Source organism: Notechis scutatus, chromosome 13 (assembly GCF_049901735.1).
Source record: "Notechis scutatus isolate UNSWTSFEM ecotype Mainland chromosome 13, rNotScu1.2, whole genome shotgun sequence".
Taxonomy (NCBI): domain Eukaryota; kingdom Metazoa; phylum Chordata; class Lepidosauria; order Squamata; family Elapidae; genus Notechis; species Notechis scutatus.
The window spans coordinates 14759974-14832062 of record NC_142021.1 but is presented as its reverse complement, the minus strand read 5'-3'; the positions used below and the strand labels follow the sequence as shown (position 1 = coordinate 14832062).

The 72089-nt window shown below is 43.9% G+C and overlaps 1 long non-coding RNA gene across 1 annotated transcript; it reads left to right on the top strand.

Annotated features, from left to right (window-relative positions):
* The first annotated feature begins 42594 nt into the window (after positions 1–42594).
* Positions 42595–54942, top strand: LOC148129627 (uncharacterized). The gene is made up of 3 exons (XR_015745295.1): positions 42595–42722; positions 43656–43737; positions 54488–54942. It is a non-coding gene; the product is annotated as an uncharacterized LOC148129627 (long non-coding RNA).
* Positions 54943–72089: the final 17147 nt, after the last annotated feature.

Sequence of the window (72089 nt, the reverse complement as noted above, 5' to 3'; positions counted from 1 at the left end):
ACAAGCACACAAGCCTACCTGAACTGCCATCAGTCCCTCGCCCAGAGTCGCCCGAATCCGAGACACCTGTTTCTTCGGCTCCAGAAGTTGCCCAGCAAGTGGAGGACTTCCTTCCAGCAGCAGCTTCGCCAGAACTGAGACGATCCAGCCGCCTGCGCAAGCGCCCGGCCTTTCTTAAAGACTACGCATGCTCCATTCTGGGGGAAAGGAGTGTAGCGTTCGCAATGGACTAATCCGCAGTCTTCACTCCGGTCCGTGTTTCTAGCGGGAACACAAACCGTTCCTATTGGCTGATGCCGTCTGACAGCCGGCTATAAAAGGAGCTGTCAAACGGCATCAGCTGTTGCCCACCAGCTAGCTGCCTTGTTAGCGTGGCAGCCGCGGCAACCCTTTATTGTGTCAATAAAGTTACAGCTGAAGTTCGCTCCGAGTTTTGCCTCAGGTTATTTCCACCGCTCCACAACACACTCATCTCCCGTTCCACCCACGGAAATGTTCTAACATTCCTCTTTTGTCTCTGCATGAAATGTGAAAAGCCAATTCTCTTTAACCAAATCAAAGTGGGGAAAAACAGAGGAAGCTTTTTTCCCCTGGTTTTGGAACTTGGACTGAATCCATTTGGATGGTGGCAAGACAGGAGCCTGTCTAAGAGATCAACCTGTCACTCTCTCAAGCTCACAAAACATTCAATTTTAATCTCCAGTGCTGATAAGCTTCAAACTCCTTTTTGTTTCCAGTTTTAGGACCAGAATGGGCTCAGTTCTGGCAATTCTAGGTTACTCACTAACTTTATTTCCCTGATGTTTGGTTCCACATACCCTTTGGTGCCCTACACCAACTCCCCATCCCAAGCATGTCCCTGACAAATGTTTATTAATGAATAATTGCATGAAATATTCACAAGCCATTTATATTGAATATTTTAGTAATATTTTTCCATGAATAATGTATGGCACGCACTGTTTGCTATTTATTAAACATTGGCTCTCATTATCCCTTCTGCGAGGGGAAGGATTGCACTCACCCCAAACTGGCACATTCTTGTTTTTCTTAATGTCTCCCCCATCTACAAAACTATCCCTTCCCATCCCTTTGGATGGTAAATCTGAAGGGGGTCGTGCTGTAACTTACAACCAGCCAAGGAGCCTGTTGGTAAAACTTTTTGGACAGATTGGGATGGGAAGAGAAAGAGAAAAGGGGAAAGTTAGCAGCTTTTATGGAGGAGAGTTTTGTCCTGTTTTGCATCTAGGGACTGTGATTTCACTCCTTTCCTTTCCTTTCCTTTCCTTTCCTTTCCCTCTCTTCCCTTCCCTTCTCTTCCCCATCAATTTCCTTTTCCTTCCCCATCAATTTCCTTTCCTTCCCCTTCCCTTCCCTCCCATGGCCTATCCTCTCCTTATGGAGTTGAGTACAGAAATATTCCTATATTACAAAAGCCATGGAAACATAACATGTAAAAACTATTTCCAGCCTTCATTAAGCATCACATCTTCCTCCTCCATTAAACCTTGTTTCAGAGCTCTCTGCAAGATTGTCTGGGAAGGTATCATTTGCTTCTGGAAATAAGAGGTTCCACAAATAAATGGTGTCTTGCATAGAGAAGCATTGTGTCTCATTCTCTCCTGAATTCACGGGGAGGGGAGGGAATATGAACTGCATGGGTTGTTTCTCCCCAGACTAGGCAGTCCTTCAGATATCTAGGTGCCATAATTTACAATTAATTTTTCCACCCACTGCGTCCTTCATGGCCTCTGAAACCAGATCAGGAGTTTCATCACATACCCCCAATGGTCTAGGTTGGTGGACATTAACATGAAACTGTGGGAGCTGGTTTTGACAAACTCTAGTAGCTACTTCCAAAACAACAAGTGTAACCTGCCCCACATTCACAAAAGAAGGGGACAACTCTTCACAGCACTACAAGCTCTACAATCTACAAAAAATGAAATTCAATGTAGAGAAAAGTCAAGTCCTACACTTAGGCAAGAAAAACCAAAAGGATAAATATAGACTTGGTGACACCAGGCTTAACAGCAGTAACTGTGAGAGGGATCTTAGAGTCTTAGTGGACAACCAGCTAAATATGAGACAAAAATATGTGGTTTGGGTCAGAACAGACATTTGGGGGCAAAGTTGGAGCAATAAAGGGGCTTCTGTGCCGTGCCCTGATTCATCCCAGAAGGCCTCCATGTTCCCTTCCAACCCTGTTATTCTATAATTCTGTAAATCTCATAGAAAACAGTATTTATTTCAGGGATGAGAAATGGGACTAGTTTGGAGCCAGGGTGGGATTGCATGCATTTCAAAACAATATTTGGGGCCAACACGATTTATTCTGGTGTACTTCCATTTTGGCCCCTTGAGTCTAAACTCTTATCTTTTCTTCCTAGGCAGTGAAGAGGAACATTGCACAGAGCTTACCAAAATCAGAACAGAATTGACCATTTTTTCCCCTTCCACAATGCCAATTTATATATTCACAATTTATCTGCCAATCCCACCCTGCCAAATAGCCTTATGTTGTGTTCCTTCAAAAGGCCTCTATTTTTGTTTTTGTTTTTTAAAATTTTGACTTTCCCCTCTGGCTCAATCATAAATTATTTAATGGGCTCTGTGATTCAGATTTTTTCCTTTACATTTAATAAAAAGCAAAGAAACATAAATCTGTTTTAGAGAGAGGTCTACACCCCACCTCCAATTTAATGGAAATTCACAACAGCTAAAAGAGGAATTAAAGCAACAATTCAAATTCCTGAGCTTTGCTTTCAAAGAAATCATCAGCTGAAGGAACTTTCTTGGATCCTTCAGCAAGAAGCGGTCCCTTACTGCTACTAGAAGACGCTTCCCACTCTTTGAATTTAATAACTGAATTTGATGATTTGTTGCTTCATTTTATTTTGTCTCCAAACTGTGCGCACTTCCTATTAAATGCATAATTCAGAGATTTCCAGACATGCAAGGCAAGGATCATTACACTGCAGTAGGGAGCTGGGGAAAAAATATGAATTGTTAATTACTTTGTGGGAATGGAGTGAATTGCCAAATGTTGCATAGGTGGGATCACATTTTTTTTCCTGCTGTGCAAGATCTTAAGCAAGTACAGGTATCACCTTGAAGCCAATGAGAGCATATAGTCCACCCTAAAATCATGGATTAGCCAAGATAGTCAAACTAGCATTTTCAAGAGCAGGAAAATTACTAAATACACAAGGAGTCTGAATTATAATTGCATTTAAGTAAATTTATTTTGTGCTTTAATTCTTCATTCTCTTTTCAGCATTTGCTCCTTTTCCCCCTGAAAAACCATGTGAACCTCACAGCTTGAAAATAGCTGTAAACCTTTTGCAGAGAGAAAAACAACAAGAACATGAAATAAGGAAGAGAGAATATGGGGTGGATACATTCTCCCATGCTGAATGTTATTTAGGGACAGTGCAGATTTAGGAAGGGGCCTGTAATAAGTTTGTGCAATTATTGTGTTTGGAATCTCAGTCTGACAACTTGCTTTGCATTTCTGTACATCTTCAGAGGACAAGCAGAGCATCACAGTAAACCAAAAGGGATTCAGAAAGCTTTGGATGTAATTTAGCAATTCAGCAGGATTATGTATGTCCTAAATTCCATATTCACCAGGGGTGGGATTCTACCAGTTCGAACCGGTTCTATAGAACTGGTTGTTATGATTCTGCACAGTTTGGAGAACCGGCAAATCATGCCCCTGGCTGGCCTGTCCCCTCTCTGCCCACCCCTCCCCACCCTGCCCACTCGGTCCTTATCATGCATGTGCAACATCATGTGCATGCCGACATCGCTGACTGCATTCTCCCCTGCCCAGTCACTCCTTAAAGTATTTCTTCCCCCACTCCCAATGATCAGCTGTTCCTATGATCAGCTGTGCCAGGATTACCCTTGCTGTCTTACTGCTTCGCCCAGAAGGCTTCCCTGAGGCCAAGAAGGCCCCAAAATGGAGCATGCCTAGGTTCCATTTTTTCCTTCCTGAGCCCCAAGGAAGTCTTCTGGGAGCAAAAACGCCCCCCCGAAGGATTCCCTGAGGCCCAGAAGGCCCCCAAAATGGGGGGTTTGCTGCAAAAAAGAAGCCACACCCACCCAGTCACATGCCCACACCCACCTAGCCACACCCACCTAGCCACACCCACAGAATTGGTAGTTTAAAAATTTGAATCCCACCCGATATTCACAAGCTTTCCTGGTTCAAATCCAAGTCAGACTGGAAAATTTCCCACTGTTGCATGGATCACCTGAATCAACTACAGATTTGTTACAGTGGTGGGATTCAAATTTTTTTACTACCAGTTCTGTGGGCATGGCTTGGTGGGTGTGGCATGGCTTATTAGGCATGGTTTGTTGGGCGTGGCAGGGGAAGGATACTGCAAAATCCCCATTCCCTCCCCACTCACTAACCTGCTTTCCAGCTTTGTTCTCCTGTGCAGAGCAACCAAAGGAGACCCAGCCGATCAGCTGGGATTCAGGAGGCAGAAAATAGATGGGGTTGGCAGGGCCATTCAGAGGTGGGATTTGCCAGTTCTCCAACTATTAAAAATTTCCGCTACCGGATCCCCAAAACTGGTTCAGAACCAGCTGAATACCACCTCTGATTTGCTAACTCAAATGATAAATCTGAATCCATTCAAATCAAGATAAATGTGCCTCTGGAGAACTGCATGTGGAAAATACTGATTTTAGGGAAAACAGATTGTAGTCAATGCTCATTTCTCCACCCAAATCTGGTTTCCAACCAATTGCTCAGAATTTCTTCCCCATTCTTGGAAGCACTTGGGATTCCTTTAATTGCTCCAGCCTCACTAGGTGTCTGGAATTTTAAAAAAGCCAGAATAGAAAGCCCCCACCCCAAAGATGATTGTTGACAGACAGGTTCAGAGCTGTCACAGCATGAGGGGGAACAAATCTCCTTTAAATGCAGGGTTGGCTTTTTTTCTGTTTTCTTTATCTCTGTAGCACAGAAGGAATATGAATTTCAACTTCCATCTGCTGGTCTCTGCAGGTGCTAGGTACAAAATTGTATCTGTTCCAAAGCTATTTCAAGTCTCTGGGGTCTAATGTTGGAGATGAACAGAAAGGTGGGTGCTTTGAAGATGCCCTATTAGCAGTTTGCAAAGAAGCAGCTTCTAAAAAAACACCACCCTCTCCTGCTTTTATAGATGGAACTATGCTGAACATAGTTTTTCAATTAGCTATAGTTTGCTCAAGTTCCTTTTCCCCATTGTCAAATTTCCCGCCCTCTTTTTTTTAAGAAGGCACAACATGAAATCTTGTGATCCACTTCAATCAACTTAGCTCCTTAACTCTAATCTCTTCTCTGAATATAATTAATCCAATGTGGTTTAAGAAGGATTAGCAATGCTTTTCACCCACTTTCAAAAGTCTGTCATTGTCACTTTGCACATACTTGTTGCTTAGCAGTCGAGACAGAAAGCACATCAGAATGCTCTTCAGTAAAAAGGTCTCCCCTCAAATGGTCTCCCCTCCAGAATGTGAACTGATATTTCTATGGGTAAGTCAACAAAACTTTTCAAAATAAAAATTGGATGGAATTCTATGTTTACTGAGTTTTTCAAATTGCTATGCTATGCTATGGATTAGAAGACCTTTCAGTTCTATTCTATTCTATTCTATTCTATTCTATTCTATTCTATTCTATTCTATTCTATTCCATTCCATTCCTTTCCATTCTATTCTGCTCTTATTCTTTCCTATTCTATTCTACTCTTATACTATTCTATTCTATTCTGTCCTGTCCTGTCCTGTCCTGTCCTATCCTATCCTATCCTATCCTATCCTATCCTATCCTATCCTAATTCCATTCCATTCCATATATTCTGTTCTGTTCTGTTCTACTCTACTCTACTCTACTCCACCGCACTCTACTCATTTTTCCTGCCATACACAGAAGGATCTTTAAGACATGTTTGTTGCCTTCTGGAACTAATTTTAAAAAATCAACTTTTGCTCTATAAACTACTTTGTTTCCAGGAATTAAAGCAATGGCAAGTCACAAGCTTATCAGAACTCAGATTATTTAACTTTTCAGACCACAGAAAGGCAGTATTAGGATGTGTCTTGCAGACATTTTACTCTGTCAGACCCAGGACTATTTATTCTGCATTTTTAATCACAGAATCTCTAAAATTATGAATAGCCCGATAGAAAAAAAAAACACAATCCTAATCCTAATTCAAAAGTTAAACAAAACTTAAATTGTTCATCACATTCTTCCATCATCATCATCATTATCATTGTTGTTATCATGGTTGAAACAATAACAAGAGATTACAAACAACTAAGGAAGCAGGTTAAAGAATTAGGAGCACAAGTGGTGTTTTCATCCATTCTTTCAACAAATGGCCAACATCCAATGAGGGAGCGAATGATTTTAGAAATGGACCACTGGCTTAAAAACTGGTGTCATCAATAGAACTTCAATTTCCTAGACCACAGTCTGCATTACCTACATGAAGGGCTCCTGGCAAGGGACGGACTGCACTTCACAAGAACTGGATAGAATCTATCTGGAAAACAACTGGCTCATCTTATCAGAAGGGCTTTAAAGTTGAGGTGGGGGAATCTTCAAAACCTTTGGGAACCTAATTCCAAGGAAAAACTACTAGCTAACCAATAAGGAGGTACGAGAAATAAGGAGGTAAGAGAAAGAAGAAATGAAGGCAGCTTCTAACAGAGAGGTGTGCATTATCATTGTTTCCTCCATTTCATACTCCAACTTCTGGCCTGTAGCCAACACATAGATGGGGGAACGTTTGTGATTGTGATTTGTGACCTTCCTGGCATCCAAGAAGCAAAGGGGAGGAGGCAGCAGCCAAAAAAGCCAATGCAATCCTAAGTTGCATTAACAGAGGGATACAATCAAGATCAAGGGAGGTACTAATACCACTCTATAAAGCCTTAGTAAGACCACACCTAGAGTACTGCATCCAGTTTTGGTCACCAACTATAAAAAAAAGAGGTTGAGAGTGCAGAGAAGAGCAACCAGGATAATGAGGGGACTGGAGGCTAAAACATGAAGAATGGTTGCAGGAATTGGGCATGGCTAGTCTAATGAAGAAAAGGACCAGGGGAGACAGGACACCAGTCTTCCAATATCCGAGGGGCTGCCACAGAGAGGAAGGGGACAAGCTATTTTCCAAAGCACCGAAGGCCAGACAAGGAATAATGGATGGAAACTGAACAAGGAAATATTCAACCTGGAAATAAGGGAAAATTTCCTGCATGGTTATAAGCGAGAAAAATGGCATGTCACTTTTTTCAGTGACAGTGTAACTTCGAACAAGTCACTAAACAAACTGTTGTGAGGATTTACATATATAGTATTTTTGATAGTTTGTACTGGTTTTTTTTAAATTTTGTGTAAATACACATGCATATAATGAGTTAAGCAGTTCTGCTTCCTTCCTAATTGCTTACTTCCTTGTTTACACTCCCCAGAAGAAATCCTGCCAAGCACAGATCAGCCAATCTCTCACTGGATGTAAAATTGATGTTGCCCATGTATTTCCAATCTGCTGCCATGCATCTGGTGTGTTCCTTGTGGTTTGGGGGTTTGATAAGAGATTTCTCACCAGGGGAAAAGCTCTGGTGAGGCGGGCATCTGGCAGGCTGCCCAGGAATGCTTTTCTGACAGTGAGAATAATCAACCAAAGGAACAGAAGTTGCCATTGGAAGTTGTGAGAGCTTCATCATCACTGGAGGCTCTCAAGAAGAGACTGGACTGCCATCTGTCAGCAATGGTGTACGGCCTCCTACTTGGTGGGGGTTGGACTAGATGATCTACAATGTCCTTTCCAACTCTGTTAATCTAACTGTAATTTTCCTGGCACAAATCATAATTTTATAGTCTCTTCCTGAGCTTGACTTTCCCACAGTCAGACAACAGATCCTTCAAAATAACGGAATTCAAACAAACAAATCAAACAGATGGCAAAGAAAATAAAATACCATAAAAGAAGCTAAACAAGGCAGAGATTCTCTACAAACAGAAAAACAAGAAACCAGTGTGTTTCTTGCTGCAGGTGCATTTGCCAAATTATGTCAGAAACTCAGGAGACATACCCCTCCTGGCAGCCAAAGATTGTTACCCCCCCCCCCCACACACACACACATCTTTGGAAGAAAGGAAAACAGGTGGGTGAATATCTTGTCATTTTGCAGCCTTTTGCAATAACTCTAGAAATCTTGGCCAGGCACAGCCACAAAACGGAGAGGATCCATAAATAAGCCAGAGGTCTTGATTTTTATGTATGTGTTGTTTTTAAAAAATTGCAAATTGACATGGCTTTATGGCTCTGTGTAGATTCAGGAAGCTATTTGTTTGATAAACTATTACATTGCTACAAATGTTTGAAGTGTGTTCAGATATTTGTAGCAATGTACAGTACCTTCATTGGCTCCATGCTGGAATCACAATAGTGATGGGGTGAAATAGAAATAGAATAGAGTTGGAAGGGACCTTGGAGGTCATCTAGTCCAACTCCCTGCTTAGGCAGGAAACCTTACACCACTTCAGACAAACTGGTTATCCAATCTCTTCTTCAAAACTTCCAGTGTTTAAGCATTTATGAGCCTCGGTGACGCAGAGGTTAGAGTGCAGTCATGCAAGCTACTCCTACTGCAATTTGGCAGATCGAATCCCACTCAGCCTTCCATTCTGAGGTGGGTAAAATGAGGACCCAAATTGTTGGGGGCAAGAGGCTGACTCTGTAAACTGCTTTGAGAGGGCCGCAAAGCACTATAAAGCAGTATATAAGTCTAAGTGCTGTTGCTAATTGTTCTCACTGTCAGGGAATTTCTCAGTTCTAAGTTGCTTCTCTTTATAGTTAGTTTCCACCCATGGCTTCTTGCTCTGCCTTCAGGTACTTTGGAGAATAGCTTGACTCCCTCTTCTTTGTAGCAACCCCTGATATATTTGAAGACTGCTATCATGTTATCCCTAGTCCTTCTTTTCATCAGACTAGACATACCCAATTCCAACAACCATTCTTCATATGTTTTAGCCTCCAGTCCCCTAATGAAATTACGGTTTCCTCTGGTAATCTACAATATATTCTAGACTGATGTAACATATTTAATTAGGGACTTTCAGGAGTCTATTCTATTCTTTGATGCAATTTGATATTGTGAATTGTAAGTAAAGTGGAGATCTGTCAGCCTTAGCAGGGGACCAGACAGGGAATACTACCAAATAAGCTAACTCTAGTTTATTGTAAGGCTGCTGTCAGCATTTCAAGGAATTCACCCATCAAAAGCAGAACTCTGAGGCAGGTAGATCCTACAAAAGCACAATTTATTGGATACATCATATTGGCACAACTGGTGAAAACCAACTCTGAAGGTTCCCGTGTTTTTCACCTAATTAAAAAGTGAAAGTTCTTCCTTCCTCCTCCCCTCCATCAGTCACATGGTCCAATAGTGGTGCTGGCCGGTTGCTTGGTTACTCAATTCCTCCTCTTCCCAGCCACCTGTTAGAATGACCTTGGCCCCCACAAGAAAATATTATCTTTTGACGGCAAAGCTGAGCTATGTAAAATTCTTCCCCTCCAATTTTGGGATTCTGCCAGTTTGGACTGGTTTGGGTGAACCCTTTGCTCTGAAGATCAGCTGGCAACAAACTGGTTCATTGCGATGAGCATGTGGGCCCGCCCGCACCTACTCTTTCTTGTGCTTTATGTCCTTTTGTTAGAGCATAACTGATACCCGTGCCTCAGCTGTTTTATTCACAGGGAGATAAAACAATTCCCTGTGAATAAAACAGCTGAGGCATGGGTATCAGTAGAAGGCAAGTATTAGAGCTTTTTTAAACACAGAGTGCATGTGCGTGCATGTGCAAAGAGCACGATCACAGAACCGGTTGTTATACTGGTGGAATCTCACCCCTGCTTCCCTCCCTTTCTCACTCCCCATCCCTGCTTTGTGGCAACCATGAAGCCTCAAAGATGGCCTCAGCCAGGCTCACTTCAGGGTTGGCAGCTGCATGAACAGAAACTTGAAAAAACTGAAAGGACATCTCTCCCCACTCGGCTTTACGGTCTGGGAATTTAGAGGGGGTCCTTTCTGAGTTTGTCTGTTATGCAGCTGTGGGCTATTCCTTCTCTTATCCGATCAATCCCTAGGCAGCATCTTCTCTTCAACTTTCCCATCCCAAGATCATTCACACATACTATTACAAAACAACAACAACCCATACTATCTCCTAAAAATAGAATATAATTCTTTATTGGCCAAGTGTGATTGGACACACAAGGAATTTGTCTTTGGTGCAAATGCTCTCATAAAGGAAAAAATATATTCATCAAGAATCATAAGATACAACACAGCTATAGTCATAGGTTACTAATAAGCAGTCAAAACATACTAGGAAACAAATAAAACAATATAAATCCTAAAGATACAAGCAACAAGGTTACAGTCATAAGTGGGAAGAGATAGGTAATAGGAAGGATGAGAATAATAACTGTAATACAGTCTTACTAAGTAGTTGGACAGGGTTGAGGGAATTATTTGTTTAGCAGAGTGATGGCATTCGGGAAAAAACTGTCATTGTGTCCAGTTATTCTGGTGTGCAGTGCTCTATAGCATTGTTTTGAGGGTAGGTGTTGAAACAGTTTATGTCTGGGATGTGAGAGGTCTTTAAATATTTTCACAGCCCTCTTTTTGACTCATGTAGCATACAGGTCCTCAATGGAAGGTGGGTTGGTAGCAAAAAAAGTTTGATTAAGTCAAATTTCTTTGCAGAAGGCTCTTCATGGATTACCAGACAGAAAAAGTCCTACTTTTTGTCATAAAGACAAACTGCTGTATCCTGTCATGCCCCTGGTGGAGACTGACTCTGAGGAAGAGGAGGAACAGCCAACAGGGAGTGGGAGTGTGGCTCCAAAGGTGGTGGAGGAGGCTGGGGAAGGGCAGAGGCCAGCTGAGCAATCAGAAGAGGATCCAGGCCCATCCCCTATCCATCCTAGGGCACGCAGAGAGGAGAGGATCAGGGAAAAGCGAGGTCTACTCAGGAGGAGATTACCATGATCCTCCTCGTGGCTTGCAGCTGGGAGCTATGTATATATGTTTGTAACTGCGTAGTCAGAATTGCTGGAGTCAAAGTTTAGTGTGAAAGAGGTTTACCTTTGTTCGTGTTCTTCCCATGGACTCTCCCCATTATCTTCCTGGAATGTATGATTAATTATCTTGGCTTGCTTTGGAACTCTCGTCAATGCGGTTTGTTTTGATTTCATTTTGCCTCATTATTTACTTTTGTGACTTTAAACTGTGCCTAATAAAACAGTGAAGTTAAGTTGAAGGCATTACCGGACTTTTATGTATGTTTTGGGTTTTGGGTTATTTTGAGAGACTGTGGGTCATCACATTTTGACTCCAGCCACCCCTTCAACTTATTTTTGCTTTTTGTGGGGTGACCATGGATCAGCTCAGAGCAGAGATTGCCCAGTTAAGCCAGCAAGTGGCTCTTTTGACGGCACAGGTGGCACAAATGCAAGCTGCCCAGCCACACCGAAAATGCCCAGTGGAAGTGAAGGATAAATTTGATGGTTCGCTGGCCCAATTTTCAGCATTTTTTGGGCAGTGCCAGCTTTACATGAGCCTTCAGCCTGAGGACTTTCCCACTGACCGGGATAATGTGGGGTTTTTGATTAGTTTGTTGTCAGGCTCTGCAGCACATTGGGCGACGCCTCTGTTGACCCAGCCCAACCAGGTGTTGGACAATTACGCCAAGGTTTGCCATCAGTTTCAGGCCATGTTTGAGGACCCTATTCGAAGCCAAACAGCAAACAGACGTTTGAGAAAGTTGAAGCAGGGGCATGGCTCACTCATGGATTATATTGCTAGTTTTCAGGTGGTAGCTCAGGATGTACAATGGAATGAGGCAGCGCTATTAGACCAGTTCCAAGTGGGTTTGTCATCGGAGCTCCTGGATGAGTTGGCGCACACTGAATGCTCTCGCACCCTTCAGGAGCTCATGCATCTGTGTCTTCGTATCAATGCTAGACTTCAGCAACGATGGGTGTGATGATGGACAGAGACCGTATCTGTTTCCAGCAAGACGGTGCCCTTGGTGGAAGTGCCTTTGGAGGAACCCATGCAGTTGGGGGCTGGCCACCCTTGCCTGACTCAAGTAGAAAAGGATAGACATCAGCGTGATGGTTTACGCCTCTATTGTGGTAATTGAGGCCATTTTGCGGTCAAGTGTCCTGTTAAGACATCCAAAGCAGCAACGCCTGTGGTGGCGGGAAATGAGCATCGCTCGGCCTACGGGGGTCTGTAGGTCAGGGTGTAAAGTCCTTAGGCCCGCCATCTTCACCAACCTTGCCATCCTCGCCACCTTTGACATCTCCACCACAATTGTTATTGGTGAAGCATGTTGTGCTGACAGCAAGTGTGTTTGTGCCTGGTGTGGGACCAGTGGAGATCCAAGCCTTGGTCGACTCAGGGGCCACAGCCAATTTCATGGATGCTCATTTTGTAGAGCAGTGGTTCATTCCTCAGCAACAGTCCCCGCCAGTAATGGTAGAGATGATTGATGGTCGGCCCCTTTGTTCGGGACCTGTGGTTGCTGCAACCAAACCCCTTTGCATGTGTATTGGGCAGCATGTGGAGGAAGCTGTGTTCTACGTAACCGCAGTGCCTCATTTTCTGGTGGTGCTGGGTTTGGAGTGGTTACAGGCTCATGATCCACAGATTGTCTGGTCATCTGGAGCTGTGCAGTTCCTTGATAGGAAGTGTGCCAACCATTGCTTGCGCTCCTGTGCAGGGAGCATGGCTACACCTGTGGACCTGGATCTAGCTGCGGAGTTGGTGGACTTTGCTGATGTGTTTGGGGAGAAGGAGGTGGATCAGTTGCCTCCGCATCAGGCATATGACTGTCCAATCGACTTGTTGCCCGATGCAAAATTGCCAGTGGGTCGGATATATTCCCTGTCAGAACAGGAGTTGGCCGCATTGTGGGATTTTATTGACAAGAACATCCAGAAAGGGTTTCTACCTCCCCATTGGCTGCACCGGTGCTTTTTGTAAAAAAGAAATCGGGGGAGCTACATTTGTGTTATGATTACCGCAAGTGCTTTTTGTAAAAAAGAAATCGGGGGAGCTACATTTGTGTTGTGATTACCGCAAGTTGAATGCAATCATAGTGAGGAATCGGGACCTGCTTCCCCTCATCCCTGAACTGATTGAGTGGCTTCATCAAGCTAAGATCTTTACGAAGTTGGACTTGTGTGGGGCCTACAATTGGTTCACATTTGTGCAGGGGACAAGTGTAAAACAGCTTTCTGGATGGGGTACAGGCATTTTGAGTATATCGTGATGCCTTTTGGATTAACCAATGCCCCAGCTGTGTTCATGCCCCAGCTGTGCACGATGTTTTCCATGATTTGTTGGATCAATTCGTGGTCATTTATTAAGATGACTTTTTAATTTACTCAGACTCCCTGCAGGAACATTGGCAACATGTGCGGCTGGTGTTGCAACATTTGCGTGATAACCACCTGTTTGCTAAACGTGAGAAGTGTTAGTTTGCACAAACCACAATTGATTTCTTGGGACATTGTATCTCACCTGCCGGGGTGGAAATGGACCCAGAAAAAATACAGTCATTGCAGGAGTGGGAACCTCAACAGCGGGTTAAGGATGTGCAACGACTGTTGGGGTTTGCGAATTACTACCGCACATTTATTCCCCACTTTGCTGCCTTGACTGCTCCCCTTTCTAATCTGCTCAAGAAGGGGGAGAAGTTCCATTGGGGTGCTGAGGAGCAGGCAGCTTTCGAGGCGTTGAAAGTCGCCTTTGCTTCCGAGCCTATCCTCAAACACCCTGATCCAGGCCAGCCATTTGTGATGGAAACATATGCTTCCAATGTGGCTGTTGGTGCAGTGCTCCTCCAGGCCTATGCTCCCGCAGGCACCTTGTTCCTGTGCGCTTATTATTCCCGGAAGTTGTCGGCTCCAGAGCGCAACTATACGATTTGGGACAAGGAACTATTGGTGGTTAAAGTCACTTTTTAGACATGGCGGCACCACCTGGAGGGGGCTCGTCACCAAATCGAGGTTCGGACCGATCATCGCAATTTGGAACACCTACGTACAGCTCGGACATTGAACCAGCATCAGGTGAGATGGTCCTTATTCTTTGCTCGATTTGATTTCCGGGTGACCTATGTTCTGAGTGGAGGGAATCAACACGCTGACGCCCTGTCTCGGAAGCCCGAGTATACCCGAAGGGAGGATAAAATCTTGCCCCGGATGGTGATTCCATTGGAGTGGTTTGCAGCCATCGAGGAACCTGTGGACCTCCGAGTGAGGATTCAGGAGGTGCAGCGGCAGGACCCATTTGTGGCAGCTCACCGTTGAGAATTGGATGAGAATGGGCAACAAGAGACTCCTTGGGTGTATATTGGGGACCTGTTGCGGTTCCGTGCTCGCATTTACGTGCCTGGAGGTCCTCTTCGTGGCCTTATCCTACGTCAATGTCATGATAGTCCGGCGGCGGGACACGTTGGGGTGTTCAAAACACTGCATCTCATCTCTAGGACATTTTGGTGGCCGAGACTTAAACTTGATGTGTTGGGATATGTGGCGTCCTGTGGGATCTGTCGCCAAGCCAAGTATGCTCCTGGTGTGCCCCCTGGTCTCTTGCAGCCCTTGCCCACGCCAGAACGACCATGGGAGGTAGTTTCATTGGATTTCATCGTTGAGTTTCCACCATCGAATGGTGCTACAACCATTTTGGTGGTGGTGGATATGTTGACTGAAATGGCTCACTTTATTCCATGTGCGGGTCTTCCATCGGCCAAGATAACGGCTCAATTGTTTATCTCCCATGTTTTCCAGTTGTATGGGTTACCAGACCGCATGGTATCAGATCGGGGGGTACAATTTATGGCACGCTTCTGGCAGACCCTATTCACGAAACTGCAGGTTCAGGTGTGTCTGTCGTCTGCTCATCACCCCAAAACTGATGGGAGGACAGAGAGAATGAATGCTATTTTGGAGCAGTACCTCCGCTGTTTCAGCAATACTCAACAAGACAATTGGGTGGAAGCGCTGCCGGTGGCAGAATTCGCTTATAACAATGCTCAACATGCTTCCACCCATGTGTTCCCTTTCTTTGTAACTATGGGTTTCATCCATGACTTTTCCCTTTAGCCCAGTCTGATTCCCCAGTTCCGGCTGTGGATACATTCTTGCAGGAGTTAAAAGCCATGCACCACATGGTCCACGATCAATTAGAGAGAGCCAGGAGGACTATAAACGGTTTGCAGACTGACATTGTCATGATGTTCTGCCTTTAGCGGTAGGTGATCGGGTTTGGTTCTCTCCTCTATACTTACCAACGATGCGACCATCGAAAAAGCTTGATCACTGTTACTTGGGACCTTTTCCAGTCGAGGTGGTGATCAATCCTGTGGCTTATTGTCTCTCTCTGCCACGGACCATGCATATCCATCCTGTTTTTCATCGTTCCCTGTTAGTCCCTGCCTCGGCCGACAGTCCACATAAACCGGCTCCATCACAGCCAGCCCCAGTAGCCCCTCTGGGAGAGGAGGAGTACAAAGTGGATAGCATCCAAGATTCATGCCAGTTGTGGGGCTGATTTTGGTATTTGGTGGCATAGAAAGGTTATGGACCAGAGGACTTTACCTGGGTTGATGCCACTGATGTTCATGTTCCTCATTTGGTTCAGGACTTTCACGCACGGTTTCCTCAACATCCTTGTCTGCCTGGTCCTGGGGGAGGGAGCCCTGCGGGGGGATAGTGTCATGCCCCTGGTGGAGACGGACTCTGAGGAAGAGGAGGAACAGCCAACAGGGAGTGGGAGTGTGGCTCCAGATGTGTTGGAGGAGGCTGGGGAAGGGCAGAGGCCAGCTGAGCAATCAGAAGAGGATCCAGGCCCATCTCCTATTCATCCTAGGGCATGCAGAGAGGAGAGGATCAGGGAAAAGTGAGGTCTACTCAGGAGGAGATTACCATGATCCTCCTCGTGGCTTGCAGCTGGGAGCTATGTATATATGTTTATAACTGCATAGTCAGAATTGCTGGAGTCAAAGTGTTGAGGTAATTCCCCATTAGGAGAATGAGCGCATACAGGGAGACGTATTTGAGAGTAGTGTTTGAATAATACATACACAGCACACAGATACACTGTACAGTAAATGTAGGTTTTTACTTCCAGAAAGGTTTAAGCAAAGTTCAAAATAAGCAGTCCAAAACCATTCAAAGGTAAGATCAGTCAGTTTTTAGTCCAGGGATAATCCAGTAACAAAGTCCAGTGTCAAAAACAGTTCAGTAACAGACTTACATAAAATCCAGAAATATCAGTCAATTAGAAGAAATGGCGGAACGGCGATACTCTCCACAGAAGGAAAACAGAAACTCACTGAGACACACTCTCTTCTGATACTAAGACTAAGACAACCCAGGTTTCTAGCTCCATCTTATGGCCATTTGAGAAACCATACCCAATTACAAATTTTGCATTTTCTTAAAGAGACAGTATTAAAATGTCTATCCTGGTTTATATATTTCCAACCCAAATAGCTGTTAGGTGACTTATATTCCTAACATTCTCCCCTTTTGGGTAGGACAATATATTCAACCTTACATTCTAAATCTATAATCCTCACAGCTAGCCTTATGCTTTATAGAGCCTTGGGCCTTTGTAAAATGATCTGCTATATTGTTTTCTGACATACAGTATTCTAGCTTACTTTGCATACATTGTCTCACATTTAAATATCTTAAATCTGTGTGTTTCATTCTTGTCTTAACAGCAACATTTGAAGCCATCTGTATTGCCGATTGGTTGTCTTCATAAACAACAATAGAATCTGTTACATTAATTCCCATATCAATTAATAATTGCTTATACAAACTAAATCTGTACATAGTAAAGACAAACATGAGAATTCAGCCTCCATTGTTGACAAACTTAGATGTTTCTGTCTAATAGATCTCCATCCAATCAATGCTTTTCCCAGTAATACAGCAGTACCCGATGTAGATTTTCGTGTATTTCTGTCTGTAGCAAAACTTGCATCAGCATATGCAGTTAAACTTAGTTCATCTTTAGGCTCCAAATACAATGCATAATGCATTGTCTGTTTCAGATATCTTAACACATGTTTAGCAGCTTGCCAGTGCCTTTCAGTTGGCTCAGCATTAAATCTCGCTAATTGTTTAACACAGTATGCTATATATGGCCTTGACCAATTACTGAGATAAGATAAACTACCAATCAAGGACTGATAAATGTTCTTATCAAAAATAGGACTTTGATTATCACTATGGCTAAACTCCTGGCTCATTGGTGTTTTAGCTGGTTTACAAAGTTCCATTTTAAAACTTTTTAGTTATTGGTTAATTTTATCTGCCTGTGAGATTTTGTATCCTCCCCTAGTTTTATCTATCTTTAAACCAGATATTGTTTGATTTCTCCTAACTGTTTTATCTTAAATTTTTTCTCTAATAGTGAGATTATTTTAGTAGCTTCTTGTTCAGTTTTGGTGATTAATGCTATGTCATCAGTAAATAATAGCAACAATGAAATTACACCATTACTTTCTCTTTTAAACAAACATGGATCAGCCATGCCAGCTACAAAACCTATCTTAGTTAATTCTTTAACTATACATTGGTTCCACTCATATCCTGATTGCTTCAAACCATAAAGACTCTTTTTCAATCTCCAACAATCAGTTGTATTATCATTTTTAATACCTAAAGGTTTCTTTAAATATATAGTGTGTTGCAACGGTGCATGCAGATATGCCATATCTACATCCAAATGATTTACAATGTATTTCTTCTTAGCTGCCCACACTAATGCTGCCCTTAATATAGTAGCCTTCAGGTGCAAACACCTCATCATAGTCATTTGCTGTCTGATTGAACCCTTGTGCTACTAACCTGGCTTTATGGGTAACAGTCCCATCTACACCTATCTTCAGTTTATAAATCCATTTACATCCTATGGCATGTTTACCTGGTGGTAACTTAACATTTTTGTATACCTCCAGTATTTTTAATGATTCCAGTTCCTTATCCATTGCTTTCTGCCAAGCAGCCTGATCCTTAGCAGGATACAGTTTTAGTTCACTATAGTTACTTGGAACTATATTCACTTGGCATACAACACTAGCCTGATGTCTATCAGGTGGTTGTGTTACTCTGGTTGAACGTCTTGGTAATGCAGGGTTAACTGGTGGACTTTCCTGTGCCACCTGCTCCTGTTCTTCTATTTCTTCCTGTGCCTGTTTTCTTACTTCCTCCTGTGCCTGTTCTACTACTTCCTCTGGTGCTTCCTCTTTAATGGCTATTCGTGGTTTACTGATTTTATCTTTAGGGACTATTTGGGTGTCAATAATAATATCATTGCTGGATTCTTGTTCCAGTTTATCCCACCCAACATGCTCGAGAAATTTTGCACTAGCACTACAATAAACATGAGCTGTACCTTGATTCCAAAATCTAAATTATCTATGGTTGGCCTCATAACCTACAAAAAATAACTTCTTAGCTCTATGTTACCCTTTCAGTCTTACTTGTGAGGAAATATGCACCCATGCTGGAGCTCCAAATGTGTGTAGGTAACTTAAATTTGGTTTTCTGCCATGCCAACGAGTGAATGGCAATTCTCCAGTTGTTGTATTAACTACATTGTTTAAAACATGGTTACTACACATTATGGCCTCACCCCACAGTGTTTCAGGTAAACCTGAATCAGATAACATAGTGTGAGCCATGGCTTGTAATGTTTGCCTTCTTCATTCTACAAACAAATTATGTTGTGATCTGTAAGGTGCAGAACGTTTATGCTCAACACCAGCCAATTTCAACATAGTTTGGAATCTTTTGTTAACAAACTCAGTCCCATTATCAGTTACTAAAGTAATTACTTTACTCCTCATTTTTCTCTCAGCAAACCGTAGCCAGTTAAAGAAATGTTGAAATGTTTCTGTTTTGTTTTTCATAAGATAGCAGAAACCGTATCGTGAGTAATGGTCCGTAATACTCAAAATATAGCAGGCACCTCCTAAACTAGGTTTCTTAGGACCAATTATGTCAGCAAAAACAACCTCTAAAGGTTCTTTGGTCTTAAACCCATTTAGTCTGTTTGCAGGAGTAACCTTGCTTTTCTCTTGGCTACAAGCATTACAGTTTAAATACTTGCTACAGGGTTTCAATTTTACTCCCTCTGACAATTCAACAGTTTGCTTGAGCATTTTGAAATTAATGTGCCCTAGGTGTCTATGCAATAAATGTATACATTCATCATGTGGCTTAACATTGTTATAAACTGAGTTAGCCATCTTCAACTGGTCATCATGTATCACATATAAATCATTCTCTAAAGTAGCAGTAACACTTTTACTCTCTTTCACTATTATACAGTTATCTCCCCTAAAGGTTACTACATAACCAAGATTCACTAAAACCCTTACTGATAGCAAATTACATTTTAGTTTAGGTACATATAACATAGTTAAATGTTCGTTTATACAAGAACAATATGCAGTACCTTGATCTGATGCTTTAATTGTCCATCCATTTGCCAATGATACATGTTGTTTACTCATAGACATCTTTACAAACATCCTTCTATCTTTAGTAATGCATTGTGATGCTCCACTATCAACAACCCACAAATCATGGTTTACAGTTGAATTGCTATACGTAGCTAAACTAACATTCTTCTTGGCCTTCTGGTGATTACCAGTATTCTGTTGTTTTCCCTTCTTACAGAATCTAGCTATATGTCCCCTAGCCCCACAAGAAAAACATTTCCTAACAGTATAGGCAGTTGAAGACAAATCCTCTTCTTGTGGTTGTACCTTCCTCAGTTGGTCCCTATCCAGCCGTCTTCTTGCTTCTTCCAGCAACCTTCCGGTTATGTTAGTCAATGTCAGTGTCAGCCTTCAAGATCTTTTCTACTGCTTTGCATCTTTCTGCTGCCATAAGTAACGGGGGGAGGGGTTGTATCTGGGAAGAGAGCTGGAGGTGTTACATTCTTGTGTTGTATAAATGAGGAGTGGGGGGGAGTATAACTTCCTGCTCTTAAGTTTCTATTCCTTGCTTAGCCTTTCTTTTCTCTGCGCAACTGCAAATCTTTATCAAAATATGTCAAGGTCAACGGACAGAGGCCTCATCACCACCTGAAGATGCCCACATGACCATATCCATAACTTTTAATTGGAAGAATCTTTTGAACTTTGGGGGGTGGGAACAATTCCATCCCTTTGTATATGTGATCTGCGTGCCTAATTTCTTAGATTCAGAATTCTACCTGAAGCTACCACTTCAAATTTCAGTAAAAGATTTCTTTTCTCTAATCTATGGAGTCTAAGTATTTCTTTCTTGGATTTTGAATGGAGCACAGACTGACATTATTCTGAATCTCACACCCGCCCACCCGGAGAAAATATCCAGTTTTCTACTGAGGGGGCTTGACATCATGTCATCTCCAGCTAGTGAAGAAGAGGATCTTGGAGCTGTGGGGGGAGGCAATCGTTGCTGATACCGGAGATGCCAGCAGCCAACTTGCTAGCTGACCTTACTCTGGAGGAAATTCCAGCTGAGAGGCCCAGATGGTCGTTGGGTGTTGGCTGGAAGGATCCCGATGAGCCTCCCCCCCCCGGAATCACCACGACCCGACAGCGTGGGGGAGAGGGGCCATGGCAAGAGAAGGAAAGGAGAGAATTTTTGCTGGATCAAGCCAGGCAGCTCCTTAATGAAGATTTGAAGACCCACTGGCGGAGAGAAAGGCCAGGATTAGGATGAAAACCATAAATCAAGGAAGGAGGTCAGTGGCCGACTACACCCAAGAGTTTAGACAGCTCGCGTGCCATATCCGAGGCTGGTCCCAGGGAGCCCTGATAGAAGCCTACAAAAATGGTCTAAATGAAGACGTATACCATATTTGTATCTCCAGAAGGGATCCCAATGATTTGCAACTGTGGTACTTGCTGGCAGAGGAGGTGGAGATAGATTTGATCCGAAGCAGACGTAGGGGGGGGTGCTAGATGGAGCAAGCCATCCCTCCCACGCTTCCAAGAGGCCCCTAAGTCTCCGAAGGAAGGAGTGATGACAAGACCCAGATCCACTGCCTGCTTTCGATGTGGGAAAGAGGGCCACCGGATTGCAGACTGCAGGGTCAAGTTGGATCCCAAGGGGGTGCAGAGAGGGGGGAAGAAACCTGAAAACCCCTCAGCCAAGCTTCGCAAAACCACGCTAAAGACAGGGGAGGTTGTAGAGGTCACCCCTCCGGCAGGAGAGAGGCTGGGATCTCCGACCTTCTTTGAAGAGAGTGATTCCAACTCGGAAGATGACTTCCTGGTAAGTCCAAATAAAGGGGCCCATGACCATTCCAGTGACATTAAGGGCACCCACTTCAGGGACTGAAGGGGAGATGCTAGCCTTGCTAGACTCTGGGTGCACGAGGTGTGTAATCAACATGAAAGTAGTTGAGGAAATGGGCATCAGACTGAGAACGTTAGAAATGCCTATAGCCTTTTGCCAATTGGATGGATCAGTGGCGGGAGGTTGCCCTGCACGCTTCATAACGGAACCCCTAGAGATGACCATGGGGGAGCATAAAGAGACTTTGTATTTTATTGTGGCCCCTGGAATGGAGCAACCGTTAATACTGGGATTACCCTGGCTCCGCAAGTGGAATCCCCATGTGAATTGGAGGAAAGGGTCGCTGTGCATACGCACCAATCAGCGACCAGAAGGGGAGGGGCGATCCCAGCAGAACTTTCAGAATCCGGTTGAGCTAGCCTCCAAGGGCACAGAAGTTTTGGAAGGGGAGGAAAAAAATCCCGAAAGAGTATTGGGACTTAAAAGAAGTGTTCAGCGAAAAGGCTTCAGATGAGCTCCCCCCTCATCGGTCAACAGATTGTAGTATTGAAATTCTGCCGGGGGTGACGCTCCCGAAACCGAAGTTATATTCGATGACACCATGGGAATTGGAAGAACTGAGATCGTTTATCGATAAGAATTTGAAACGTGGTTTCATTCAACCCGCTAGACCTCGGGTAGCGGTCCCAGTGTTGTTCTGTGAAAAGAAAGATGGCTCCAAGCGTTTGGTAGTGGACTATAGAAACCTGAATGCCATTTCCTTGGAAAACTCTAATGAAGGACATGTTAGCCCACCTGACTAAAAGGAAAATTTTCACGAAATTGGACTTGAGAGAAGCGCATTACTGAATCTGGATTAAAGAAGGGGATGAGTGGAAAACCTCTTTTAATTGCCCGATGGGTTGTTTCCAGTTCAATGTTCTCCCTTTTGGCCTACAGGGGGCTCCAGCTGTATTCATGCAGATGATCAATCAGGTGTTACATGAACATTTATACAAGGGGTTTTTGGTTTACCTTGATGACATTCTTATTTACACGGAAACTTGGGATGAACATGTGAAACTGGTACGTTCAGTACTACAGAAACTGCGAGCCGCTAAACTGTATGCTAAACTGTCCAAATGTGAATTCCATCAAGAGAAAATTGACTATTTGGGGTATCACATTTCACATGAGGTTATCGAAATGGACCCAGAGAAGGTGCGGGCGGTGCTGGAGTGGGCCCCACCGCGCACCCGAAAACAACTTCAAAGCTTTTTAGGATTTGCCAACTTTTACCGGCAATTCATCCCGTCTTTTGCTAAAATAGCAATGCCTATCACCAATCTCTTGAAAACCAAAGGGGAGGCGAAACCGAAGCCCAGCAAACCATTGGAGTGGTCCATGGAATGCCAAGCCGCCTTTGAAAAGTTGAAGTGATTGTTCGCTGAAGAACCAGTGCTAAAACATCCGGACATAGATGCCCCGTTCGTGATCCAAGCCGGTGCGAGTGATGTGGCGGTTGGAGCGGTCCTACTTCAACTCAATGAAAAGGGAACTCTACAACCCTGCGCCTACACCTCCCGTAAACTGACTGAAACCGAAAGAAGGTGGGCTGTCTGGGAAAAGGAAGGTTTTGCAGTTCGCTGGGCTCTATTGACATGGAGACATTTCTTGGAAGGAGCAAAACACCCGTTTGAGGTATGGACTGATCATAAGAACTTGGAGGCCTTAAAGACACCTCAGAAACTGTCCCCTAAACAAGTTCGGTGGGCCCAGTATTTTAAACGGTTCAACTTTTCACTGAAGTACATCCCGGGGGAATTTTATGGCAGATGGTTTATCTAGACTGCCTCAATATAACAGTATTCGTCAGGAAGTGATACGGCCGATTGTTTCAACCAAACAGCTGGCCGCCCCGGTGGTCACTAGAGCGCAAAAGAAGAAGCAAGACGTGGATTTGTCGAGTGATTTGACGGAGCAATTAAAGGAAGCCCTGAAACTGGATGAGTGGTTCCTGGCACATTCAAATAACTACAGTTAGAGATGGTTTGGCCTGGATGGGAGCGAAACTGTATGTACCAGAGACATTGAGAGGTCAAATATTGCAACAGGCCCATGATTCCAAAGCGACTGGTCATTTTGGGTTCGTGAAGACCTTACACCTCGTTAAGCGACAATTTTGGTGGCCTTCATTGAAAAAGGACATTCAGACTTATGTGGCTAGTTGCTCAGTTTGCGCCTCAGCAAAAAGACCTCCTGGTAAGCCAGCTGGTCTGTTACAAAATGTCACCAGGCCAACAGCTCCTTGGAAGGAAATTTCTATGGATTTTATAGTGGAGTTACCCGAGAGCACTGGACACATGGTTATTTGAGTAGTAACCGATTTGTTCTCCAAACAAGCGCATTTTATACCTTGCTCTAAGATTCCCTTGGCAAAATCATTGGCTAAACTATTCATATTACATATCTATAGTCTGCATGGTGTTCCTGAATGTATAATCTCTGACCGAGGGGTTCAATTCACCTCCAACTTTTGGAGGGAATTCTTGAAGTTAATAGGCTCCGCCCAGGGCTTAAGCTCCGCCCACCATCCCCAAACCAATGGGGCCTGTGAGAGAACTAATGCAGTGTTAGAACAATACCTCAGGTGTTACATTAATTATCAACTGGATAATTGGGCTGACTTACTGCCATTTGCCAAGGTGGCATACAACAATTCTGTCCATAGTAGTACTGGGTTCACCCCCTTTAAAGTGGTGTCGGGACAAGGCTTTGTACCCATACCTGAGCTTCCTTGTGAGAGACCTAACATTCAGTCGCTAGACGAATGGGTATCTTCAACTCCAACTTAACTAGCCAGTTGCCCGTAAAGCATTAGATGATGCACATCAATCTCATAAGAAGTTTGCAGATAAAAAGAGAACTCCACAGAAGTCCTATCAAGTGGGTGACAAAGTTTTCCTGTCCACCAAATACTTACAAACCACTCAAAAGTCGAAGAAACCTGGTCCTAAGTATGTAGGCCCTTTCACAATTGAACGAATTGTAAATCCCATTGACACTACCAAAAACTCTTTGACGAATTCACCCGGTTTTCCATGTCAGTTTGTTGAAACCTGAACACACAAGAACAGGAAGCGCAAGTTCAGAGCCTAAGAGAAGGTGTGTGTGTGTCTGTGTGTGTGTGTGTTCTTCTAAAAATATGAGTTCCAGGTATACTTGTAAAAGAAGAAACAGACATCTTGCGATCTCCCATCGGGGAGCAGTTAGCAATGGCACTCCCCCCATCCCTGGGCATGTGAATTCATCCTATGAAGGCACAGCCAGGCCTGTGCAAATACAGAGGAGCCCGGCAGAGCTGCTTCAAGTTATAACAGACAGGAATAATGAAGGATGAGCCGGGTTGACCACAAGGTCACGAGCAAAGCAACAAATTGCAATAGCTGGCATCACCTCTTAGAGATAAGCATTCCAGGTTGGGTCTGACAAGGGAGGAAACAACAACAAGAGATAATCCTCCTTTGACCAACATGACTGAAGCAAAAACAACGCAGTTAATTACAGATGGGAGGCTGTTGGAAGCGCCTATTACACATGCAAGGGCTAAATTGATTAATTATATATAAAGGCAGAGATCTCTGTAATAGTAGCTTAATACTCTGACAATGTCAGCAGAGGCTGATGAAAGCTTAGTAAGTATAATAAATATAATTTTAGTTCTGGAGATCGCAAGAGGTCTATCTATATACACTGCTCAAAAAATAAAGGGAACACAAAAATAAGACATCCTAGATCTGAATTTGACTGAAGATGAGGATTTGACTGAGGATTTGACTGAAGATGGCGACGCCCAACTAGGAAGGTGAAGACTTCGCTCCTGAAGCAGTACCTCCCTATAAAGCCATCACCCGCACCAGAAACCACTTTTAAAGCTGCTGTTACATCAGTAACCGTGAGTAAACCTGAGCCCAAAAAACAAGCCCAAAAACGCTAGATTCTGAAGCCGGTGGAGACCATATATTCCTGCTAACAGATCCGGAGCTCCTTCCCCAGAGAAACAAAGCCCTCTCCTTCACTCGGAGCCTGCCTACAGCGAACAAATAACCTACCTTCACTTCATTTGAATCTCTCACACAGCTGATAGAAGTTGTCTTCCACACCAGACAATGCATTTCTTTTAATATCCCCCACGCTGTTTTCACATCTGTTAGCTGGCAGAAAAAAGAAATAAACAAGGAGGGAGGAAAAAGCCCCGAGGCTCGAAGAGGGCCCCCCTCCTTCCGAACTAAGAAGAGACTTGGCGTGGCTAGATCAAAGCTGTGGCTGAAGTAAAAGGAAAGGAGCGATCGCTTAATCCTAGTTGAAAATCACTTCAATTTCTGCAGTGGAATTTTCCTTGGAAAGTGGAACTCTAAGGAGGAAAATAGCTGTGATTAACGATCTGGAATTACTACCAGATAAGTTAACCCAAGCCACGTGACTGTATTTTCTTCTACTACTCAACTTGAACAGCTTACGAAAGTTTTACACTATTTCAAAAACCCTCTGAGCATCGTATTACAGTCTTTTGTTTACAGAGTAATAGCAATCTACTATTACAAAGAGCAATAATTTCCTCTCAGTCAACAACAGCATTAACCCTTTCCTTGCAGACTCTTAATACTACCTCATTACTTTAATCAAACACTGATTAACTCATTACCTCAAAACTTACAACTTTTCTACCTCATCACCTATATCAACGGTTAGATAATCAATTTCTATAAAATATTTTATTAATGGTTCAATTGATTTATTGTCCTAATTGATTAGTGTGACTAGAGTGTTTAGTGCAAATAGTGTGATTACTGACTAGTTGAAAAGATCAAGATTCATGTAATTTAATTGAATAGTAAAATCAATGATTTAGTGAATTTAAATGAACAGTGTGATTAATGATTAGTGTAATTAATTGATTAGTGTTTAGAATATTTAATTGATTAGGCTGATTGTTGCCCTGAAATATTATCTGACTAGAGAGATTACTGCAATTGAGTGGTTGGTGTGATATTAGCTATATAGATTACCTAAAACTGTTTCTTTAATTAATTCAATCAACATACTATCTTACCATGCCAAAAATAAAATCCAATGCCAAACCACAACCTAAAGAGAACATAATCCCCACCAATGAACCACAAGACTCCTGCACATGCCTTAAATGCTACAAAAATCTAGAGGATAATGAAAACTCCATCAAATGTTCTCTGTGTAAGAAATACACTCATCATGACTGCTTGGGATTAACCAAGCAATTTATTCAATACCTGGAATCATCCAATGAGTTTCCATATTACTGCAAATCATGCAAACCCAAACTGGATCTGTTGGAAAGAATTGATACCATTGAAACCATAGTAGCATCCCTGGACGCCGTAAAAGAAAGAATATCCAACCTTGAAAAAAAAGAAAACGCAAAAACCTGAACTTCCAATAGCTACAAACCACATCTCTACCCAACAACCACAACCCAATCCAAAACCCAATCCACAAATAAACGCAACCCAGACAAATATTGATATCCCAATCCTCATCAGAGAAGCTGTTGAGCGTGAACGGAAACGTCCAAACGCCATCTTATTTGGTCTAGAGGTCACCAATAACAATGATGACATCACAACTGTCCGAAACATCATCAGGGATTATCAAGCATCAACCATCTCCGCTGATGAAATACTTGACATTTCACGCATTGGCCGAGAGCTCAATAACAGTGACGGCTCTGTGGCCCCACGCCTGTGCAGAGTCATTTGCAAAAATGAATCAAGCAAACGTAAATTCATTTATACTATAAACTCACTCGCCAAAACCAACACCAACCATAAGAACCTCCATTGCCGCCCTGACCTAACCATACAGCAACGTGCCCGCTCCCGTGTACTCCGCATTGAACTCAAAAACCGTCTACACAATGGAGAGAAGGACCTGTACATTGACTACCATGCTGACTGTATCAAAAGTAAGCCACGCAACCCAATACTCAGCTTTTACCCTCAACCACAACCCTACCTCAACCGATCCACCATCACCCAAGACTAGGCACGCACGCCCCCAACTACCTCAATTCCAACTACTGCCGGCCTTAAATGCAAACTACTCAATGCAAGAAGCCTCGTGAATAAAATACCTGAATTTCTCATCCTCCTAAATATGGCTAACTTCGACATTATATTTGTCTGTGAAACATGGCTCAATGCATCTCTCCCCGACTCCATTACCACAGTAAGAGACTATCATGTTTACCGATCAGATCGTGAAAATCGTCGAGGAGGTGGTGTTGCTATCTTCTATAAAAAATCCTTACATCTAAAAAATATCCAAGTTACCCAGGAGCTTGCTCTTCCTGAGACCATCATCTGTGAACTATCCTTAAATATCACAATTCGATTCTTACTATGTTACAGAGCACCTGATTATGACATCGAACATGTTAACAAGCTAAATACATTACTAACATGGGCTGCATCCTGCCCATACCCTTTTATCTTTCTTGGTGATTTCAATCTACCTCATATTGACTGGACCCTAAATGATTGTACAACTGAAATCATACACACAACCTTCTACAATGCTATTACAAATCTGGGACTGGAACAACTAGTAACCAACAACACTAGACTAAACAACTGCCTCGATCTCATCTTCTGCAATAGTTCGAATTTAATTTACGGAATACAAACTAAAGAACCCTTTTCCAGTAGTGACCACAATATGATTGACTTTTGTCTCAACATACGTCCACACAAAAATCACCACAATGATGTAATCCCCAATTGTAACTTCAAAAAAGGCAACTATGATCTTATACACAACAATCTCTCATCCCTTGATTGGCAATCTCTATTCACTGGATGCAATACTGTTGAAGACCATTACAACATATTTTTACTTGAAGTCAAAAGAGTCATCAAACTATATGTACCAACAACAACTCCCAAAACAAAACAAAAAGCAGATTACCCATATCAATAAGGAAACTTCAATCCAAAAAGAGATCACTCTGGCGGAAAAACAAATCTGGTCACGTTGCCAATTTCAAAAACCGATACAAAAATTTATGCCACCAGATAAAGACCGAATGCACCAATTATCACATTAAACAAGAGGAAAACCTTCTAAGCACCAATTCCACCCGTGCTTTTTACAATTTTGTAAACAACAAACTAAAAGACTCAAGGTCCATCCCTCCCTTGATAGGACCTGATGGTAAAGACTGCAACGACGACACCATTAAAGCCAACATCTTTAACACATTCTTCGGCTCAGTATTTGTAAACAGCAATGGATCATGCCCAGTATTTCCTAGCCGTACCACAGATAACAACAATGATCTAATACATATCGATTTCACAGAAGACAATGTTGAAAAAGCACTACGCAATCTAAAACCATCTCTATCTATTGGACCGGATGGAATATGTGCCTACTTCTTAAGAAAGCTATCCACTGTCATAGCCAAACCTCTAAGCATAATCTTTGAAAAATCTTTCAGAACCAGCTCCTTGCCTAACCTATGGTCACAAGCCACAGTCATCCCCATCTTCAAAAAGGGAGACCCAAGCCTAGTTGAAAATTACAGGCCAATCTCCTTATGCTGCGTCACCTGTAAAGTCATGGAATCAATTATTAACCAATCCATCATCCTCCACTTAGAGACAAATAACCTACTCTCCAATAAACAATTTGGTTTCAGAAAAAAACTATCCTGTAATCTGCAACTCTTACACTGCAAAAACATATGGACAACACAACTCGACCAGGGCAAAGCAATAGACGCAATCTACATAGACTTCTGTAAAGCCTTTGATTCAGTGGTACACGACAAACTACTCCTAAAAATAAAATCCTATGGTATCTCTGGACAACTGAATAACTGGATAGAAGCATTCCTGTCAAACAGACAACAAATGGTCAAAATCGGGAGCGTCCTATCAAATCCAGTACCTGTCAATAGTGGTGTTCCCCAAGGCAGTGTTCTAGGACCAACTCTCTTCATACTCTACATAAACGACCTCTGTGATCATATTAAGAGCAATTGCGTTCTCTTCGCTGATGATGTAAAGCTGTTCAATACCACAGACAATACTGCTACCCTACAAAAAGATCTTGACTATGTATCAGAATGGTCAAACAAATGGCAACTTCAAATCTCAACAAATAAATGCTCTGTCTTACATAATGGCAAAAAAAATCAGAAAATAAAATACAAGCTGAATAGTCAAGATCTTGTTGATGACCCATGCTCTGTAAAGGACCTTGGAATACTCACCTCTAATGATCTAAGTGCTAGAGCCCACTGCAACTACATAGCCAAAAAGGCATTAAGAGTTGTTAACCTAATCCTACGTAGCTTTTTCTCTGGTAATATCACACTACTAACCAGAGCATACAAAACATTTGCTAGACCAATACTCGAATACAGTTCATCAGTCTGGAACCCACATTATGTATCTGATATTAGCACAATTGAGAAAGTCCAGAAATATTTCACAAGAAGAGTTCTCCACTCCTCTACTCGTTGTAGAATACCTTATGCCACCAGACTTGAAATTCTAGAACTAGAAAACCTTGAATTACGCCGTCTTCGGTCTGACTTAAGCATGGTATATAAAATCATACATTGCAATGTCCTACCTGTCAATGAATACTTCAGCTTCAACCATAACAACACAAGAGCACACAATAGATACAAAGTCAAAGTAAACCGCACCAAACTTGATTGCAGGAAATACGACTTCAGCAATAGAGTGGTCAATGTCTGGAATACTCTACCCGACTCTGTAGTTTCTTCCCCAAACCCCAAAAACTTTAACCTTAGACTGTCTACTATTGACCTCACCCCTTTCCTAAGAGGCCTGTAGGGGCGTGCATAAGCGCACCAACGTGCCTACCGTCCCTATCCTATTGTTTCTCTTATTCTTTTATTTTTCTTATATGTACCCATTTCATGTATTCACAACTATGTATACATTTATACTTATTATCTTGTAAACAATTGGCAAATCAAATAAATAAATAAAAATAAATAAAATAAATGAATGAATGAAATATTCTTATTAAATACTCTGTTCATTACATAGTTGAATGTGCTGACAACAAAATCACACAAAAATTATCAGTGGAAATCAAATTTAGCAACCCATGGAGGTCTGGATTTGGAGTTACACTCAAAATTAAAGTGGAAAAAAACACTACAGGTTGATCCAACTTTGATATAATGTCCTTAAAACAAGTCAAAATGAGGCTCAGTAGTGTGTGTGGCCTCCACGTGCCTGTATGAGCTCCTTACAATGCCTGGGCATGCTCCTGATGAGGTGGTGGATGGTCTCCTGAGGGATCTCCTCCCACACCTGGACTAAAGCATCCCTTAACTCCTGGGCAGTCTGTGGTGCAATGTGGCGTTGGTGGATGGAGCGAACCATGATGTCCCAGATGTGCTCAATTGGATTCAGGTCTGGGGAACAAGCGGGCCAGTCCATAGCATCAATGCCTTCATCTTACAGGAACTGTTGACACACTCCAGCCACGAGGTCTAGCATTATCTTGCATTAGGAGGAACCCAGGGCCAACCCAGGCTCACAAGGGGTCTGAGGATCTCATCTCAGTACCTAATGGCAGTCAGGCTACCTCTGGCGAGCACATGGGGGGCTGTGCGGCCCCCTAAAGAAATGCCACACCACACCATTACTGCCAAACCAGTCATGCTGGAGGATGTTGCAGGCAGCAGAATGTTCTCCACAGTGTCTCCAGACCCTGTCACATCTGTCACATGTGCTCAGTGTGAACCTGCTTTCATCTGTGAAGAGTACAGGGCACCAGTGGTGAATTTGCCAATCTTGGTGTTCTCTGGCAAATGCCAAACATCCTGCACGGTGTTGGGCTGTAAGCACAACCCCCACCTGTGGACGTCGGGCCCTTATAACCACCCTCATGGAGTCTGTTTCTGACCGTTTGAGCAGCCACATGCACATTTGTGGCCCGCTGGAGGTTATTTTGCAGGGCTCTGGCAGTGCTCCTCCTGTCCCTCCTTGCACAAAGGCGGAGGTAGCAGTCCTGATGCTGGGTTGTTGCCCTCCTACAGCCTCCTCCACGTCTCCTGATGTACTGGCCTGTCTCCTGGTAGCGCCTCCATGCTCTGGACACTATGCTGACAGACACAGCAAACCTTCTTGCTCGCATTGATCCTGGATGAGCTGGACTACCTGAGCCACTTGTGTGGGTTGTAGACTCCGTCTCATGCTACCACTAGAGTGAAAGCACCGCCAGCATTCAAAAGTGACCAAACCATCAGCCAGAAAGCATAGGAACTGAGAAGTGGTCTGTGGTCACCACCTGCAGAACCACTCCTTTATTGGGGATGTCTTGCTAACTGCCTCTGCTTTCCACCTGTTGTCTATTCCATTTGCACAACAGCATGTGATTCAATTGATTGTCAATCAGTGTTGCTACCTAAGTGGGCAGTTTGATTTCACAGAAGTGTGATTGACTTGGAGTTACATTGTGTTGTTTAAGTGCTCCCTTTATTTTTTTGAGCAGTGTATATATACCTCATTCACAACTCCATGTGGTCAGCTGCCCAGGACCTCAAACCCATGTGGTCCTGTTCATCAACAAACCATCTTTCCTCCATGTTTCCAGTGTCTTTCTCCCAGATTGGAACTGAACCAGATAGATATTTCTGTAACTACAGAAACTACAGCCTGCTTGCTGTTTGAAATGTTCATCAAGCTATCAGAGGAATGTCAAAGTGAGATGGCTCTAATGCTCCTTCTGAATGTTATTTCCTGGACTGGTGATTGAACCAAAGTTATTATTACTATTACAACCACCTAGATGTTCATGGAGGTTTTTGTTGCTTCCTTAAATGTCCTTGGGATATTTTACACACATAGGAACTGTGGTTTCGTTGAACAGTGCTATAGTCAACAGGAGACATTTTCAAGTTTCAGCTTTTCTCAATGTCTAGAGATTCCTTGTTGAGCTACAGATATCCAGCTCAAATATGAAACAAAATAAAAAAATGATTCCCCACACGAACAAAGAAAATAGAACTTAAATAATGTGTCTTGCGGCTTTGCTCCGCATTAGGAAGGCTTCTCACTGGGTGGTCGAATGCATCAAGAAAGACACCAACGCAGGTTCTATCTTGGGTGAGCTGCCCCGATCACAAGTTCGGGAAGCTCTTTTATTAAAAACACATAGTGATACGTCATAAGCGGTGAATTCTATCCAATCATTATGTTACATGAGCAGAAATATTAGTGGACACATAGTTGCATCCAATTACAGTGCATAAGGTCAGTTTAGAGGGTACAAAGTAGCCAATTAGTGTTTGCAGTCCAGTTATTAGCCCATGGTGACGTGTTGTTGATTGATGTTCCTGGTACACGCTTTCAGCCTACGTGAGGCCTTGAGGCCTGGTATGTACCGATGCTGATTTATTACTGCATCTCCTCTGTTTTAGTTTTATAGAGAGAAATTTCTTCTGGATCTTAGTCACTGCCCATGCGAAAATCTGTGCGAGCGTACGCATCAGGGTCTTCTGAGGGTATGACTTTGTACAAAGGTTCCTTTTCCCAGAGGGCATTAATCTGTGCAATGGCACGCTTTTCAGCTAACAAGGATAGACTATTGGAGATAGTGCGAATAAAAATTGGCAATACACATGGAAGAATAACGCATCCTGCAGCAATCATACCTATGAGAGCTACTATGGCTTGTAATCCAGGTAGTTTTGGGAACCAGGAACTAAAAATATTTTTAAAATCAATACCTTGCCATACTTGATTAGGATTATAGGTTAATTGTCGCATCTCAGTTGTTAATTGTGCTACAACTTTGCCAACTTTATCAATTTGAAGACAACAATTCGTAAGATTGAACCTACCACATACCCCTCCTTCTTTGGCTAGAATGTAATCTAAAGCTAAGCGATTTTGGTAGGCAGCTGTGCATAATTTGTCTGTAGCAGTTGCTAGAGTGTTTAGAGCCTTGTCTATTCATTGGCCAGCTTGTAAATGAATAATTCTATTAATCATATATATGGGGGTTCTATACCCATAGGACCAGTCTTGGGCCCAATTAGCCACGTCATAGGTGCAGACGATTCTTTCTGAGCTCCAGGTATCCCTTGTATATTCTGATTGACAGGGGAAGCCTGCAAAGGCATTATCGGTGTTTCTTTTCCTGCAGGATAATGTATCATACACAGGGATGCCTAGTTCTTGCTTAATGGAGATCGGGAGGAGGAAAAAGGAAGGTCTTATCCACCCCAATAATACATGACCCTTGCCAATCTGCAGGAAGGGACGGATAGGCTAGGTTACCACAAATCCAATACATGTTATTTGGGGCTGTCCAAATTTGGGAAGATGTTGTGTCATTGAGATAGGGGAGGAGGGAGGTGTTGAATTTGGCAGATGTGGTGGTAGCATTGTCAGGTGCTGTCCAAGTCTGGTAGGAGTTATCCCATGTACCTAAGCAAAGGAGGTGTCCTACTGGAGTGGACCCATTTCAGGAAAAGCAGTTTCTACCAATTAAGTTGGTGGTAATTGTCCAGATAAGTGGATCGGAAACTGTTCTAGCTGTTATGTTTCCTACAGAAGACATGTTGTTGAACAGTGATGGTGAGGCTTCTAAGGCTTGCCACAGCCACTGTTCTCCTGTGGTGGTTCCCCCACAGACAAAACAATTGGTTATTGCAAGTTGTTTTGCAATTTTTTCTGCCATATCCATGAACAAGTTTTTTGCAATAACACTGGTATCAGGGGCTTTATCTAATTTCCTCAAATTATTATATACCAACCAGCCTAACGATGTTTCCTTACCTTCATAAATGATTTCGGTTTTTATGGTAATGTAAGTGTTTGGATCCGATCCTGTGCCATCAATCCCTATACCATAAGTATCCAAGGCAGGGTGTTGTCTGGAGATGGTGATTTCTACCTTGTTGTCTGTGGTAGACCCTGATATTCGTTTGAAATGTGACAGATGATTGCAACCTTTTTACCCTCCCCCAGTATAATCACAGACACAAGACCAACCCGAGCACTCGATGGAACCTCCACAAGGGATCCATTGATTGGGGTTCCCTATGGCCCAGTTTATGGGTGTAGGACACAAATATTTATGATTGTGAGCGTATGTTGTTTTCCAGTCAACCGACCCGCATGAATGCCCCCCTGGTTTAGAACAAGCAACACAAACATCAAAGGTTAAAACAATTGGGTTAGTACCGTCCTTGAGCACGGTGGTGTGGTTTAGGTAATAAAGTTTTCCCTCCCCCTCAGGATCAGATCTGCTGGAGGTTCTTGGAAGTCCCGTCCATAAGGTAATGTTGAGACGAACAGCCGTCTTGGGATCGTAGCAAATGGTTTTTGAGTTCATCTTGCATAGATGGTACATGGTCCCGTTTTTTTGGCAAGTTTTTCCGGTAGGAAGGCACTTCTGCGGTTTTGGGTATGGTAGATGAGAGTTAGTTGAATGAAGCCTGCCTGCGTGGCCTTGGTCAGGCAGGGGGCGCAGCCATCTGACATGCCGGTGGAGTTCTGCGATCTCTTAACCCGATGTAGAAAGGGGGTGTTCAAAGGCGTCGATCTGGAAAGAAGCATTGCTGGAGGTATGGAGCCATGGCTGAGGGAGTGTCGACCATCTGAGATAGGGGGGAAAAATGTTCCCAGATACTGTGCAGGTCAACAGGAGGGGGTTGCCTGGCGTGAAGTACGTCACTCGAGATGAGATGGAGACCTTGGAGGCATGTGTGGCAAGAAGGAGGAAGAGGGTCAGCAAGGCAACGAGACGAATCATGTTGACATGTCTGCAGGTGATGATTTTTCTATCTTGGGGTGGTATGGTCTGACGTGTCGTCCAGGAACCCACAGGACACGATCTGGAAGCTGGACAGCTGCGTAGCCACGACCCCAGGTGAGGAGACCAGCAGGGCCCTTCCAAGTAGGGTCTGGCAGTTAGCGGTAGTATACCTGTGGTTTGGGAGAATCAGGGGAAGGGGGGAGGAAAAATGCCGCTCCGCTGCCATCACAGCAGGGGTGCCAGAGAGATTGAGGAAGTTGAGGGTATAAAGACAGAGATTAAGAGTGTCTTGCATCGCCGGGAGGCCAAGGGTTCTTTTCCCTTTGATCAAATGTCGTTCTAACGCTGTTTTTAGCGTTAAGTTAGCTCTCTCTACCAGGTCTTGTCCCTGACTGTTATAAGGGATCCCAAATTTGTGGGTAATTTGACATTTAGCGCAAAATTCTGACATGGCTGTGCTAGTGTATGCAGGACCATTATCTGTTTTTATTTCATTTGGGCGTCCCAACGATGCAAAGGTGCGAATGCAATGATTGATGACATGTTTGGAGGCTTCTCCTCTTTGCGGGGTCGCCATTATGAACCCTGAATAAGTATCAATTGTGACATGCAGATACTTCCAGGGGGCAAATGGAGGAAACTGAGTAACGTCCATTTGCTATATTTCGCAGGCTTTCAACCCGCGGGGATTTACCCCTAAGGGAATGGAATGGGCTTGTTGACTATAGGTGGGGCATTGCTGCCTAATGGCTGAAGCTTCGGCCATAGTGAGGTTGAAATGTTTCATGAGAGCTTTGGTGTTTTGATGGAAGTAAGAATGGCTCTCCCAAGGAGTCAATGTGTGTGATGTCATGATGCCTGCAGCCGCTTGATCAGCCACATCATTGCCTTCCTGGAGAATTCCCGGGAAGGGTTGGTGGCTGCGAATGTGTGTTACAAAGAGCAGGTGCTGGCGCTGTGCAACAAGGTGTTGCAATGTAACAAAAAGAGAGAGAAGGTTTTTATCAATAGCGGGAGAGAGATAAGAATCGTGAATAGTAGAGACTATTTGAGTAACATATAGGCTGTCTAAGATTAAATTGAGGGGTTCGTTAAAATTCTGGAGAACTAATATGGTTGCAGCAAGCTCAGCTCTTTGTGGTGATGTATTGCTTGAAGCTGAGGTTGCTGCAAGGATATTATGTCAGCAGGCCTTTTCCCCCAGGTAAGAGCTTCAAACAATGGAGAAAGAATATCAGTGGTTAAAGACAGGAAAGGTCGGGCCCAGTTTATGGTACCCAGATATTGCTGAAGTTGAACCAGAGTGGGTTGAGAAGGTAGAGACAGAGAGGGAAGTGAAGGATAGGCAGTAGTTGAAAGCATTTTATAGCCCAGGTATGCGTATGGAGTTAGTATTTGCACCTTTTCAGGTGCTATGTGCAAACCTCCTTTTGCAAGAATGGCTTTTAAGAAGGAAAATGAAGTACACTCTACCACCAACATAGCTGTAGCAGCCACAGCCTGCACACACACCGGCCATCCTCTCACCACCGGCTCGAGTTTTGCTCAGAAAAGCGATGGGCTGGTATTGCCCCCCCCTTTCTCTGGTAATTCGGTGAAATCAATCTGTGTTCTCTGGAAAGGCCAGCCCACTAGGGGTCGCCCTCCCATTTCTTTTTTCCTTGCTGCTTTCTTGTTTACTTTCAAACATATACCTTTTCCAGAATTCCCCTCATTGCATTCACAGAAACCACCTTCACCCCTTCTCAGTTTGCACACATCCTTCCTTTTCCAACTCATCTTTTTCTTTTTCCTCAGGTTTCCAATCCTAACAACTCACATTTCTGCGCAGACCATGAAGAAGGAAGGGAGCCCTTTTATGACCTCCCTTCTCCTGTCATGACTGCAAATCCTGATTTCCTCTTTCCTTCCTCAACCCTGCTTGATCCATCCACAAACCATCTCTCTCCTTCCTTCAAAGGAGTCTCTTCCAGATCCTCCCTCACCTTTGTCATCAGATCTACTTGCAACAAACAATCATGGTCCTCAGCTTCCCACTCCTGTCTTCTCCCTTCTAGGAAGGAAAATGAAGTACACCAGAAATTGTGGAAAAGCAGAACGATAGGGTAGCAAGACATTATTTACATAGTGTTGACACATGGTGGGGCTATTGAGCATACCTTGAGGTAAGACTTTCCACTGAAAGCGGGAGGAGGGAGAGGAGTTGTTTTCTGTGGTTTTTAATTGTAGCCGCAGTGGAGTTCTAGTAAAAGATTCCATTAATCAATAATGAGTTTTGTGTTAAGTTGAGACATAAGATCACGGCCCCACAGGTTAGTATGTAATGGAAGAACCAAGGGTTAGAGGTAGGCAGTGTGAGAAATATCAGAGGAACTCACCGGTAGCCAGTGTTTGCTACAGTGGGCATGCTGAACTCCTCCCACTCCCCGAACGGCTGGGGCAGTTTCCAGAGGCCAATCGTCCGGCCACTCAGCCGTTCGGATGACACTTACGTCAGCTCCACTATCTAAGAGACCCGAAAAGACTTTGTTACAGATTGTGAATTGTAACACAGGCCTGGCATGTTCCACTGTTTGATGGACAGTAAATGCCCACGCATCAGCCATTTTAACAGGCACCGGAACAGCGGTTGCTACTAATTCTCCCTTGCTAAATTTTGTGGGAGTATTTCCAATTACTGCCATGGCCACTGATGAAAAGTCATCAGAATCTCTCAGAAACGGAGAAGCAATGATTCCCTTTGCCATGAGGTCTCGGATGGGATAAATCAGTGGTCCCCAACCTTTTTGTGCCAGGGACCAGTTTCAAGCACAAACACTTTTTCAAGGACCGGGGGAGGAGTTCGAGTTTGGTGGTTTGCTTGCAGACGTTTCATTACCTGACTAGGTAACATCTGATGTTGTTACCTAGTCGGGTAATAAAACGTCTGCCAGCAAACCACCAAGTTCAGGGAGCGCCTCGGCCCTGCCTCCCTCAGCCCCATCTCTCAGGTGTCTCCCTCCCTCCCTCAGGTGTCTGCCTCGTTCCTCTCTCAGTCGCTTTCCGCTGCTCCACCAGCCCTGGAAGAAACTGCTTCAAAGAAGCCGGGGGTGGCTTTTCCTGTCGCCGCAGCTCCTCCAGCGCCCGTTTATGCCCACCCGCCCGCCCGCCCGCGGTTCAATCCACAGTGCTCCGTTCTGCCTGCCTGCCTTCTTCGTTTGGAGCAGCTTCGCTGATAAAAAGAGGCAAATAGTTATTATTCTCAGCCGAAGCTGCTCCGAAACGAAGAAGGCAGGCAGGCAGAACGGAGCACTGATTTGAAGTGCGCGGGGCAGGCGGGTGGGGTAAAACGGCGCTTCGGAGGAGCTGCGGCGACAGGAAAAGCCACCCCCGGCTTCTTTGAAGCAGTTTCTTCCTGGGCTGGTGGAGCAGCGAGAGAGCGACAGAGAGGAACGAGGCGGGAGGAAACCGAAGCCGCTGAGCCAGAGAGCAGGACAGGCTTTGGTTGCTTCCTCCCTCCCCTTCTTTCATTTGTGTCCTTGATCCCCGATCCCAGCAGCATTCACCGAAGGCAAAGAAAGCCGCCATTTTTTTTAAAAAAAAAATTCTTTGCGGCCCAGTACAGTGCGCTCCACGGACCGGTACCGGTCCATGGCCCGGTGGTTGAGGACCCCTGGGATAAATTATGAGGGGCGTCATGGCAGGAGGGATTGTTTTCAGGCATGTGGGGAGAAAGTAAACAGTGCCTGGAATGTCAGTCTCCATATCTTCTGAGGCAATTAGTTGGAAAGATATGGAGTCAGCCTTTGGAGCGGGGCTGGCTGATCGCCCCTCCTCTAGTTTCCCTGTGGCTGAGAAATGTTGCTGCGACACTGGTTTGCCCAGTGGTACCCTTTCTTGCACCTTGGGCGTACTGTTTTAGGTTTGGTGTTGTTTTGTGTATTATCTCTGGCTCTGCATTGTGCTTTGAAATGGCCAGGTTTCCCACAATTGAAGCAGTTTCCGGCTGGCCTGTTTTGAAAATTTGCTTGCTGCAAGGCAATGGCCAGATGCTCCATATTGTAGGAGACAGTTCCCACGATTCTGCAAGCCTTTAGATAGTCCGAAAGGGAAGCCCCCCCTCGGGCAGATAGAGGCTGCAGAATCCTCTTGCAATCCTCATTTGCATTTTCAACAGCCAGTTTTAACAGAAGCTCTTTACGGGCTTCTTCATTCGAGATTTGTCTCTGAATGGCTTTCTGAAGTTCCTCTACAAACTCAGCATAAGGCTGATGTGAGCCTTGAGTGATTTTTGAAAAGGATCCTACGATGCCAGAGGTAGGATCATTGACTTTGTCAAGGGCTTTGACCGCTATGATACTGATAAAGGCAAGAATACATTGTGGGAGTGCCATCTGAGCTATTAAGTCCATATATCGCCCCACACCGAAGATTTGATCCGCTCTCACGGCCGCGCCACGATCGCGGGCAAATCTTTCAGCTTCGGCGCGAAAGTCTGACTCCCAAACAACATACTGTGGTCCAGTCAGTATCATGCGGAAAAGATCTTTCCAATCTTTGGGTAACATGAAAAAGGAGGTACTGATGGTGTTAATGAAGCCTCTGACATATGGTGCCTGGATGCCGTACATGGCCACGGCTTGTTTTAAATCTCTGATTAATTTCATGGGTAAAGGTTCAAGTCTAGGCACATTTCCAGTTCCATCCCCTATATATTCAACAGGACAGAGAGAGAGCTCCTCCAGGGTAAGAGAGCCCTCCCTGCATCCCTGCGCCATGGCTTGTGCTATCGCTCCCATGGGTGTTTGATCCTCCGCTGAATTTGAGTTAGGAGGATTTATGGGTTTAGGAGCTGTGGGGGAGGAAGCTTCTAATGGGAGAGCGTCCTTTGTTTTGGTTTCAGCTGTATAGGGAGGAGGACCCTCCTTAGGGGAGGGGGCTTTGGTCAGTGCTAAACCATGGATTTTTAAACATTCCAGGACTATTCTCCATGTGGTCAGAATCTTTGGCGGAGCCTTGGGGTTATCATGAAAACAGTCACCCAAACGTTGCCATGTGGAGACTTTCAAGGACCCTTTCTCCGGATAAGCCGGGCATTGTGTGTAAATGTAAGTCAAAAGGGTGATAAGGTCCTTTTTAGTTGGAACCGGGAGCGTTGTGCCCTGATACCTAAGAATAAGAATTGAGCTCTTCGTTAATTCTCCTAATTCCTGCAAATGTGCTATCTGCGCTTTGGAGAACTTTCCGCCCATACTCACCTGAAGGGAGGATGTCTTCTTTAAGGAAGATTCCTGGGGAGGGATCCGTGACACGAGACGGCGTCCCTGAGTTGCAACTGGCTCGTCCGGCCGGGTGAGATAAGCAGTCAAAGACAGATGCACCCATTTCTTTTAACGGATCACGTCGGGGTCACCAGATGCGGCTTTGCTCCGCATTAGGAAGGCTTCTCACTGGGTGGTCGAATGCATCAAGAAAGACACCAACGCAGGTTCTATCTTGGGTGAGCTGCCCCGATCACAAGTTCGGGAAGCTCTTTTATTAAAAACACATAGTGATACGTCATAAGCAGTGAATTCTATCCAATCATTATGTTACATGAGCAGAAATATTAGTGGACACATAGTTGCATCCAATTACAGTGCATAAGGTCAGTTTAGAGGGTACAAAGTAGCCAATTAGTGTTTGCAGTCCAGTTATTAGCCCATGGTGATGTGTTGTTGATTGATGTTCCTGGTACACGCTTTCAGCCTACGTGAGGCCTTGAGGCCTTGAGGCCTGGTATGTACCGAAGCTGATTTATTACTGCAGTGTCTCCTATGAATATATGAATGTGTAGTCCTCGACTTACAATAGTTAATTTAGAGTGATCCTTCAAAGTTACAACGACATTGAAAAAAAGGACATGACCATTTTTCACAGTTATGACTGTTGCAGCATTCCTTATAGATCATATATAATTGACGGACTGGATTTTGTTATAGATTTTTGTGCTGGTCAGACAGTATATAGTTAATTGGGTATTGGGAGCTGTCCCCTTAAGTGAATGCTTCATGGTAAATGTAGTTAATGCCTCGTGGTAAATGTAGTTAATGCCTCATGGTAAATGTAGTTCATGTCATGTGATCATATCTGTAATCCTGATTGGTCACTTTAATTGACCCTTGGTTGGGTTGGGGGAGTTTCCTTTATTCTTGCTTGGACCCCAACATCCCTTTTCTGCATCGTTATGGGATAAAGATAACCATATTTCACGCTATGAAGACAACTATGCAAAGATTAGACATTCGATGAATCTCAACATAACTGTGAGTTATACCTTGAGGATGCCTATAACAATCCAATAAAGAAACTTTGTATAGAAGCCTCTGTTGAGTTTATCTAACTGTCTTTATAATCAGCCAGGAAAGTTAAAGACAGAACAATTTTAGTTGTTATTTATTATTTTATATTATAATTTTTAATTGTATATTTACTGAGCATTTTTATTTGTTCTGTTCTCTGGTCTAAGACTATAATAAACTGATTGATTAATTGATTTGGTCATGTGACCAAAATTCAGTATCAGGGCTGCCTCTGTTCAATCCCTTGGAAAGAAAAACCCTTGACTTCATAGGTTAGAGAAAAGGTACTTTGGAAAAGTGACAGCATTCCCTCCGATATTTTGATAATAAAAAGGTTTTAGTGTGCAGAAATAGATATGCTTTCAATGGAAATGAAGGAGAGAGAAGAGACATAGTATTACAAAATTTGGAATTTATGGTATAATTGGCTGCAAGGTAGACACAAAATAAAGAGATGAAATGAAAGGTTATGGTGATGAAATAATTTGGTACGAATAGGCATCTATGTATACTTATGTATAAATATGTAAAGAATTACATAAATATATGAAAATATGACATAAATCAAATGTAAAATAATTGTAATAATATTTAGTAATATTCTATATACTTAAGAATATGTCAAAATGAGTGAACACTACTACAAATATGCTGCAATGAATGGAAATCTGTTTTTTTTTTAAATTAATTGTAGAATTTGTTTAATAAAGTTTTTTAAATATTAAAAAAGAGAGAGAAAAGGTACTTTTACTAGCAATGAACTGAACATAGCCAGCAGTGTACAGCAGCAGCCAAAAAAGCTAATACAATGCTTAGAGGCATAGCATCAAAATCACATGCAGTATTAGTATTGCTTTATAAATCTTTAATATACACCTGGAATATTGATTCAGGCAAGATCTGAAGGGTGGAGCTGGCGTTGCGGCAGTACAACACGTGATCTTGATCCTCCAAGATCGCTGTCGATACCTCCACTCCTGGTGGACCTAAACCATCCCGTAGAGATGGTGATCAATAAGGGCACATCCTGCCGGTCCCAGGGACATCGCAAAGTCCCTGGTTGATTCAGGAAAAGCCCTTTTGCTGGCGGCAGAGAGGCAGCCATTCAAGCTGCTGAAGCTGGGACAGCTCCGGAATGGAAGAGATTGAAGGAAAGTGTGTCAGTTTGGTGAGATGAACTTTTACTTATTATTGTTTGAAGAGAACACCCTGAAAGATTTAAAGTGAAATTAAAAGTGAAGAGAAAAGAGTTTAAGTGGTGAAATTAAGCTAGTTAAAGTGAAAGTTTCCGCCCCCCTTTTTATTGGAACTCTGAATTTGGTAAAGCTTCTGAATTTTAAACTGGACTGGTTTCTTTTAAATGTTCTATTTTTGTTTTTATTTTCTTAACAATTTTTTGAAAGTCTGTTTTGATTAATGACTCTTCTTTTTGATTTGAGATTTTTTTTTTTTAAAGGAAGGATTTCATTTTCTCTTTTTGTTCCTGGTACTGGATACATGAGGGGGGAGTGAAAGTGAAGGGAAAAAAGTAGCACTGCCATCTAGAGGCTTGGATATACCGTTTCTTTTTTTTTCTTCTGCTTGTTTATGTACTTGTGCTATACTCAAGGACTCTGAGCTTTGCACTGGAAAAGATAGTGGGATGAGCATGGCAGATTGTTTATGCAGGTGCCCATCTGTGAAACTATAAATAATTAATTAGAGCCTGGAGTTGAAGTTGAAAGAAAGAAGATTGAAGTGACCTTGAAAATACTGGAACTAGAAACTTTTGAGTTGATTTATTGAAGAGCCTTGGATACTCAGTGGCAGTGGCTGGCTTCACATTAGGTTATTTTTCATCTCCTTTTTTACCCCACCCCTCAAGCTGGACTTTTATACTTGGATCTCAACCTTCTATTCCAGGAACTAGAATGTAAATTTCTTACTTTTTTGCCCTCTTCCTTTTCTCTCTCTTATTAAGAGAAATAATTGGATTAAGGTACATAAGTTCCTGAAGATTTTTCTTTTCCCCTTTTTATTTTTTGGAGTGGCAATTGCCTGCCTGCACTTCTTTTTTTTCCTCTTTTTTTCTTTTCTCTTTTCTCTCTCTCTTTCTTTACAGATAAGCACTACAAGATGAGCAGAAAGACAACAGCCCCAGCTTCCTCAATACCAATAGCCTCTTCACCATCTGGAGGACAACGGTCAATACAGACAATTTTACAACAGGAGAAAGAGAAGGAAGTGACATTACAGGTGATTATGCAAGGAATTCAGAAGATTGAAAAGAGAATGGAGAATATTGAGCAAAGAACTGAAAAGACAGATGAGAAAGTAGAAAATATTCAACAGATGATGATGAAATATGAAGATAGATTTAAAAAAATTGAAGAAGATTCACAAAGGGACAAGAAAATTGGAGATATTGATACTCAATTGAGCGATGTCGAGAAGAGCAGGTGTGAACTATTAGGATGGGAAATTCTACTTAATTACCTAAGTAATTAGGATGGGATCAGAATTCTACTTAAGATTTCAAAATGTGGAAGATGGAAAAGGTGAAAATCTTGCTGAAATAATGACAGAAATACTGGCAGAAGCATTAGAGATAACTAAAGAGAAGATGATGGATGGGATGGATGAAGTGTTCCGTGTCTACACAAGATATGCAATGAGAAACAGATTACCAAGAGAAGTTCATGTCAGATTCACTAAAAAGATTATCAAGACACAGATACTGCAGGTGGTAAGAGAGAAAATAGATATGATAAAGATAAAGAAATTGTGGTGCTGAAACAGATACCAAGAAGAGTAAGAGAGATGAGAAGGGAATACTTACTTTTGACCAATGAGTCAAATAAACTATAAAACGCAGAAATCAACAAAGAAAGCTAGAAAGATACTACCAAAATCTTTCTTTTGAATAACAGAAGAATTTAACTTAAAAGATGCATGGAGAGAGAGAAATGAGGAAAGTAAGCAATACACTTTTTACTCAAACAGACATGCATCATGGTCCAGAATAGATATGATATGGATGTCAGCATAATTACTGGCCAACATAAGAAAGACTGAAATAGAAACAAGCATCTGGGTAGTGACAGTTATTTGGAAAGGATATAAGAGGAGATCTAGATGGACCTTAAATAATACGATATTAAAAGAAAAATACTTTAAACAGAAAATAAAGAATTTGCTTTCTTTTTTAAAGAAAATAGAAAAGAGGATACATCTCTACAAAACCTCTGGGACATGATGAAGGCCTACACAAGAGGCTTGATAATAGACTATACAAGGAAAAGAAATATAAAACAGAAAAAGACTTTCAAAACATTGGAGGATGATTATAAAAGATTGGAAAAAGATTTACAGAAATCCCCACAAAAAAAGACATTAAAAATAAAATGGATATAATTAAACATAAAATGGGATTAATGGAAAGAGAAGAACTAGCACAAAAAATTAAAAATGTTAAACATAATTACTTTGAAGATGCAAATAAACCAGGTAGATGGCTAGCTTATAAATTGAGAAAGGAAAGAGAATCAAGAATGATTAGCCAATTAATAAATGAAGAAGGGCATGTTTGCTATGGAGATGAGGAGAAGAAAAAAATTATACAAGATTACTATGGAAAATTGTATTTTCAAGAGAATATTCAAGAAGAAAAAGTTAAGCAATATTTACAGAAAGTGAATTACCTCAGATTCCTAAATACTAGAAGGGAATATAACTATGATGGAATTAACAGAAGCCTTGAAAAAACAGAATGGTGGAAAAGCACCAGGTCCAGATGGCTTACCAGCGGAATTTTACAAGACTTTTCAGGAAATATTGAATCTTCACCTATTAGAAGTTATGAACGAAGTTATGTTAAAGAAAAGAATACCCAAAACATGGACAGAAGCATATATTACACTTATACCGAAGGAGGATACAGACCTGCAGCAAGTTAAAAATTACAGACCTATATCCCTATTAAATTCAGACTATAATTTTTTTGCTTCAATTCTGGCAGAAAGACTAAAAAGATATTTAAATAATTTTATCCATATTGACCAAAATGGATTCCTGCCAAAGAGACATATCAAAGACAATGTGAGAATTATTTTGGATACTCTGGAATACTATGAGGCGCATCCTGAAAAGAAAATGGCCTTGATGTTTTTAGACGCACAAAAAGCCTTTGACAATGTGAGTTGGCGATTCATCTTCTTTCAACTGACACAAATGGGCTTTGGTAAAAAATTTATTCAAGCCATTGAAACAATATATGATGAACAAACTGTAAAGGTTATGGTAAATGGAGAATGGGCATTGGTCCTTACCTGACACGCCATTTCTCTTCGAGCTGCGAGGAGCATCCAGAGAGTGGGTGGTGCTTCCGTCTCTGCTGTAGTAGGCTGAGCTAAATTCCTGAGGAACGCTCCTCCTTCCATCACGTGACTCCATTCCAGCGTTCCCCAGTTTATGCGAAGGCAAGAGAAAACATAAATCGTGCTCTCATCTTACTATACTTAGGTTCCTTGGCCGAACACAAGACCCCACCAGACGGTGAAGGAGAAAAGGGAAGGGCTGGATGCTCCTCGCAGCTCGAAGAGAAATGGCGTGTCAGGTAAGGACCAACGCCCATTCTCCTTAGAGCTGCTCGGAGCATCCAGAGAGTGGGACATACCAAAGCTGGGCCTGTCCTACGGGAGGGGCACCGTCTGGTCTGTGGTCCCCTCGGGTTCCCTGAGAACCCTCTGAATAGCCCCTCTATCACGAGAAGCCTCTCTGAGGCATACCTGACAACCTTCTAATGTCTGATGAAGGGTGGCGTGGAGGCCCACGTAACTGCCCGGCTGATGTCGCATATTGGAGCCTGGATAGCCCGGGAAGCTGAAATTGTTGCACTCCTAATGGAGTGGGCCATGATACCCCTGGGTACCTGGGGGGCCTGATCCTGGTACGCCTTGGCGATGGCCTCCCTTATCCAACAGCCTATGGTGGTTGAGGTTGCCTTTAGCCCTTGTGACTTTGGTTTAAAAGAGATACCCAGGGCCTCGGACTTACGGAAGGACTCAGTGGGTTTGATGTAAATGCAAATGGCACGTCGGACATCCAGGGTGTGCCCTAGTCTCTCCCTTTCGTGAGTTGGACTGGGGCAAGTATTGAGGAGGATAAAGTGCTGGGTCCTGTGGGGAAGCGAATTATTCTGGGCAAGAGGAAGGGACAAGCTGTAGGGCCACCCGGTCGGGATGGAATATGCAAATGTCTTTTCTAACTGACAGTGCAACGCTCTCTGATATCCTATGCGCTGAAGCGATCGCTGAAGTGATCGCTACCAAAGGAAAATTACTTTGAATTATAGGAACTGAAGAGAGACCTCTCTTAGGGTTCAGAGAGTGGTTTTGTGAGGGAAGTAAGAACCTTAATGAGGTCCCCGGTTGGGGGTCCGATGGAGGGACGGAGGACGTATGTTTGTGGTCCCTTTCAGGAAGACCCGAATACGGGGTTGGTGAGAGAAGAAACTAGCCTCTTTACGGTGGATGCCTGTGGATAAGGCTGCTACCTGACGTCTTGTTGTATTGGGGTATAGTCCCTTGCTGAGACCTTCCTGGAGAAGGGCGATTAGTAGGGCAATGGAAGGGACCGTTGGGTCAATAAGAAGTTTTACACACCCCTTCCCAAAGTTACCCCGATGGGTTTCATGGTCAAGGCGGGACTTGAACTCGCCGCCTCTTGCTTTCTAGCTCAGGGGTTTAACCCGTAAACCAAACTGGCTCCCTTGCTGGTTGAGGGTCGCCTGGCTGCTAAAAAGGTATCAATGACCTTGCTAGGGAGGTTTTCCCTCTTCAAACGTTCCCGCTCAACCTCCACACAGCTAGTTGAAACCATTGTGGGTTCGGGTGGAGGAGGGGACCTGGAGACAGAGAGATTCTATCTGCTGGGATCCTCCAGGGAAGGGCTACGGGTAATCTGTGAAGGTCCACGAACTAAGGGCGACGGGGCCAATAATGGCTACAAGAAACAGATCCGCCTTCTCGTGGAGTACCTTTTGAAGGACTATGGGCGTCAGCGCCAGAGGAGGGAAGGCATAGAGGAGGCCCAGGGGCCATGGACACCGAAGGGCGTTGTGGTTCTCCGCCCCTGGGGATGGGAATCTCGAAACGAACCTTGGAAGTTGGGTATTGAGAAGGGGGGGCAAACGGGTCTACTACAGGCAGACCGATCTGCATGTCGCCTCCCTGAATAGAGATGGGTGGAGACGCCTCTCCGACTGGTCTATGGTGGTCCTGCTCAACCAGTCTGCTCGGGTGTTGGAGATGCCCAAGATGTGGACCGCCTTGAGGGAAAGGAGGTGAGACTCCGCCCACTGACAGAGGCGCTTGGCCTCCCTGAGTACCCCCCTGCTTGTTGATGTGAGCTTTGGCCGTGATGTTGTCAGTGAGGATGAGAACGTGGCGGCCGCGTACCTGGGGGAGGCCCTGCGGAGAGTCAATGGACGGCTCAAAGCTCCAGCCAATTTATGTTGCCCAGCTTCTCTGTTGCTGACCCTCTGCCCTGTGCTGTAAGGGACTGTAGGTGGGCGCCCCATCCGGACAGACTGGCGTCTGTGGAAACGGTGAGCCTTGGGGGCTCCTTGAGTGGGCAGCCCCTATTGATAGACACTCTGCTCCACAAGAGGAGGGAGGTGAGCACCCTTGGTGAGACCTTGACTTTGCGCTTTGAGTTGCTTGATTCGGCTCTCTGGCATGGGAGCAGGAATCCCTGGAGGGATCTGGAGTGGAAGCAAGCCCAGGGAATGATGGAAATACAGGATATCATTATACCTGGTAACTGGGTTAGCTCTAGAAGGGAAAAAGAAACCTTTTAGGGCGTCTGGCGTGTCTGACCGATTGTTGGATGCTAAGGATTCTCTCCGGAGAGAGAAACACCCTCCCTCTCACAGAGTCTATTACCCTCCCCCGGTGGGTTATTCTGGTGGAGGGGAATAATTGGCTTTTCTTCCAAATGATGAGGCCCCCGTGTTCCTGGAGAACGGTCAGAGTGCTTTTAGTGTCCCTCACTGCGTGTTCCCTGGAAGGGGAAAGGATGAGAATGACATCCGGGTAACAGTGTAGAGCACCGGGAGGGATCTGAGGAGGACAGCGAGATCAGCCAAGACCTTGGGAAGGATTCTGGGGGCAGAAGTCAACCCGAAGGGGAGCGCCACGTCTTGAGGATGGAGGTCATTATAGCAGAAGCACAGGAATTTGGGATGAGGGGGCCGGATCGGGATGTGAAGGAATGCCTTAGAAAAGGCAATAGATGACAACCAGTCTCTTTGCCCAACCCCTAGGAGGATGGATTGCCAACATGTTCATTTTGAATTTACGGTATACGAGATGGCGGTTAAGCCGCTTTAAAACCAGAATCACTCTCCATCCCCCGGAGTGTTTGTGAACCACGAATAAGTGGGAGTAGAGTCCCTGTCCTCTTTGCGATAGAGGAACGGGCTGGAAGGCCTGTATGTCAAGCAGAAGCTGGATTGCTGCGCTTGGAGTGGTTCCTGCAGAGGGGACATGCCATGGAAAACTCGGGGGGCAGTTTGGAACTCGAGGGCAAGTCCAGGCCTGATGGTGTCCCTAACCCGGGCGTCGGAAGTGGAGGAGTCCCACTGGTTGGCGAAGGCTTTCAGGTGCCCGCCGATGGGAATTAAGCCTAGTGGCTATCTGGAGCGCCGGAAGGGCCTGTTGTCAGAGCCACGAAGGGCCTCTTGAAGTTATCGCCTCTTCGAGGCTAACAGAGGAGTTGGGCCTGACCTGAGGCTGTCCCGGGCCAAAGGGAGAGAGAGGATTGGAGAGGGGATGAAAAGGAGCTCCCCGAAGGGCTGCAGGGATCTGTGCTCTGACTGCGGAAGAGGGATGATCCGAACAGTTTATCTCCCATGAGGGGAGCGGAGGCTAAGTTCACTTTATTCTTGAGATCTGCCCGCTAATGTTTCAGCCAGAGCAGACGGCGGGCAGAGGAATGGGAGGTAATGGTACGGGGGAAAATGTGACGGAGTGAAAAAGGGAGCGACGACCAGGGACTTGGCCGCGGCCGTGATCTTGGCTCTGTCCTGATGGGCTCGGACATGGGAGGCTGTGGGATGTTGTTTAAGCTGACTAGTCGGCGAATAGGTGACCTGATGAAGAAGGAAGCGGCCGTGGCCGATCTGATTGCCCATGCGTCTGACTAATGAGCTCGGCGTAAGGCCAGCTCCTATCGTCTCTCCTCTGGCATCAGGGCTTCTAGGAGGTCGATGAGGATGGAAGAAGAGGCCGGGCTCCAATAGGTTCATCCACCTCCGGGGTGCTCAATGGGTCTAAAATACTTATATTAAGCACATAAGAATTTCCATTCTTTTCGTATAATAACAGGTTGGGGGAGAGACCCCGGAGGTCATCTAGACCAACCCCCTGCTCAGGCAGGAGAGTCTATTCCAAAAACTAGCCTCTACCCAGGATAAGCTCACAGCCTCCTGATTGTGAGGCAAGAACTCCACCTATAGACCAACTGAGCTGCTCCTGGAACAGCAGGGTTCTGACTTGTTAGACCCGAGGGTACATGGCTTCGGGCAGGAGGGGTTTGATTAGTTGGGACTGCAGAGCCCTATAAGGGAGGGCTTATCGGGGGTGGAACCCTTGTCCTCTGACATCTCTGCCTCTGATGGTTCTATGTCGGAAGGGGGTTCGTTATAGTGTAAGGACCCCAAGCAAAAACTGCTCCTCCTCCTCCTCCCTGTAGCGATCTAAGTCCCCTTCCGCCTGCTCCTCGTCGCCCCTTATAGAGGGGGAAATCTCCCTCTGAAGGGGTACCTGCTCCTGGGTCGGTTCAGATCTGAGGGAATGATCTTACAGATTCGGTGACCAGCGGTTGTAGACCAGGCCTGGCTGCCTGTTGGAGACCTTCCGCGATTCCACGGCGGATAGCCAACTCCTTCCAGGATCTCGGTTGCTCCGGAACCTCCTGAATGAGAGGTTCCCCCTGGTGTAGGCCGGCGGGTGGGGGCGTAAAGGTAGCCTCTGGTGTTCGTCTGGCCGGTGTTCCAGGAGCCTGGTGACCTTGAGAGGCGAGCTGCGCCTGGATAGGAAAGAATGGACTAGAAGAGGTTGAGAAGAAGTAGAAGGAGGAAGAATGGGAGGCACCGTGCCTGTCTGCCTGGAGACCAACCCCCTGCGTTTATCAATTTCTTTTTCCAGGGCCTTGAATCCTTAGTCTGCCTGCGCAGATGATCAGTTTTTGATTTGGCCTTCAAAGGGCCTGTAGAGGGATTGCCTTCTGCCCTTTTTAGATAATCGATGAAGATAATATCAATAGGAGGCGGTTGGCGCACCTAGGGGCCGACCTACAACAAGGCCGGGAGCCCTGAGAAATTCTTTTACGCCCCGAGTTAATTATCTCCTGCTCCCTGTTATACCCCCCTTATTTTTATATATATATATTTGTTTTCTTAATCATCAGAGAAGCCATAGAGATTGAAAAAAGACCAGAAAGCATGAACAGAAGAGATGATTCCACCAGGCTGTCAATCATTTGGAAGCCTGCACTCACAAACAAAAAAATCTCCACACCACAAGCCAGGCAAACACCTGGGCACAAACAGATCCCCCCTGATACCTCCAGCTCAAACACACCCCAACCAGGCACCCAGATGAAACCCAGCTTCCTAACTAATGATAGCCGTCCATTTACCCGAAGCCAAGCTGCACTAAAGGCCTCCAATAAAGTAACACAATGCTGCCAGCCAATCAAGATACAAAAAGAGCCAAAAAAAACAACAGACAGAAGATATTAGAGACACCAATCAAGCAGAACACAGCAAACTCCGAGACCAATAAACACAGACCAAGACTCCCAACCAATCAGGATGAAGAAAAAACCATTCTGGCACAGCAATAGGCTGCCCCAAATTTAAATCTGAAACCACTGTAAAAGTCTGACTCACAGACGGACACAATACAGAAGCCTGATGATGGCAGATGAGATTCTGCTGAAACGTTGCTACAACTTTAAAAGCACAACTATAATGACGTGGGAAAATACCCGAACAAAGCTGAAGGCCATACATATATATATATATATTCTGTATATAAATATGTTTCTCTCTCTTGGTTCCCTCTGGTCTGTTGTTCTTGCCTTTTCTTTATTTTTATTTTTTATTTTTTATTTTTTGAAAACAGCGGTCCAATCGACCTAGACACGCCAGAGGCCTTAATGGGAAGGAGCCCCTAGGCCTAGACCCGACTGCCGTCCCAGGCAAATACTGGGCGGAAGTGGTGGAAGGTAGACCGCACCAGCTACGGCCGGCTGCGGGTGAAGCCAACAATACGGAGGCAGGAAAACAAGCCTCTAACGCCACAGAAGGTTTTTCTGTTTGAATCATGTCCGAGCAGGCCTACGGGTCCTGCTGCTTTAAAAATGGCACGCTGCAGATCGGGAAGATAAAATTCAAAATGGCGCCCGGCCATGAGGCGGCGCTTAAATGGCGGCCGCCTGCTACGTGGGCTTACAGGGCCCTTTAGCAGCGGCGAGGGAAACAGTCCTGAACAGTTCGAGGTCCCCAGAGGAACCCAGGAAGGAAGGAGGCAAGAGAGGCTACGAACTTAAGGAAAAGCGGCTGCGGTGGGGGGGGGAGAGGAGCGAAACGGAGCGGCTATGAAAGCAACGAAAAAACGGCAGAAAGGCAATGGGGAAGGGTGGGGGGGTAGCTTGTAACGTATGCTATCCTTCCCCCTGATATCCCTTGGGCCCGTGGGGGCTTCCCAGGGGAATGCAAATCACAGGTCACGAAACCACTGCACAGGGCTAAGGGAAGGAAGTAAACAGATACAACCTGAGAATAAATATCGGAGTCAACGTAAGGCTTGCTGAAACGGCCAAGAGCATTTTGAAAACACTGCCTACTTTGCGAGTGGCTGAGCATAAACTGGGGAACGCTGGAATGGAGTCACGTGATGGAAGGAGGAGCGTTCCTCAGGAATTTAGCTCAGCCTACTACAGCAGAGACGGAAGCACCACCCACTCTCTGGATGCTCCGAGCAGCTCTAAGGAGAACTAACAGAATTTATAGATATAAGAAAAGAGAAAAGGCAAGGTTGTCCACTGTCACCCTTGCTGTTTGTGTTAACATTGAAAGTGTTGAATATTAGAGAAGACAAAGAAATAACAGGAATGAAAATAAAAAGGAAGAGTATAAATTGCAAGCCTTTGCAGATGACCTGGTATTCATATTAGAAGACCCATTGGAAACAGCACCTAAATTAATAAAAAAAATAGAAGAATATAGAAAAGTAGCAGGTTTGAAAATAAATAAAGATAAGACAAAGATATTAACAAAGAATATGTTAGCAAGACGAAAGGCAGAGTTGGAAGAAGTTTTAGAAATACAGGTCACAAACAAGGTTAAGTACTTAGGAATATACATTATACCAAGATGTAGCACACAGCAGATTGCGACAGATTTGACAAAATGGGGAAATTTACAATTATCCTTGATTGGGAGAATATCTACAATTAAGATGAATGTATTGCCTAGAATTTTATATCTATTCCAGACAATTCCAAACTGACTAGGGAAAGAGTTTTTTGAAGACCTAAATAGAATTGTATTGAAATATATTGTCAGATGGTGCTCCATTCAAAATCCAAGAAAGAAATACTTTCCATTACTCCAATAATTAGAGGAAAGATATCTTTTACTGGAAGTCAAGTGGTAGCAACAAAAGAGTTCTGAATCTGAGAAAACGAGCACGTAAATCACATAAACAAAGTGATGGCAATGTTCCCACCCCCAATAGTTCAATTGGCTCATCCAATTAAAAGTTGTGTATAGCATCATGTGGGTATCTCCAGGTGGTGATGAGGCCTCTGTCCGTTGACCTTGACATATTTTGATAAAGAATTGAAGCTGCGCATAGCATAGGATAGAAGCCTAAGCAAGAACCTTCCCCCCACAACTTATACAGTTCTGTTTTGTAACACCTCCAGCTCGCTTCCCATAACCATGTCCCCCCTCCCCCTCCTGTTACTTATGACAGCCGAAAGATGCAAAGCAAAGGAAGAAAATCTTGAAGGCTGACATTCGGCCCTTCTGCAAAAGAGGTGTTAGTCCTATAAAAGATAAAAAATAGAAGATAATAGAAAATATACATGTAACACCATAATACTATATTTTAGGGTTTCTCAGGATATGTCAGCCTTCAAGATTTTCTCCCTTTGCTTTGCATCTTTCGGCTGTCATAAGTAACAGGGGGAGGAGGTGGGGAATGGTTTCTCAGCTTTGCTGGCACATATAATTTGGCCCCCACCCATGCCAATCCATCTCTAACCATACAGCTATTTGAGTGAGCAAGGAACCAATCATCAAGTTTTAGAGCTCTTTCAATTGTGCAGATAAATCATTTGATAAATCAACTTCCTTCTTTTTCTGGGCTCTGGTAATCACTGGAGCTGCCAACTGTTTGGTTGGGACAATAGGCCATACCACTTCTTGACGAGCACTATTATATTGAGGTAATCTAGATAAAACATCTGCAAGAATAAAACTAAAACTGCTACAAGATGCAAGAATAAGAGAAGGGTTTGCCTTGCCTAATTGAGAGTTGTATTACCAGGCGACAAATCTGATGTGGGTAAAGGAATGGATAACATTAAGGAACAGTAGATTATTGACCTTAGAAGGGCATGACTTGGGATGGCATGCCTTCCTTTGGTACAAGGGAACTAAAACACAGGGGTATTTTAGAAGACATTACATCCGAGAGGCATTGTTTTTGAATTGGGAGAAGATAAAAAGACAATACTATTTAAAAGTTCCATTATGGATATCTACCATTGAAGCTTTTTCTTATCCAATAATATATAAAAAGGAACAAACAGTTAGATATGGTGAGATATTGAATGAAAAGGGTGAACTTCTATCTATGCAAGCATTGGAAGAACAAGGTGTAAAAATGAACTGTTTTTCATATTTCCAAATAAAATCTAGATTTGACAAAGATGTTAAAACAGAAGGTATTTATGATAAGTTGACCGATTTAGATAAAATTTTGATGGGTACTGATGAAAAGGTAATTTAAAAACTTTATGGACACTTATTAGAATTTAAATTGGAGTAGGAACAAGTTAAAGAAACAATGATTGCTTGGGGGAAAATTTTGGATACGGGATTGATTTAGAAAAATGGCAAAAATTGTGGTCTCAAAATTATAAAATGACAATGTCAACTGCATATAAAGAAAATTTGTATAAGATGTTTTACAGGTGGCATCTACCCCCGATGAGACTTGCGAGAATGTTTAAGAATAAATCAGATAAATGTTGGAAATGTCATCAGATACCTGGTTCATATTACCATATGTGGTGGACATGCTTGGATGCAAAAAAAATATTGGATTAAAATCCACACATGGTTGGAAAAAATAATAAAACAACATACAGACTTTAAACCAGAGTTCTTTTTATTGGGAATTATACCAGAAATATACAACAGAGCAGAAATATTTGATTGTAAATGTTTTAACAGCGGCTAGGATTGTATTTGCTAAGAATTGGAAAAACGATAAAATACCTATGCAGGAGGAAGTTATTAAGGAAATTATGGACTGTGCTGAAATGAGTAAACTGACATTTGAAATTAGAGAACAAGAAGATAAACAATTTTATATGATATGGGATTTGTTTTATCAATGATTGGACAAAAGACATGGTAACGTAATAGACAGGGCGTTGGTACTTACCTGATACGCCCATTCTCTGTGAGCTGTGAAGAGCATCCAGACACGGGAGGTGCTTCAGTCTCTTCTGGAAAGGCTGGGCTTAAAACTCCGGGACGCTCCTCCTCCTCCTCGGGGCTCCTCCTCAGCGTCCCCCAGTTTTGCGAAGATTGAGTGCCAAAGTCCGGAACTCATCACCTAATCTAGATCCCTTACTGGAAAGGAACCCCACCAGATGGAAAGAAATGGGTGGGGCTGGATGCTCTTCACAGCTCACAGAGAATGGGCGTATCAGGTAAGTACCAACGCTCTTTCTCCCATGAGCTGTTCAGAGCATCCAGACATGGGACATACCAAAGCTTGGCCTGTCCTTAGGGAGGGACTCCGTCTGGATCGAAATCCACTCCTATACTTTGTGGACCCTCTGCAGGACTCTTCTGCCAAATGAAGTGTCCACTGAGGCATAGGTATCTATTTTATAATTTCTGACAAAGGGAGATGGTGAAGCCCAAACTGCCACTCTGCAAATTTCATCTATGGAGGCCTGTGTGGCCCATGCTGCTGACGTTGCCGCACTCCTTGTTGAGTGGGCTGTAATGCCCCTAGGAACTGAGATGGATTGGCATTCATAATTTTTAGCTATGGTGGCTCTCAACCATCTCCCGATGGTCATGGACGACACCTTTTGTCCTAAGGTGGATGGGTTGAAGGATAGAAATAGAGCAGTGGTTGGGGAACAGGGGTAAATTACCCCAAATGGGGTAAAACTGAAAATCCTGGGGATAATGAGGACGGTCGCGCTGGCGCGACCGTTCTCATTACCCCCAGGCATTTTATTTCCGACATTCTGTTTGCCTTCGGTGAATGCTGCTGGGATCGGGAATCAAGGACACAAATGAGAGAAGGGGAGGGAGGAAGCAAAGGAAGCCTGTCCTGCTCTCTGGCTCAGCAGCTTCGGTTTCCTCCTGCCTCATTCCTCTCTCAGTCGCTCTCTCGCTCCTCCACCAGCCCAGGAAGAAACTGCTTCAAAGAAGCCGGGGGGGTGGGGGTGGTGGCTTTTCCTGTCGGCGCAGCTCCTCCGAAGCGCCCGTTTTTACCCCCACCCCGCCGCCAATCAATCCAATCAATTCTGCCTGCCTGCCTGCCTTCGTTTCTGGTAGTTTTGGAGCAGCTTCGGCTGAGAATAATAACTATTCGCCTCTTTTTCTCAGCCGAAGCTGCTCCGAAACTACCAGAAACGAAGGCAGGCAGGCAGAACGGAACACTGGATTGAACTGCGGGCGGCGGGGCGGGGCGGGGCGGGGGGGCGGGGTGAACGGGCGCTTTGGGGAAGCTGCGCCGACAGGAAAAGCCACCCTGCCGGCTTCTTTGAAGCAGTTTCTTCCTGGGCTGGTGAGGAGTGAGAGAGCGACTGAGAGAGGAACGAGGCAGACACCTGAGGGATGGGGCTGAGGGAGGGAGGGAGACACCTGAGGGATGGGGCTGAGGGAGGGAGGGAGACACCTGAGGGATGGGGCTGAGGGAGGGAGGGAGGTACCTGAGGGATGGGGCTGAGGGAGGGAGGGAGACACCTGAGGGATGGGGCTGAGGGAGGGAGGGAGGGAGACACCTGAGGGATGGGGCTGAGGGAGGGAGGGAGACACCTGAGGGATGGGGCTGATGAAGGCAGGGCCGAGAGGCGAGGCTTCTCAGCCGTCCTGCAGGGACTATCTGTCGCTCAGGGTTGCAATGAGGAGGCATTGGCGTTCCCTGAACTTGGTGGTTTGCTGGCAGACGTCTTATTACCCGACTAGGTAACAACATCAGATGTTACCTAGTCAGATAATGAAACGTCTGCAAGCAAACCACCAAACTCGGACTCTCCCGGTTGAAGCTTTCAAAGTAATTTTAAATACATCCAATAACATTTTGAATTCAAATAGTGTATGATTTCCTTCCTTTCAAATCAAGGGGGTAACGTCGGCGTTTATAAAAATTTTGGGGGGTAAAAGGTAAAAAGGTTCCCTGACCCCTGAAATAGAGCCTCAGATTTTTGAAATGCCGTTGTGAGGTCTAGATAGATGCGTAAGGCCCTTCGCACATCAAGACTATGCCATTGATGTTCCAGCCTATGAGCTGGTTTCGGACAGAAATTCGGAAGGACCAACTCCTGCATTCTGTGGAAGGTTGAATTTACCTTAGGAGTGAACGATGGATCCAAACAGAGAATCACTGTCCGCATGAAACACACACAGGTCCTTACGCATTGACAATGCCGCCAACTTAGAAATCCTTGTAGCTGATGTGATTGCAATTAGAAAGGCCACCTTATATGTCAGGAATTTAAGGCTAGTGGTTCTTAGAGGCTCGAACGGACCAGTTGTAAGAGCGGTTAACACCTTGTTGAGATCCCAGGTGGGATAGCGGTGAATTTCAGGAGGTCGTAAGTTTGCAGCACCCTTGAGAAAACTGTGGACATGTGGATGGTGTGCTATGGAGCGGAGGTCACCCCAGGTTATCACCGAGACTAAAGCCGCCACCTGTCTACGTAACGTATTTGGAGATAAGCCCTTGGTCAACCCCTCCTGTAAAAAGCCCAATAATTGTCCTACTGATGGAGCAGTTGGGTCGATCTTACACCCCTGACACCAGCGACAGAAGGCTGACCACGTGGCTTCGTATATACGACTTGTTGAGGCCTGTCTGGATGCTTGAATAGTGGCAATAGCATCCTCTGAAATTTGTTGCGCCCTTAAATGGCTCCACTCAACCTCCATATGGCTAGACTGAGCCATTGTGGGTTTGGGTGAAGTATCGGCCCTTGGGAGAGGGAAACCTTCGACGGTGGAATTTTCCAAGGTTGTTCTCTCGACAGGTCCTGTAAATCTGCGAACCACGTTTGCCTGGGCCAGTAAGGGGCGACCAATATCAATTCCGCTCGTTCCTCCAATAACTTCTGGATCAACCTGGGTATTACTGGGAGTGGAGGAAATGCATATAGAAGTCCGGAGGCCACGGACATCGCAGGGCATTGACGGCCTCCGCCCCCTGAGTCGGGTACCTTGAAATATACCGGGGCAATTGGGCGTTTAGAGGAGAGGCAAATAGATCGATCACCAGTTGCCCAAACCTCCGCACTGCTTCCTGGAAGACAGACAGGAGCAGGCGCCACTCTGCCTGATCTATCGTGGCCCTGCTGAGCCAGTCTGCTTGTGTATTTAATGCCCCTGCTATGTGTTCTGCCTTGAGCGAAGACAGATTGGCCTCGGCCCATTTGAACAACTTGGTTGTCTCCAGCATCAGAAGTTTGGAATGAATACGCCCCTGTCTGTTTACGTGTATTGTCTGTCAAGACCAGAACGTGGCATGAATGGAAAAGGGGTAGAAAACTGCGTAAGACCAGGTGAACTGCTCGCAGTTCCAACAGGTTGATGCTTTGCGATTGTTCGGAAATAGACCAAAATCCTTGTGCAGCGTGGGACTGGAAGTGAGCTCCCCATCCTACCAGGCTGGCATCGGTTGTGATCGTTACCCTGTGGGGTTCCTTGAAAGGACAACCCCTGTTGATCGTTTTGTCCGACCACCAGCGCAGCGATCGGAGAACGTTGTGCGGTACCTTTATCTGGACGTTGGAGGTTGTTAGGGATACACCCTAGACAGAATGTGCTCGGCAGGCAGGCAGGCAGGCAAATATGTGAGATAAAAGTTTTTGTAGCTTACACTCAGTAAAACAGATACACTGTGCTAGTTAAATAGTTTATTCCAGTAAGAGTTTTTAGCATAGTCAAACAGTCCATATATCATTCACTAGTTCAGTCCGTTCGGGGATTATTCAGTTGCAAAGTCCAGTGTCGAAAAAGAGGTTACTAAACTTACAAATATCAGTCCTGTAATATATCTCCTCGCAGTAAAGAAGTCAAACCTCCTTTCTTCCTTCGACGTTCAAAAACTCAGCAACAGGGAACATGCAGTTAGCAAACCATCAATCCAGCATAGTCAGCAATCCAGCAGGTTCTCTTGCTCCCTCTTATGGCGGTTTTACAACCGCACCCAAAATTACATGCTTTGCAGTTTAAAGTGACACACACTTAAACTTACTATCATAGTTTATATATATTATTTTACCCAAACTACGTTAGGTAACCTTGTTATTCCTAACAGAGGTGGATCTTCCGGATCGCTGGAAAGGTAGCAGGAACCATTGCAGCTCTCTAGAATGGAATCGAGCCCAAGGCACAATGGAAATACAAGAAATCAGTTTCCCTAACAGTTGAGACAGCAATGCCAGGGAAACCCTCCTTAAGGCCCTGATCTCTTTGGCCAAGGACTGAATACTGTTTAACCTGTCCTGAGAGAGAAAGACCTTGCCCTCCACGGTATCTATCACTGCCCCCAAATGAACTAGCCTAGTTGAGGGGATCAAGTGGCTTTTATCCCAATTTATGGAAAAACCATGACCCTGAAGGGTCTCCAGAGTAAACTTGGTATCTAATTTTGCTTGATGTCTGGAAGATGACAAAATTAAAATATCATCAAGATAACATTGTAAGCGGACAGATTTTATTCTGAGCGAGGAAGCCACCGCCGCGAGGACCTTGGTAAAAGTCCTAGGGGCTGAAGCCAGACCGAATGGCAGGGCGATATATTCGTAGTGCCGATCACAATAGCAAAATCTAAGATATCTGTAGTGGGCAGGTCTGATTGGTATATGTAGATAAGCTTCTGTGAGATCTGTAGAGGTCATGATATCGTTCTCTCTGATGCTAAGCAGAATGGACTGGAGAGTAGTCATCTTGAATTTCCGATAAACCAATGATTTGTTCAAGCGCTTGAGGTCCAGAATTGCCCTCCAGCCCCCCTGAACTTTTTGGGACCATGAACAATAGAGAGTAACAGCCTTGACCTCGCTGTTCAGATGGGACCTCTGTAATGGCCCAAATATGCAGAAGATGATTAATAGCCTCCTGCATCAACGCCCTTTTAATGGGATCCGTGGACCTAGGGCTCCTAATGAAAAAGTTCGGGGGGGAGGATTGAAACTCCAGTGCCAAACCAAACCTAATAGTGTCCCTGACCCACGCATCAGAGGTGGAGCTGTCCCATTGATTGGCAAACAGTTTTAACCGCCCACCAATGGGAACTGCTGTCAAGAGCTCACTTGGGCCGACGAAAAAATCAGCCTCTAGTGCCTCTGGGGTTTCTACTATTTTGGCCTCCCCACTGACCTCTATCGGAGGATTCAGGCCTATCCTGTCTAAAACTGGGCCTGTAGCCTGATGTTCTCTGAGATCTGGAAACATAGGGGCCCTGATAGTAGGACCGAAAGGAACCCCTTCAAAAGGACTGGGGCATTCTGTTTTCAGACCTACGAAAAAGAGGGGGAAGCACTCTTTTCTTGTTTCTATTTTCTATAAGGAGGGGCTCCAAGAAACTGCCAAATAATTTATCCCCCGGTATTGGGGCTGATGCCAACTTGCATTTACGCTTGGTATCCGCCTGCCAATGTCTGAGCCATAGCAGTCTCTGTGCTGATACGTGAGATGCTGTGGCCCTAGACAAGAATTTGACTGCGTTAAATATGGCGTCGGTGGAGAACTCTGCAGCTGTGATAATTTTAGCTATGTCCTGGTGAGCTCTGACATATGACGCTGGCAATATATCCCTCAGGTGGGAGAGCCATCGGAGGGAGGCGCGTGTAAAAAAGGACGCAGCTGTAGCTGCCTTAATGGCCCAAGCATCAGAAACATGTGCCCTACATAGTGCTAACTCTGCCCTCTTTTCTTCCGGTCTCAGGGCTTCCTCGGCCTCGTTAGGGAAGGTGGCCAGTGCCACAATGGGTTCATCCACCTCGGGCGTCTTGAGAAAATTTGCAAACTCTGGTGCCAAATTAAAATATCGCTTATCGTACCCTGTTGGGGCTGGGTATGATGCTCCTGATGCCCATTGATTTTGCACTAATTCAGCAAACATACGAGGGACAGGGATAGTCTCCGCCTCTAGTCGGTTGCGAGAATATTAGGTCTTGGGATTCGTGCTGAGACTCTGTTGGTAATGGATGAGAGTCTGCTGTGCCTAGCTTAGCAGTGTTCTTTGCCTTGAACAGTAAAGATTTAAAGAGGTGTGGACAAAAAAGGCCAGAAAAGGTAGGTTGGTCTGGAATGAGGCCTTCGTCATCCGACATTCCCCGTTCTAGCGGGTCCGCCTCTGACAGCTCCAAGTCCATCTGATGGATCGAGCTCCCCTCCATGGAAACCTCCTGGTCCTCAAAGTCCACCTCCTCCCGAAGGCCCTGGGCCAGTATGTTAGGCATATTGGGGAATACCTGAGATTGATGTTGTTGGGTATGCCCAAAGGAGCGGGCGGACAGGGATCCCACATCTGAAGTGGTCGAGAAGTGTCTGGTCCGGATGGATTGCTGAACTCCAGCAGCAATGCCCCTTTGAATGGCCATCTCCATCCATTGCCTCATTTCGATGGGAATAGACTCAGGTAATCCCTCTTCCTGTCTTAGGCCGGCGGCCGTAGGGGTGAAGGTTGCCTCAGGAATTGGCCGGCCAGTGCTCAATGGAGGATATGGTACCTATGGGGATTTGTCTAGGAACAGCCTGTCTGGGCTGGGTAGATAAGTCCAAGGGCCCCATCAATAGGTTTGGGTTCTGATCAGTCACGGCTATCTTGTCTGCCTCCCTGGCTTGTTTTTGCAATTGTCTTTCCAATGCTAGGTGCCTTCTATGGGCATCCTTATCTGCTGCCTTAGAGGCCTTTTTGGGACCCACAGGCTTGTCACGGGGCTTACTTGGCTTGGAGCAGAAAGCGTCACGTTTTGTATGATGGATTGTCTTGCCTCTGAGTGTAAATTTATTTTTTAAAAAATTTATTATGATTATTATTGCTATTGATATCGATATCCCTTGCGGTTGATATCAGAAAGCTCCTCCAGGAAGTTAAGACTGAATATTCATGGTAATAAGAGATTAAATGGAGAACAGTATATCAGGGTCCCCAGCAAGGGAAACCCTGCTATTACAGGCTCTGATGTGCCTCCTTGCCTGTCAGAGATAAACGCCCCGCAATATAATTGTCACTTGCAATTTCCGATTGATTAAATGGTCCCGAAGGCAAATACACAGAAATGCCTGTAAATAAGTAGCTGTTTAGTTCCACGTTAGCCAGAGGAATAGCTAAATCCAGGGAAGGCACAATGGACAGTCAATGTCTCGGTCCCCGGCAAGGGAAACCAGTGAGAAAGGAGGCTGTGATAATTGCTTTCTCAGTTCCCAGCAAGGGAAACAAACGAGAAATGGAGGCTGTTACGATTGGGCGCGAAATTGAGGCAGCCGTTGGAAAGGGCGGGAAGCGGAATCACCTATGTCAAGCCTGAGCCGTCTGGAAAGTCTCTGCTGCTGCTGCTGCCCTAACTGCTATTTGAACGCTGCTGTCAGGAGAAAGCAGCAAAGCCAGGAAAGCCGCGGCTGTGAATGTTCCGATCTGATCGCAAATCCGACGATGGGAGAGGCAGATAAGGCTTTTTGCTGAGGCGAAAGCCTCAAGCTGTTTGCGGATTGACAGACTCCGCTGATTTCCGAGGGAAAGTGATTGGAATGGAAGATAAGGCTGTTTTGTGAGGCGAAAGCCTCAAATTGCCTAAGGGGTAGCAGGCTATGCTAATCTACGAGGGAAAGTGATCGGAATGGTAGATAAGGCTAATTTGTGAGGCGAGAGCCTCAAACTGCCTGCTAAGTAGCAGGCTCCATTAATTTACGAGGGAAAGTGAGTTTTAGAATTGTTAGTTTTTGTCTAGATCGATGGGAAAGCCGAATTATGGTGAAGGGTTTTAAAGATCCAACTTGAATTTGAGCAAAGCCGTTCCAGTCAGGGAGTGCACAACCTCTTACCAAGAAGGCTGAGCTAAAACGGGGGACGCTGAGGAGGAGCCCCGAGGAGGAGGAGGAGCGTCCCGGAGTTTTAAGCCCAGCCTTTCCAGAAGAGACTGAAGCACCTCCCGTGTCTGGATGCTCTGAACAGCTCATGGGAGAATAGATAATTTTGTGATAGAAATTTAATAGATTGATATAAAACATAATATAGACATATATAACCATTGGTTGAAAGTATAATATAAATTTTAAGATAAAATTTGGAATATCTCGTATAAAATGATGGAATAAATAGTTTAGTCATGGATGATTAATAACTGATAAATATATAACTATACGTTAGTTTGACAATGTGAAAATTGATATAAACTGTGAGTAATGACTACAAAAGCATAGTACAAAAGATTTGTAACCAACTGACACACTGTATGTATATAAAATGGAAGATGGTTTTATGTTTTTATGTTTTGTATGTGTATGTCTGTTTTAAAAAAATAAAAACTCTTTTAAAAAAAGAATATTGATTCAGGCAATACCTGAAGAACATTCGCAGGAAGAAACAAGCTGAAGCCAATCCTAGAGCCCAGCCCGAATAGCCAGGCAACCAGAGTTCAATCATCAGTCAAAAAGATGTTTTGGGAACGGCAGCACCGATCTTCAAATGCTTGGTGAGTGGTTCATATTTATGATGGTTGCTGTGTCCCAAGGTCATGTGTTCCCCTTTTGTGATCTTCTGTCAAGCAAACTCAATGGGGAATCCAGATTAATTTAACAACCATGTAACTAAATTAACAAATGCAATGACAGCAACATAAATTTTGGACTCAATTCTGGTCATAACTCACAGACTACCTGTAAATGACATCAAGAGCCTTGGTGGCACAGTGGTTAGAGTGCTGTACTGCAGACCACTTGTGCTGCCTGCTGGATGCCTGCAATTCTTCTCCAAACCTCAAAATCTTCAACATTAGATTGTCTACTATTGACCTCACCCCTTTAAGGACATTAGAGAAGGAGAAAATTGGCTTTGATGTATATTTCTGTAAAACTTTGATTCGCTGAGCACTTCTGAAATCAATATATGAAAGAGAATCTGAGATAATCTAAACTTGGAAGATTAATTTAGTCTATTTATCTATTCTTTTAGAAGATTATTCTAAAAATAGAATGAGGAAGTGACATTTAGTAGTCATGGAAGGTTTCATTTATTGAGGAAAAACAATAGACAGAAATATAATTTCACAGAAAAGAAAATTATTTTTTGGGGAGTCATGAAAATAACATTATTCTGACTCTACTTCTTTGAATGTAAAGATGTGTAACGTGCTGTTGTAAATCTGACGGCTTTAGCTTCCATTGAGGAATTTCTATTACAAATCCTTAAAATGCATCTTGGTGAGAAATCCAGTAAGGCATCCAAATCCCCTTGTAAATACTCCCTCAGAATGGAGTGAAACCACGAGATCATCTGCTAATGCCAGTGTTCAATAAAAAAAGCATTTCCTACAAGAGCTATATTTCTGTTTAAAAGAGTCTTCATGGAACAGAAGAGAAGAGAAGAGAAGAGAAGAGAAGAGAAGAGAAGAGAAGAGAAGAGAAGAGAAGAGAAGAGAAGAGAATAGGGTGGAATAGAATAGAGTGGGGTAGAATAGAATAGAATAGAATAGAATAGAATAGAATAGAATAGAATAGAATAGAATAGAATAGAACAGAATAGAGTTGGAAAGGACCTTGGAAGTGGGAGACCTTATACCATTCAAGACAAGTGGCTGTCCAGTCTCTTCTTAATAAAAGCAGTTTGTTTCCCTGAATATATGAAAATTCTCATTGTTTTCAATTGCTTTTCTCCAGAAGGAAAACTCTCTATCTCTCTCCACCAACCCACACAAAACACAAACACAAACTGCTCCCTCAACCCAACTGTATTTTTCTTGATGAAAACAATCCAATTCAGACTTAAAACCTCACTGACAAATCAGGCTCCAGTTTGACAATATGATTATAAAAAATGGGCACAGCTTAAGCCTGTCTGTTGTTTAGGATAGGACTCTACCCATGTGGGTATACTTTAGCCTGCTCCCAAATGTTAAAGGTTCCTTTGGACATACATTTTGGACATATTTACCTACTTGCAAATCCTGAAATCCCTGTCCTATTCTTATTCATTTCACGTAGTAATAATCATGTTTATATTTATATCTGTTATCTAATACATGCTTGACAAAATAAAATAAATACATAAATAAAAATAAAATAAAATAAAGTATTGCAGGCTAATTCTGCTGACTGCCAGCAGTTCGATTCTGACTGGCTCAAGGTTGACTCAGCCTTCCATCCTTCCGAGGTGGATAAAATGAGCATCTGGATTGTTGGAGGCAAGAGGCTGACTCTATATACTGCTTAGAGAGGGCTGTAAAGCACTATGGAGCACATATATAACTTATGTCTAAGGGCTATTGTTGTGCCCTCCCTCCCTCCCTCCCTCCCTCCCTCCCTCCTTCCTTCCTTCCTTCCTTCCTTCCATCCATCCATCCATCCATCCATCCATCCATCCATCCATCCATCCATCAATGTTGGGCAGTGGTTAGAATATAGTATTGCAGGCTTATTCTGCTGACTGCCACCAGTTTGATTCTGTCTGGCTCAAGGTAGACTCAGCCTTCCATCCTTCCGAGGTGGGTAAAATGAGGACCAAGAGGTTGGGGCAAAGAGGTTGACCCTGCAAACTGCTTAGAGAGGGCTGTAAAGCACTGTGAAGCAGTATATAAGTCTATTGCTATTGCTGTATCCTCTGCTATAATGTCAGCTTGTAACTAACTTCTGAATAAAATGTTCCCAAATAGCTTTAATTTATTCTACAGTCAAAGAGTATTGCTGCATCGTATTGATGAGTCTATTCCCCTTTAAGATTAATTATTTGATCTCTCTGGTTTCCTGCAGCCAGCCTTCAAGTCCCCTCTTATTTATTTTCCAGTCAGCAAAGCCTACCCATGAGAGAATTTCTTACCCTTAATTTCAAAAACTTCATATACTATTTCATAAATGTTTAAACACCCACAGGAAATATTGTTTCAAGTCCATCTAGCTCCTTAACTTTCCAAAATCAACATTGTAATCCCACTTTAGCTGTTTCCCCATCCCCCCAAAATTAACACCTCTCTTATTAATCCTTAAACATACTCAAAGTTTCTTTCATCCATAATAGAAGGAAAAACTCCTGGCATATTTTGCATCTTACTTTTCAGAACATTCTTAACTCCAAAGTAATTAGTAATTAAAAGGAGCTTCCTAAAGCAATTAAGAGAGGAAGTAGGCAAACACAGTGACTCTTTAAAAGGCACTGAGCATGAAAAACTGTTGTAAGTTGAGGACTAACTGTATGGAGTGAGAGTTTAGGATGACACACTAACTGTCTGGTTTGGTTCTGCAACCCAACAGGACAGACAGACTTAGGACTGCAGAAAAAACAATTACTACCAACCTACCTTCAATCGAGGACCTATATACTGCATGAGTCAAAAAGAGGGCTGTGAAAATATCTACAGACCCCTCACATCCTGGACATAAATTGTTTTAACTTCTTCCCTCAAAACGACACTATAGACCAGGGGTCCCCAACCACCGGGCCGCGGACCGCTGCCGGTCCGTGGATCACTTTGTACCGGGCCGCAAAGAAAATAAAAAATAAAATAAAAATGGCGGCTTTCTTCGCCTTCGGTGAATGCTGCTGGGATCAGGGATCAAGGACACAAATGAAAGAAGGGGAGGGAGGAAGCAACCAAAGCCTGTCCTGCTCTCTGGCTCAGTGGCTTCGGTTTCCTCCCGCCTCGTTCCTCTCTCAGTCGCTCTCTCACTCCTCCACCAGCCCAGGAAGAAACTGCTTCAAAGAAGCCGACAGGGTGGTTCAATCCAGTGCTCCGTTCTGCCTGCCTGCCTGCCTTCATTTCTGGTGGTTTCGGAGCAGCTTCGGCTGAGAATAATAACTATTCGCCTCTTTTACTCAGCCGAAGCTGCTCCGAAACAACCAGAAACGAAGGCAGGCAGGCAGGCAGAACGGAGCACTGGATTGAACCGCGGGCGGCGGGGTGGGGGTGAACGGGCGCTTCGGAAGAGCTGCGCCGACAGGAAAAGCCACCCTGCCGGCTTCTTTGAAGCAGTTTCTTCCTGGGCTGGTGGAGGAGCGAGAGAGCGACTGAGAGAGGAACGAGGCAGACACCTGAGGGATGAGGCTGAGGGAGGCAGGGCCGAGAGGCGGGGCTTCTCAGCCGTCCTACAGGGACTTGTCCTGAGCCGCGGAGACAGCCGTGGGCCACCGCCGCCCAGCGCTCAGTTTTGAAGGCGCTCTTCAGCCCGGCGCAGTTCCTGAATTTGCAGCTGAAACCCTCCGTTTTAAATGTCCCAATAGAAGAGAATATCTGTCGCTCAGGGTTGCAATGAGGAGGCATTGGCGCTCCCTGAACTTGGTGGTTTGCTGGCAGACGTTTTATTACCCGACTAGGTAACAACATCAGATGTTACCTAGTCAGGCAATGAAACGTCTGCAAGCAAACCACCAAACTCGGACTCCTCCCCCCCCGGTCCTTGAAAAAGTGTTTCTGCGTGAAACTGGTCCCTGGTACAAAAAAGGTTGGGGACCACTGCTATAGAGCACTGCACACCACAACTAGACACAAGGACAGTTTTTTCCCTGAACGCCTACTAAATAACTCCCTCAACTATTTACAAAGTTTGCACTGCTATTACTATTAGTTTTCTCATCACTCCTTATTACCCATCCCCTCCCACTTGTGACTGTAGGACTGTAACTTTGTTGCTTGTATCCTTATGATTTATATTGACTGTTTCCTAGAATGATTGGATTGCTTATTTGTACCTGATGATTCTTGACTCTTGACAAATGTATCTTTTCTTTTATGTACACTGAGAGCATTTGCACCAAGACAAATTCCTTTTGTATCCAATCATACTTGGCCAATAAAAAGAATTCTAACTCTAATTCTCCTCTAAGATCTATAGGGGAAATATTTCTCCACTAAGCTTGGGCTTTTTTTTAGCAATTTAGGAGGGTAAAAATCCAAATTCACTAAATAGGTCATCAGATCATTTATGTAGTGCAGCGTATATTTTAGCTCTTAGTATCTACATTTGGATTCCCTACATCAGGATGGCCTCAATGTCCACTGGGCTCTCACACTGTAATTGTGGCTTCTTCATCAGCTCCATTTCAGCTTGCTACATATTATTATCCTCCTTTAATATAATAGGTGCTAGATAAATCATCATCATGTTTTAACAACCCCATAATCCTTTGTGGGGTGGAGTCTGGGCAACTGAATGGAACTAGCAGAGTGTTTTCATGGCCTGATGCCCTTCCTGTCACACGGAGTTATCTTCAGCAGATAAATTCTCATTGTTTCCAGAGAGAGAAATATCTGCCTCTACCTAGGATTGAACTCAAAGCCTCCTGATTGTGAGGTGAAAGCTCCACTTCTAGGCCACCGCACCCACTCCAGGTGCTAAATAAATGCCATGATAAATTATGTAGGAACAGTTCTTTAACCAATATTCATTCCCATCATCTTGTGTCTCGGCCTCTTGTAAGATTCCTACCACAGATGTAAAATCAATACCATTTGGATTTCATATTATGGTTGGTTAATGAGCACCGTTGATTGTGCTGAAAAATCTATCAGCATTCATATCTGAGCATCTGAGAATTGCCAAGCAATTCAACCATTTTATGTAATTATTTAAAATAATACAAAAATATTTTAATTTTTGTTACTTACATTTCATGTTGTCCCTCCTTTTGCATCCTTTCTTTAATGATTTAGGCCCAGTACTCTTCAATATCTTCATTAACAACTTAGATGAGGGAATAGAAGGGGAACTTACCAAATTTGCAGATGATACGAAGCTGGCAGGAATAGCTAACACCCAAGAAGATAGGCTCAAGATCCAGATGAATCTTGACATACTAGAACACTGGGCCATATCGAACAAAATGAAATTTAATGTAGAGAAAAGTGAAGTCTTACACTTAGGCAAGAAAAGCCAAAGTACACATACAGACTGGGTGAAACCAGGCTCAATAGCAATAACTGTGAGAGGGATCTTGGAGTCTTAGTGGACAACCAGCTACATATGAGCCAGCAGTGTGTAGTGACAGCCCAAAAAGCCAACGCAATCCTAAGTTGCATTAACAGAGGGATACAATCAAGATCAAGGGAGATACAAATACCACTCTATAAAATAAGACCACACCTAGAATACTTCATCCAGTTTTGGTCACCACACTATAAAAAAAGATGTTGAGATTCTGGAAAGAGTGCAGAGGAGAGCAATCAGGATGATTAGGGGACTGGAGGCTCAAACATATGATGAATGGTTGCAGGAACTGGGCATGGCTGACTAGGAAAGAGAAGGACCAGGGGAGACAGGATAGCAGTCTTCCAATATTTATTTTATTTATTTATTTGTCAATTGATTACAAGATAATAGGTATAAGTAAAAACATAGTTATGAATACATGGATACATATAAGAAAAATAAAAAATATATAAAAGAAACAATAGGACAGGGATGGTAGGCACGTTGGTGCGCTTATGCACGCCCCCTACAGACCTCTTAGGAAAGGGGTGAGGACAATAGTAGACAGTCTAAGGTTAAAGTTTTTGGGGTTTAGGGAAGAAACCACAGAGTCAGGTAGAGTATTCCAGACATTGACCAATCTGTTGCTGAAGTCGTAGTTCCTGCAATCAAGTTTTGTGCGATTAACCTTGAGTTTGTATCTATTGTTTGCTCTTGTGTTGTTATGGTTGAAGCTGAAGTATTCACTGACAGGTAGGACATTGCAATGTATGATTTCATATACTATACTTAGATCGGACCGAAGGCGGCGTAGTTCTAGGTTTTCTAGGTCTAGAATTTCAAGTTTGGTGGCATAAGATATTCTGCAACAAGTAGAGGAGTGGAGAACTCTTCTTGTGAAATATTTCTGGACTTTCTCAACTGTGTTAATATCAGATACGTAATGTGGGTTCCAGACTGATGAGCTGTATTCGAGTATTGGTCTAGCAAATGTTTTGTATGCTCTAGTTAGTAGTGTAATATTACCAGAGAAAAAACTACGTAAGATTAGGTTAACAACTCTTAACGCCTTTTTGGCTATGTAGTTACAGTGGGCTCTAGCACTTAGATCATTAGAGATGAGTACTCCAAGATCCTTGACAGAGTTTGGATCATCAACAAGGTCTTGACTATTCAGCCTGTATTTTATTTTCTGATTTTTTTTTGCCAATATGTAGGGCAGAGCATTTATTTATTGAGATTTGAAGTTGCCATTTGTTTGACCATTCTGATACATAGTCAAGGTCTTTTTGAAGGGTAGCAGTATTGTATAGCTTTACATCATCAGCAAAGAGAACGCAGTTGCTCTTGATACGATCACAGAGGTCATTTATGTAAAGTATGACAAGAGTTGGTCCTAGAAATGGTAGTGTGGGAAAACAACCCCCTCCATCATAGAAGGATGAAAGATTTTGAGGAATATTTTTAAAAGGCAGGATAAAATATTTCCCTTAAAAGAGAAATTAAAAATGTTAAGGGAGACAGAAACTCAGAGCCCCAGCTCCCTGCCCCCAAGTAGATACTGAGCTGGGGCAGCTTTAGAAATGCAGATTTGGTAATTACTCCCTGCAGCAAAGTCTGAACAAAGGCAGATTAGCTCTCACCCAAGAGCCAAAACAGAACAAAGCCATTAATTATTGTGTCACCCTCAGAAACTTCAACCCAATTTAGCTCAGGCAAACACCTAGGATTTATACTTTACCTATAGAGCCAACTATGACCCTTACATAACCCCTACATGACTCCATGGGAGCCTGACAACAGCCAATAGAAGACATGTTCTTGCACAGCAACAGGAAGCTCAAGTGCAAAGCCCAAGAGAATGTATAAATACCTCTCACTCTCAATTCCATGTGGTCTGCTTCATCATTAAACCATCTTTCCAATCAGCCTCCAGCTTCCATTTTGTCTGTAGTGCCTTTCTCCCAGATGGGAACTGAACCAGATGGATATTTGTTCCAATAGTAGTTTTGTTGCTATTGTGTCACAACTTTCCCTAACTTGATTCCCCTGTCCAATTTATCAAACACCAACTCCCAGGAGGATATATCTTATCTTTTTTCTCCTCTCATCATCTCTTTTCTCTCCTCTCTCCTCTATCTTACCATCTTATCTTATCGTATCTTACCTTACCTTACCTTATCTTATCCTGTAAAGGCAAGAAAAATATTACTACTCCATTGTCATTTTCCATTCAAAACATGTTTGTTTGTATATCGTGCACAAGTGGATTTTACCAAGCCCACGCACTTCCACTACTTGCATAGTTAGCATTTGAATCTTCTGGAATGCTGAATTCCACCCCCTTCCTATTTTGGCAGGAGAAAGATGAGTAAATAATATTTGATCAATGAGGAAAACATGTTCCATTTAATGAAAGGACCAGCTGGCATAAATGGCCATTATTTAACAAGCCTCCAGGCTCTCAGAACCCAGAAGTGATGATGAGCTACAAATCTTTATGACGTATTTACCATATCTTCCTAAAGCGGTTTCTTCCTAATGGGAAACAGCTTCTACTTTTGCAGTTGAAGTCAAAGACAATTCAACACAACTTCTCAGTGTAGCAATTCCTGGGCAGCGGGAAAAGGAAATGCAGCCCAGTTGCTGCAATTCTTTTATACAATTCCAGAACAAGAATTTTTTTTGTTTTTTAGTGACATTGGTGAATAATTATTATCAGGGAGTAAACTGATTCAGAAAGAGATTTCACTGTTTTTACTGTGCCAAATCTTGAGAATGTTGTGCACAAAAATTGCCTTTATTTTTATCTTTATCAAAAAAAATGCCTTTATTTCTTTTTCTGGAATCTGATAAGAAAGAGTTGCTTTGGAGAAAGATCTTTAA